This window comes from Coregonus lavaretus (genome assembly GCF_964263955.1).
Source record: "Coregonus lavaretus genome assembly, chromosome: 37".
NCBI classification, from domain to species: domain Eukaryota; kingdom Metazoa; phylum Chordata; class Actinopteri; order Salmoniformes; family Salmonidae; genus Coregonus; species Coregonus lavaretus.
The window spans coordinates 7,720,090-7,790,016 of record NC_140024.1 but is presented as its reverse complement, the minus strand read 5'-3'; the positions used below and the strand labels follow the sequence as shown (position 1 = coordinate 7,790,016).

At 41.2% G+C, this 69,927-nt stretch overlaps 6 protein-coding genes across 15 annotated transcripts; 4 read left to right on the top strand and 2 right to left on the bottom strand.

Moving 5' to 3' along the window:
* The first annotated feature begins 19,661 nt into the window (after window positions 1–19,661).
* Window positions 19,662–24,915, top strand: LOC311111163 (ribonuclease P protein subunit p29-like). The gene is made up of 7 exons (XM_084153851.1): window positions 19,662–19,785; window positions 19,981–20,033; window positions 23,260–23,483; window positions 23,618–23,695; window positions 23,803–23,864; window positions 24,015–24,116; window positions 24,227–24,915. Exons 1-7 carry the CDS (start codon window positions 19,779–19,781, stop codon window positions 24,361–24,363), a joined length of 663 nt encoding a protein of 220 aa, XP_084009977.1. The 5' UTR covers window positions 19,662–19,778; the 3' UTR covers window positions 24,364–24,915.
* Window positions 24,916–29,841: 4,926 nt separating this feature from the next.
* Window positions 29,842–31,543, top strand: LOC311111488 (pleckstrin homology domain-containing family F member 2-like). Its single transcript, XM_084154225.1, has 2 exons — window positions 29,842–29,967; window positions 30,114–31,543. Exons 1-2 carry the CDS (start codon window positions 29,876–29,878, stop codon window positions 30,841–30,843), a joined length of 822 nt encoding a protein of 273 aa, XP_084010351.1. The 5' UTR covers window positions 29,842–29,875; the 3' UTR covers window positions 30,844–31,543.
* Window positions 31,544–34,040: 2,497 nt separating this feature from the next.
* LOC311111267 (protein C19orf12 homolog) lies at window positions 34,041–36,522 on the bottom strand. 5 transcript variants are annotated; one of them, XR_014610761.1, is made up of 4 exons: window positions 36,459–36,522; window positions 35,593–35,766; window positions 34,790–35,283; window positions 34,041–34,514 (listed from the first exon to the last, which is right to left on the bottom strand). XR_014610761.1 is itself a non-coding variant. In XM_084153982.1 (3 exons), exons 2-3 carry the CDS (start codon window positions 35,750–35,752, stop codon window positions 35,018–35,020), a joined length of 426 nt encoding a protein of 141 aa, XP_084010108.1. In that variant the 5' UTR covers window positions 35,753–35,766; window positions 36,459–36,522; the 3' UTR covers window positions 34,041–35,017. The 5 variants fall into 5 exon arrangements, 3 of the variants coding, with proteins under 3 accessions (XP_084010108.1, XP_084010107.1, XP_084010109.1); XR_014610762.1 differs by having other exon boundaries at window positions 36,259–36,500; XM_084153982.1 differs by having other exon boundaries at window positions 34,041–35,283.
* A 308-nt stretch (window positions 36,523–36,830) lies between these two features.
* Window positions 36,831–40,676, top strand: LOC311111683 (tumor protein p53-inducible nuclear protein 2-like). 4 transcript variants are annotated; one of them, XM_084154473.1, is made up of 5 exons: window positions 36,838–37,242; window positions 38,497–38,663; window positions 38,923–39,089; window positions 39,296–39,431; window positions 39,545–40,676. In XM_084154473.1, exons 3-5 carry the CDS (start codon window positions 38,963–38,965, stop codon window positions 39,771–39,773), a joined length of 492 nt encoding a protein of 163 aa, XP_084010599.1. In that variant the 5' UTR covers window positions 36,838–37,242; window positions 38,497–38,663; window positions 38,923–38,962; the 3' UTR covers window positions 39,774–40,676. The 4 variants fall into 4 exon arrangements, with proteins under 4 accessions (XP_084010600.1, XP_084010599.1, XP_084010602.1 ...); XM_084154474.1 differs by lacking the exon at window positions 38,497–38,663 and having other exon boundaries at window positions 36,831–37,242; XM_084154476.1 differs by lacking the exons at window positions 36,838–37,242; window positions 38,497–38,663 and adding an exon at window positions 38,372–38,455.
* A 1-nt stretch (window position 40,677) lies between these two features.
* LOC311111682 (uncharacterized protein F13E9.13, mitochondrial-like) lies at window positions 40,678–43,949 on the bottom strand. Of its 2 annotated transcripts, none has more exons than XM_084154472.1 (6): window positions 43,785–43,949; window positions 43,060–43,142; window positions 42,741–42,921; window positions 42,434–42,584; window positions 42,101–42,228; window positions 40,678–40,949 (listed from the first exon to the last, which is right to left on the bottom strand). In XM_084154472.1, the coding sequence occupies exons 2-6, from the start codon at window positions 43,123–43,125 to the stop codon at window positions 40,759–40,761; spliced, it is 717 nt and encodes a 238-aa protein (XP_084010598.1). In that variant the 5' UTR covers window positions 43,126–43,142; window positions 43,785–43,949; the 3' UTR covers window positions 40,678–40,758. The 2 variants fall into 2 exon arrangements, with proteins under 2 accessions (XP_084010598.1, XP_084010597.1); XM_084154471.1 differs by lacking the exon at window positions 43,785–43,949 and adding an exon at window positions 43,216–43,337.
* An 89-nt stretch (window positions 43,950–44,038) lies between these two features.
* Window positions 44,039–49,990, top strand: LOC311111208 (G1/S-specific cyclin-E1-like). Of its 2 annotated transcripts, none has more exons than XM_084153918.1 (12): window positions 44,039–44,401; window positions 44,927–44,974; window positions 45,169–45,256; window positions 45,363–45,422; window positions 45,764–45,933; window positions 46,317–46,452; window positions 46,912–47,058; window positions 47,167–47,262; window positions 47,884–48,018; window positions 48,292–48,403; window positions 48,538–48,695; window positions 48,882–49,990. In XM_084153918.1, exons 2-12 carry the CDS (start codon window positions 44,961–44,963, stop codon window positions 48,996–48,998), a joined length of 1,233 nt encoding a protein of 410 aa, XP_084010044.1. In that variant the 5' UTR covers window positions 44,039–44,401; window positions 44,927–44,960; the 3' UTR covers window positions 48,999–49,990. The 2 variants fall into 2 exon arrangements, with proteins under 2 accessions (XP_084010044.1, XP_084010045.1); XM_084153919.1 differs by having other exon boundaries at window positions 44,243–44,685.
* The last annotated feature ends 19,937 nt before the right edge of the window (window positions 49,991–69,927 follow it).

Below are 69,927 nucleotides of genomic sequence, written 5' to 3'. Positions count from 1 at the left end.
AGGCTCTGATCAGTCCCTACACCCAAAACGAGGGCACTGCGTTCATCCACCTCTGGCCTGCTGGCTCCCCTACCTCTGCGGAAGCATAGTTCCCGCTCAGCCCAGTCAAAACTGTTCGCTGCCCTGGCACCCCAATGGTGGAACAAGCTCCCTCACGACGCCAGGACAGCGGAGTCACTCACCACCTTCCGGAGACATTTGAAACCCCACCTCTTTAAGGAATACCTGGGATAGGATAAAGTAATCCTTCTACCCCCCCCCCCATACTTTAAAAAAAACATTTAGCATGGGTAAGCCTATGACGCAAAAATTGGCATCTTGTTTTCTGTTCCATCTGAGAAATCCCTGCGCATCCACTGTCCTATCAGCCCAGCCAGCTAAATCATCAACCTGATCTCCACTGTAAAAAGCATGTAGACATTATTTCCCCGGCCAGCTGGCTTGGCTAGCAACAATAGATGTTTTGGGACTAAGCCTATATTTTTGTTGAGGGATGAAATAGTAGCAAAATAATATTGGTAACCGGTTGTAGAAAAGCAATTGTACACTCGAGGTTGTGCAAAACGACTGTTTTAGCATGGTTGTACTGATCTACGGCTCCGCCTCATACCTATGACCGCAGCACAGCCTTGCTAACAAAGTGGTTTAGCATGCTTTCATGTACAATTGCTTTATTCTAGAATGCCCTTCTAACCAATCAGAAACGAGTATTCAACATTTGTGCCTTACGGATTGTGGTTGTTGTGGATGGTTGTTCACATATGTGTATTTTAACACAATAGCCTACTGGTTGAATTACAGAAGTTTAAGCTGCCTATCAATCATTGTTTTTGCGACCAGGCATGTATTCATTACAGAAACCGTTTACCATTTAAGAACCAAACGGAAGCAAACAGAGCAAAACAAGAGTTTCTATTGAACAAAAACAGGTAGGTCCCTCCCCGTTTTGCTCCGTTTAAGAAACGTTTTGGAACAGAATTGGCGTAATGAACACGCCCCAGTGGACAGACAGTGAAAATGTGCTCTTTCAACAGCTGCATAGTGCAGATCCCAGCCTATGGGATAAAATGTTCAGTTCCTCCCGTGGTTTTGTGCTCTATACTGTCAAAACCAGTTTAATTTAAAGAAGAACACGAGTGAGGCTTTTATTTTCTCCATGGAAAATAACCAATCTAGTTTTTCACATACAAATAGCACTTTTCGGTAGTGCTCAAAACATGCCATTTTGAGAGCATCATTTATTTTTCAACTCGAAGCAATAAGCCCAATCAGTCCTCCAGAACAACAAAATCATAAACAACAGAGTAGGCTAATTAGTCCTTCGTTTTGGGTTATGCTTAGGTAAACCAATTTGGTGAATCTATATTTCCATATTTCCAAGTCCTATTCTTGGAGATCAAGGGGTATTCAATTAATTGGAATAACTGGAAATCTGATACTCAGTTGTTTTAGTTTTTTTGGTAAAAATATAGCTTAATTGTATTATTATCTGAAGTAGAAAGCAATGGTTTAGAAGAACCATACATAACCAACCTATAAAGTAAAATGCAAGGTGCATTTATGATCGACTCTAACATTGATTTAGCCTGCAATTGTTCAACAGGTAATATACATTTTTGTCCTCTTTTAATGCCTCTTAAGCAGGTTGACGTTTATTGGTATGAGTCTTGTCCTTGAGGCAGAACTGAGCGATTTCCGCTAGATTGGCCAGCTGCAAAGTCAAAATTGGCTACATTGTAAAAATGTATGAAAACTAAAATTAGCTTTTTGGTCTTAATTTAAGGTTAGGGTTAGACATTAGTGTTAGCAGTGTGGTTAAGTTTAGGGTTAAGGTTAGGTTTAAAATCTGATTGTATGACTTTGTGGCTGTGCCAGCTACTAACCTGCGCCTCTTAAGGGGAAAGTAATCTAAAAGTAACAAAGTAATCAGATTACGTTACTGAGTTTGGGTAATCCAAAAGTTACGTTACTGATAAAAAATGTGGACAGGTAACTAGTAACTAATGGATTACATTTAGAAAGTAATCTACCCAACCCTACATGCGTCTGTGTTCATGTGTCCTGTGAGAGTATACATGCATGTGTCTGTGTGTAGACATGTGTCTGTAGGTTGTGACAAATGCAGAGTGAAATGCAGAGAAAGCTTCCTTTCCTGTCAATCTGTCCATATGCATGGGCAGCTTGAGAAGACAGAACCAACTGTCATCTTAGTGTGAGTGGATTCTGCCATATGTCTTCAATCCTTTGAGTGAAAATTGCATAAATAATTTCCAAATGCCTCTGGCAAGTTCAATGGCAGATTTGATTTCAATATGCAAATCTTTAAAGCCTCAGAATGGGGCCTTAAACTGAAAGAAAGGAAAGTAGAAGTTAATGTGTCTTTACTAAACTGGCACCAGGTAGGCTACATTTCAATAATTCAACTAGTGCCTCCTGTACATTTAGTAATGAATTCATAAATCACTGAATACATTCAATATAAACAATAACTGTAGCCTATAATCCTATGTCTAGTATAGACTGTACACTTGCAGTATCAAGCAACACTAGGCCTCAAGTAGCTTGAGGACTCATTCTCTTCTTTGAAAATGTCATGCAATGTCAATATGACATTGTGCTCATTAAAGCCACATGACCTGACCCTGACATTACATTAATAAGAACATAATAATATTAATGTCATTTGTGAGCACTGGGACACTCGATCCCAAACAGCACAATGGCTATTATTACAACGACAAACTCTAGAGCAGGGATCATCAACTAGATTAAGCCACGGGACATTTTTTTCTCGAGCGGATGGTCGGGGGGGCGGAACATAATTATAAATAATTTGTAGACTACAAATTGACAGCAAGAAGCCCAAACAGATATCATATTTGACTAAAACATAATAATTTCAAACCTTGCTTACATTTGTATACGTTTACGTGTCTCTCTATTATGTGTGGGAATACTTGGGAACAGATTTCCAAAATTAAAATAACTTGGAGCTGATTTCCTGGTGTTTTTAGTCTTTTATGTCCAACAATGAAAAAAGGTTGTTTTTTTTTCTCTGAAAACTTGAGGGGCCAAATAAAACCAGGCCCGCATGCTGCCAGTTGGGGAACCCTGCTCTAGAGTCTAATGCTGGCAGAGTATTCTGTGAAGGAGTATTTTGTGAGGTAATACATACAGTATATAAACACATTTTTTTTTAAAGTACAGAAATACCAATCCGAGGAAAGCATTCTGCTCAACATGTATTACTTTGCTGCTGACTGTCGCAATAAAGCTGGGTGTTTTCATATTTACTCTGTTATTTAGTTTACTCTGAAAGAGCAGTTGCTTTTAGATAAGTTATGTGCTGGTATATGGATTAACCTCAGAGGTAATTATGGTCAGCATGCCCTGCCCTGTGGATAACCCAAAACGTTAACCCAGGCATGTGGGAACATGACGTCCCAAACATGAGGAGATGTCACTGCCAAGCACATAGAAATAAATACCCACCGTGGCACACCACATCTCTTTAACCCTAGGAGCGTCCATAAACACACCATACACACACACTCTCGCCCTCTCGAGTTAAAACACGCTCAGAAAACATAAGTGAGACAGATACACCACTGGTCAAAAGTCTTAGAACACCTACTCATTCAAGGGTTTTTCTTAATTTTTACTATTTTCTACACTGTAGAATAATAGTGAAGAAATCAAAACTATGAAATAACACATATGAAATCATGTAGTAACCAGAAAAGTGTTAAACAAATCAAAATATGTTTTATATTTTAGATTCTTCAAATAGCCACCCTTTGCATTGTTGACAGCTTTGCATACTCTTGGCATTCTCTCAACCAGCTTCACCTGGAATGCTTTTCCAACAGTCTTGAAGGAGTTCCCACATATGCTGAGCACTTGTTGGCTACTTTTCCTTTACTCTGCGGTCCGACTCATCCCAAACCATCTCAATTTGGTTGAGGTCGGGGAATTGTGGAGGCCAGGTCATCTGATGCAGCACTCCATCACTCTCCGTCTTGGTCAAATAGCCCTTACACAGCCTGGAGGTGTGTTGGGTCATTGTCCTGTTGAAAAACAAATGATAGTCCCACTAAGCGAAAACCAGATAGGATGGCGTATCGCTGCAGAACGCTGTGGTAGCCATGCTGGTTAAGTGTGCCTTGAATTCTAAGAAAATCACAGACAGTGTCACCAGCAAAGCACCCCCACACAATAACACCTCCTCCTCCATGCTTTACGGTGGGAAATACACATGCGGAGATCATCTGTTCACCCACATTGCGTCTCACAAAGACACGCGGTTGGAACCAAAAATCTCAAATTTGGACTCCAGACCAAGGGACACATTTCCAGCGGTCTAATGTCAATTGCTCGTGTTTCTTGGCCCAAGCAAGTCTCTTCTTATAATTGTTGTCCTTTAGTAGTGGTTTCTTTGCAGCAATTCGACTATGAAGGCCTGATTCACACAGTCTCCTCTGAACAGTTGATGTTGAGATGTGTCTGTTACTTGAACTCTGTGAAGCATTTATTTGGGCTGCAATTTCTGAGGCTGGTAACTCTAATGAACTTATCCTCTGCAGCAGAGGTAACTCTGGGTCTTCCATTCCTGTGGCGGTCCTCATGAGAGACAGTTTCATCATAGCGCTTGATGGTTTTTGTGACTGCACTTGAAGAAACTTTAAAAGTTCTTGACATTTTCCATATTGACTGACCTCATGTCTTAAAGTAATGATGGACTGTCGTTTCTCTTTGGTTATTTCAGCTGTTCTTGCCATAATATTAACTTGGTCTATACGGACTATCTTCTGTATACCCCCCTACCTTGTCACAACACAACTGATTGGCTCAAACGCATTAAGAAGGAAAGAAAATCCACAAATTAACTTTTAAGAAGGCACACCTGAAATGCATTCCAGGTGACTACCTCATGAAGCTGGTTGAGAGAATGCCAAGAGTGTTTAAAGCTGTCATCAAGGCAAAGGGTGGCTATTTGAAGAATCTCAAATATAAAATATTTGGATTTGTTTAACACTTTTTTGGTTACTACATGATTCCATATGTGTTATTTCATAGTTTTGATGTAGTTACAACGTAGAAAATCCTAAAAATAAAGAAAAACCCTTGAATGAGTAGGTGTTCTAAAACTTTTGACCGGTAGTGTAGCTAGATACATTCTACTCAAGTGTTTGGTAATAGACACTTCTCAAGTGGCTCCTCACCTTTTCATCTCTCTAACATGAGCTGGTATCTGGTCGCATTACATATTACTCACATGGTCCTACTGACCTTTATCATACAAGTGATCCACAAGTGTACTGACGTGCGAGCTGCATGTTTTCCTATAGTCACATTTCCAAAACATTCATTTTCATGGCTGCAGTGCCTGGGGCTCTCAGACTGCACTGTTGACATTAGAGAGTCAGTCTGGCCATAGGTCATAGACTGTGGTCAACGTCATTCTTTACCAAGCTCATAGTTACAGATAGCCTTTGTGATGTTTTATAATATATATTTGCATGGTTTTCTGGAATCAAGTGGACAGCTGTTTTCAATTGCTCTCAAAGTTAATGTGTGCTGATGTAAGGTTTTGTCATCTTGAGCTGAGTGTAGTGCTGTGTATAAGTGCTTGGCTCTTCAGACTAATGTGTGTTGATATATTGGCTGTTTGTGTATGCATGTGGGTTGGATATGCATGTGTTTTTTTTTAATGTAGGTGGAGAGCATATTCCTGTATGTGTTTACTGCCCTACTGAGTCTGAATTTGTTTCCACTAAGCAGAGGCTTTCGGGCTGCCGGCTGGCTACAAGCACAAGAGCCATTATCAGCCAGCCCCCGCAGTGTGTGTGTGTGTTTGTGTGTGTGTGTGTGTGTGTTTGTGTGTGTGTGTGTGTGTGTGTGGGCTTGTATTACTATCCTTGGGGTACCGGAAATGCCCAAAAGTCCCCAGAAGGACAGTAAAACATGGACAATTCTGGGGACATTTCCCAGGTCCCCATGAGGACAAAGGCTATTTTAGGCTTAGGGGTTAGGTTTAGGGTTACAAATAGGGTTAGTGGTTAGGGTTAGGGTAAGGGGTTAGGGTTAATATTAGGGTTAGGGAAAATAGGATTTTGAATGTGTGTGTGTTCATAGTGTGTGTGTGTGTGTGTGTGTGTGTTAGTTGTACAAGACTGTGTGTGTGTGTGTGTGTGTGTGTGTGTGTGTGTGTGTGTGTGTGTGTGTGTGTGTGTGTGTGTGTCTTCCTCTTTGGCCAAGGCTCAGAAGCAGTGTCAGAGACATAATGTAGAATAGAAGGTAAGCACAGGAGGCTCCATTTAAAAATAAATACAAAATAAAAACCAATGATTCATTGATTCTTGATCTCTGAATCTTTGTTGCCATAAAAAACAAAACAATTGAAGTGTTTACAGTTACATATGCATATCATCAAAAAGAATATTGCAAACAATGTCGGTTCTATCTATGAATCCATCACTTTGATTTTGTGTTTAATCCTTTAACAATGAAGCGATAAAGATGTTGTTTATTTTCTGGCCTCTGTTTGCCTATCAAAATAAATCAGACAGTACAATGCATATTTCAGACGTTATGGCATTCCTACAAGGCTAGACAGTCATCAAATGTGATGTCAGACTGCCCCCTGGAGGACAATCAAGAAAAATACAAACCCACTTTGGAAAAAGGTGCTTTTTTTCACACACACAGAGACAGAGACAGAGACAGAGACAGAGACAGAGACAGAGACAGAGACAGAGACAGAGACAGAGACAGAGAGACAAGCATCAAAACATATTAGATTGCTATCTGGGGCATGTCAGAGCAGAAACTATAACCATGAAGTCCAAGGAACTGTCCGTAGATCTCAGAGATAGGATTGTGATGAGGCATATATCTGGAGAAGGGTATAAAACAATTTCTAGACTGTTGAAAGTTTCCAAGAGCACAGTGGTCTCCATTATTGGGAAATTGAAAAATTATGGAACTACCCAGCCTAGAGCTGGCCGTCCGACCAAACTGAGCAACCGGGTAAGAAGGACATTGGTCAGGGAGGTGACCAAGAACCCAATGACCACTCTGACAGAACTACACAGTTCCTTGGCTAAGATGGGAGAACCTGCATGAAGGACAACAGTAATACGCTCCGTCATTCAACACAGTTTTTTCCTACCTGGAAATTGAGACCCGGCGGATCATTCCTTGCAAAGACTAAGGGGCAGTATTGAGTGAGTTTTGCAATGGAAGTCCCGCCCCTGTGTCTACATCACATCTTTTCTTGTATCCCTTCTGGTATAAACACAGAAGAGATGGACATTCTGATACTTCACCCCTACTACTTGCATGCTTCCTTTTTTGTGCTCTTTATTTTGAGATTTTCTAAGCTCAACTATGTCTCTGCCAAGTTTGGAGGAGCGTCTGTGCGAGCTGGTGAGACAATACGAGAACCTTTACAACCCTTCGATGCAGTTGTATTCAGACAAGCAAGCAAAAGACAACAGCATGAGGGAGATATCACGAAATTTGAAAACCAATACTGATATCAAAGAAACATGGAGAAAGATTTGGGACCGGTTTGTTCACATTCTGAAAAGGGTGAAGGAGACGAGGAATGGGGCTGCCGCTGGTGTGTGTCCCACCAATTGTCAGACAACTGGATTGACTTCGTGTTCACGTGAAACATCATCAGACAGACACCAATGTGTGACTCGTTTCAGGAAACTAGGCATATATCGCCCGTCACTACTTCACAGGAGCGGCATTTGAATGTAAACATTTAGTTTTTATCAAAATGCGTTTTTTTTGGCAGAAATCCCTTCTGGAACATGTGAACTTTCATGTGCCTTAATAACAACCTTGTATTCCATCAATAAATACGAATACAATTGTTCAATTACGAGCCTAGTTGGTTTAGCCACAGAAAAAGACAGGAACCTTCCCGCTAGCCATGATTGCCTTATATAATGGATGGGCTGAACATGCCGGGAGATGAGTTTGGATTGGTCTGCCATGTAGCATGCTTCTGTCTATAACGTGAGCTGTTCAGTATGTATTGACAGTTCATTCTACCGCGCCATTTTTTAAAGATATAACTTTAGCCATCGAGAACTACAAAAGTTTTGCTAATTTTCTCAACAACATTGACGCCCTGAATTTAGCAGGCGCAATCGACAGATCAGTTGGAAAAAGTGATGGGCTACTTTCTGCACACGCCAAGGTCAGTGTGAACTGGAGTGACTTGACACAACGCTGGCAAAACAAGATGTAGCTACAAACAAAACAGAGTTAAATGGTTCCAGTCTGACGTGAAACATTCATCCATGTATACGGGTAAGAGTCTAGCTACAGTTTCAGATATAAGTTTGTAATTTTGTCAGAAAGTCGTTTTTATTGCAAGTTAAACGCATACTGTTAGTTAGTTAGCAAACGTTGGCTTGCCGGCTCGCTAGCTAATGTAACATATGATCTGTGTAGTAAAATTATTCGAATCAGAAATCCATTTGCATTTGCTAATTATAGCCTAATGTTAGCTAGCTAATATTGAACCTAGTTTGTTAGCTATAGCTACCTGCAGATCCATACTACAGCTATGACAATGTTTGTATTGGTAGTAGTATGAGTTGGGATTATGCCGGTTCATTGTTTAGCTAGCTAGCTACATGTCTAAACAACAGACTCCACTTCAGCCGGATTATTACATGACCCATCAATTTAGCCAGGTGTGTCTGGGGGTGATTACGGCCATCTATTGTATTTCATGAACATGTGTACATGTCTGGACAATAGTGACCCATCCACTTAGCTAGATGTGGCTGGTGGGTGGTTATAGCATTTCCTTCACATGACCCATCAATTTAGATAAGTGTGTCGGGTAAGCGTCATCTAATAATGATAAAATATTTATAAAATATTTTTATCTGGACACATTCTGTTTTTGATATTGCTACTATGCAAGTAACCACTTCACCCTACCATTTACATATTCTGTATCCTGTGCATGTGACAAATAATTTGATATAGCGTGTGTTTACCACATGGCCTCACATGTGAATCCTTAAAGAGGTGGGTGGAGCTAAGGCTTAAGAGGGTGTGAACAATGTTGAATGGGTGTAAACAAAGAAGAGCTCTCCAGTAGGTGTACCAAAACATTCAAGGGCCATTTTCTCAAAAGTGGGGTTACAAGTTTATCAACTTTTAAAGCAGAATTACTTTTCCATTGTTCCTCAACTGCAGTGTATGATATACCATTTTCTAGCTCTGAGTCTCTACTTTTATCCAATGTAAAAAAAACATAATTTCACTACATAAGACCAAAACGAGACGGTCAGTCACATACTGTATGCCAGATATGGTATGTACTCGTCATGCAGCCAAGCCCTTTTGTACAGTCAGTGTGTTAGTTATCTTATGTTTAGTAGACCTAGTTAGAACATGTGAAATCAGCTCTTTTGTGGATGGGAGAAATTGTGAGTGGGAAATATTCAGTGCCTGTGTTATCATAATTATTAGCAGGGCTAGTTCAACCATCACAAAACAGACAGTGTGTTGTGCGTGTGTTAATTAGATTGAGATATTTATGAAATCAGTTCTTTTGGGTAAACATTTTAACTCAATGGAGCCCATGGAGATGTTTAAAGATTGCTTGCATTATATTCTAATTTATTCGCCATCTGCTTGTAGGTGTTGGAGTGGGGTGGTGTTTTGGACAGTCCAGAGAGGGCCCATCTACAGGTGGTTCATCGCCCCTTGATTCATCATCTCCCCCGCCTGGTTCATCACCTCTCCGGCCCCTCTCCCCAACGCCCCTTCTCACCAACACCCAAACCCCCTTCCAGGTGCACCCATGCTCTCTGCCCTACAACTCCATCAACCTCCACCCCATCTTCTCGACCCAGCTCCAATGGCCGGAAGAGGAACACAGCTGAGGATCCTTTGGACAATGACATTATGCAGCGGGTGGATGACTTAAAGAAACGGCAGGTACAGAAACAGTGTTCAGCAAAGGCCGTCTACGACATCATGGTACCATGGATGGTGTCTAATCCTGCTGATCAAAGTCTCCCGTTTGTCTCACCCCAAAAACTGTTGGTGTGTGCTTTTTATTTTCTTATTCATACATTAGGGTGATGGGTAATTTACTGGGGGGTTTTATGCATGTTTTTTGTACTTATTCCTTCATTCATGTTACTGGTGTTTTACTTAGTTTCTCTTATTTCCCCTTTCATCACACTTTTCACCTGTGATAGTAAATAAATATCTAAAAGGTTTGCAAATCTATTTGTCTAGTTATTTGTACTTGTGGCAGAAAATACTACTGTTTTGAATCAGTCACTCAGTAAATTTGTACTGCTGTGTACATGAGCTGTGTAGATGAGGTTAATGTCTTGGGGGGTCTGTCCTTATTGTCTACAGCTGGACACTCACCCATGTACCAAAGCAGGAAGGTCTCCATTGAAAGGTCACTACACATGACAATGTACAACCTTGTGTTATGTAGATGAGGTTAATGTCTTGAGGGTCTAGCCTTATTGTCTACAGCTGGACAGCTACTCTCAACCATTTACCACAGCAGGAACGTTCTCATTGAAAGGCCACTACACGTAACACATTTACATTTACATTTTAGTAATTTAGCAGACGCTCTTATCCAGAGCGACTTACAATTAGTGAGTGCATACATTTTTCATACTGGCCCCCCGTGGGAATGACAATAATGTTTAAGGGACTCCACAAAGAGACCACAAAGTGTCGATGTTCAGGTCGACATCAACCCACCAATAAATGCTGGAATGGACTCCTCCATGCCTGTCCGAACACTCAACTGGCCGTCTGTGTGTGTGTGTGTAACAAGGATAGGTAAATGTCTTGAGGGTCTAGCCTCCCAAAAAAAGATATGAAAAACTAAAACAAAGATGAAACAGCAAAATCCAAATAGCAAAACCAAGGGTGTAGCTCACAACCTGACACAAACAGTGATCACCCAGAAGAAGAGAATATATGTGTGCACATGTTTTTCAAACCACACTCCAACATTTACTGTAGGGTGCCACGTGTGATAACAGCATCCTGGAAAGACACTTGACCTGCTGATGTGAGGAAGTAGTCCTTGAGGTTGTTGCGCACATCTATAGCAACTCTGGTTGCCCTGTCTGCCGACATGTTTATTGGAACCTGGAAGCTGGTGTCTCCTTGTACCACCTGTCTCCACTCTACTGTAAGCAGGTCCGCAGAGGGTGTGGAGTGGTCAACAAATGTGGGGTGGATGTACCGTGTTGATCCCCCTCTTCAAAGGGGGTGACACTCTAGATCCAAACTGTTACAGACCTATATCCATCCTGCCCTGCCTTTCGAAAGTATTTGAAAGCCAAGTTAACAAACAGATCACCGACCATTTCGAATCCCACCGTACCTTCTCCGCTATGCAATCCGGTTTCCGAGCTGGTCATGGGTGCACTTCAGCCACGCTCAAGGTCCTAAACGATATTATAACCGCGATCGATAATAGACAGTACTGTGCAGCCGTCTTCATCGACCTGGCCAAGGCTTTCGACTCTGTCAACCACCGCATTTTTATTGGCAGACTAAATAGCCTTGGTTTCTCAAATGACTGCCTCGCCTGGTTCACCAACTACTTCTCAGATAGAGTTCAATGTGTCAAATCGGAGGGCCTGTTGTCTGGACCTATGGCAGTCTCTATGGGGGTGCCACAGGGTTCAATTCTTGGGCCGACTCTTTTCTCTGTGTATATCAATGATGTCGCTCTTGCTGCTGGTGACTCTCATATCCACCTCTACGCAGACGACACCATTTTGTATACATCTGGCCCTTCATTGGACACTGTGTTAACAAACCTCCAAACGAGCTTCAATGCCATACAACACTCCTTCAGTAGCCTCCAACTGCTCTTAAACACTAGTAAAACTAAATGCATGCTCTTCAATCGAACGCTGCTGGCACCCGCCCACCCGACTAGAATCACTACTCTCGACGGGTCTGACCTAGAGTATGTGGACAACTACAAATACCTAGGTGTCTGGTTAGACTAAACTCTCCTTCCAGACTCACATTAAGAATCTCCAATCCAAAGTTAAATCTAGAATCAGCTTCCTATTTCGCAACAAAGCCTCCTTCACTCATGCTGCCAAACATGCCCTCGTAAAACTGACTATCCTACCGATCCTTGACTTCGGCGATGTCATTTACAAAATAGCCTCCAACACTCTACTCAGCAAATTGGATGTAGTCTATCACAGTGCCATCCGTTTTGTCTCCAAAGCCCCATACACTACCCACCACTGTGACCTGTACGCTCTTGTTGGCTGGTCCTCACTACATGTTCGGCTCCAGGCCATCTATAAATCACTGCTAGGCAAATCCCCGCCTTATCTTAGCTCATTGGTCACCATAGCAGCACCCACCCGTAGTCTGTGCTCCAGCAGGTATATCTCACTGGTCATTCCCAAAGCCAACACCTCCTTTGGCCGCCATTCCTTCCAGTTCTCTGCTGCCAATGACTGGAACGAATTGCAAAAATCTCTGAAGCTGGAGACTCTTATCTCCCTCACTAACTTTAAGCATCAGTTGTCAGAGCACCTTACCGATCACTGCACATGTACACAGCCCATCTGAAATTAGCCCACCCAACTACCTCATCCCTATATTGTTATTTATTTTGCTCTTTTGCACCCCAGTATCTCTATTTGCACATAATCTCTTGCACATCTACCATTCCAGTGTTAATACTAATTGTAAATATTTTGCACTATAGCCTATTTATTGCCTTACCTCCATAACTTGCTACATTTGCACACACTGTATATATATTTTCTGTTGTATTTTTTGACTTTATGTTTTTTTTACCCCATATGTAACTCTGTGTTGTTGTTTTTAATCGCACTGCTTTGCTTTATCTTGGCCAGGTCGCAGTTGTAAATGAGAACTTGTTCTCAACTGGCTTACCTGGTTAAATAAAGGTGAAATAAAATTTAAAAAATTAAAAATGTAGGCCTTCACAATGGTCTCAGCTTTCTCTGGGGCAACCTCAAGGGCTCATCCCAGTTTCCTCCATCTTGCAGCAAGGATCACTGAAATTCTTCTGGCTCTTGAGTGGAAGTAGTTGTAGATCTACTTGGCTTCATCAAGTCCAGATGAACCATTGAATAAAATAAGTATTTCAATTAGTATTGAACAGGAACATAAAAGCTATCAAATGTGTACTGTAACATCTGTGTATGCCTTGGACATAGGCCCCCATCCTCTTATTGGGATGCCAGATCACTTTTATTTAATTTTCCCATCATATGTATATAGTCACATGTATTTAGCGTATCTTACCTGGATATGGTCGGTACCTTGCATCTCAGACTGTCATCAGGACCATTGAGAAAAAGCCCTTGTAGTTGTAGTAATCGCTGCCCATCGACAGCTCCTGCACAAAACGGATAATTCCAACGATCCCCAAAATGTCTGTCGATTTCTACCCATTGTGCCATGGAGGGATAAGCAACAAATTCCTATTTTCGGACATGCCAGATAGCCTGGCACACTTCTGTGACGATGGCACAAACTGTTGAGATTCCTAGCTTATATTATAACTCGCAGCAATACTTTGATGTGTGCTGCCACTCACCAAAAACCAAAGGGTCACAGATAGCCTTTCTGCAGCACTTACAGGCAAGCTGTGAGTTCTCTCGTGCGAGATGTGAGGGGCAAGCCGCTGAAGCAAGTCGTAAAATCTGGCAACCAACATCCGAAAATATAGAAAATGTCTTTCCTCGTCAGTGGTTTGCATAGGTTGAACAAGAGACGTCCCCTCTTGTAGTGTTCAGTGGACGAAGTTGCCATTTTCTGAGTCTATTTTTTCCTTCTCTTAAGTAGTAATAGCAGCACAAGCTATGCTGTTGAAGCTCTAGCAATTGCAACTAGATACATGTAAAGCATCGAACACCAGACTAGCCTGACATTTGTAAACAGGCATATATCACCAGATCCGGAAGTTCAAACGTCATTGCTAGCTAGTCAAAAAGAGTGACTTGGCCCCTCTTGCTATAAAGCTACTCTGGAACGCCAACCCCCCCTAGCGGATATACACTACACAAGGCGGACTTCCTCTCTGGGTGGAACACAACGAAAAGAGTCCACTGCCTCCCCAAAAAACATGCATGCACGTAGATCAACTGAGTGGAGCTTGTAGCCGCCTTAACACCATCCCTACCGTGAAGCACGGTGGTTGCAGCATAATGCTATGGGGATGCTTTTCAGTGGCAGAGACTGGTAAGGATAAAGAGAACAATGAATGTATCCAAATATAGACAAATCGTTGATGAGAATCTGCTTCAGAGTGCTTTCGACCTTAGACTGGGGCAGAGATTTACGTTCCAACAGGACAATGACCCCAAGCATACAGCCAAAGCAATGCTGGAGTGGCTTCAGAACAAGAATGTGAAAGCCCTTGAGTGGCCCAGCCAAAGCCCAGACTAGAATGCGATTGAAAATCTGTGGAAAGATTGCTGTTCACCGCCGCTCCCCATTTGATTTGATTTGATTTTGATTACATTTATTAGGACCCCCATTAGCCGACGCCAATGGCAACAGCTAGTCTCACTGGGGTCCGACACATAACAAAAAAGACATTAGACAACATACAGTACTTTACAATTTACATACAGTACCGGTCAAAAGTTTTAGAACACCTACTCATTCAAGGGTTCTTCTTTATTTTTACTATTTTCTACATTGTACAATAATAGTGAAGACATCAAAACTATGAAAAAACACATATGGAATTATGTAGTAACCAAAAAAAAAGTGTTAAACAAATCAAAATATATTTTATATTTCAGATTCTTCAAATAGCCACCCCTTGCCTTGATGACAGCTTTGCACAATCTTGGCATTCTCTCAACCAGCTTCATGATATAGTCACCTGGAATGCATTTAAATTAACAGGTGTGCATTCTTAAAAGTTAATTTGTGGAATTTCTTTCCTTCTTAATGCGTTTGAGCCAATCAGTTGTGTTGTGACAAGGTAGGGGGGTATACAGAATATAGCCTTATTTGGTAAAGGACCAAGTCCATATTATGGCAAGAACAGCTCAAATTAGCAAAGAGAAACAACAGTCCTTCATTACTTTAAGACATGAAGGTCAGTCAATACGGAACATTTCAAAACTTTGAACGTTTCTTACATTTTAGTCATTTAGCAGACGCTCCTATCCAGAGCGACTTACAGTTAGAGAGTGCATACATTTTTATACTGGCCCCCCGTGGGAAACAAACCCACAGCCCTGGCATCTACCAACTGAGCTACAGGGAACCCATGCATACATTAAACAATGGTTCTTCAAGTGCAGTCGCTAAAACCATCAAGCGCTATGATGGAACTGGCTCTCTTGAGGACCGCCACAGGAATGGAAGACCCAGAGTTACCTCTGCTGCAGAGGATAAGTTCATTAGAGTTACCAGTCTCAGAAATTGCAGCCCAAATAAATGCTTCACAGAGTTCAAGTAACAGACACATCTCAACATCAACTGTTCAGAGGAGACTGTGTGAATCAGGCCTTCATGGTCGAATTGCTGCAAAGAAACCACTTCTAAAGGACACCAATAATAAGAAGAGACTTGCTTGGGCCAAGAAACACGAGCAATGGACATTAGACCGGTGGAAATTTGACCTTTGGTCTGGTCTCCAAATTGGAGATTTTTGGTTCCATCCGCCGTGTGTCTTTGTGAGACGCGGTGTGGGTGAACGGATGATCTCCGCATGTGTATTTCCCACCGTAAAGCATGGAGGAGGTATTATGGTGTGGGGGTGCTTTGCTGGTGACACTGTCTGTGATTTATTTAGAATTCAAGGCACACTTAACCAGCATGGCTACCACTGCATTCTGCAGTGATACGCCATCCTATCTGGTTTGGGCTTAGTGGGACTAACATTTGTTTTTCAACAGGACAATGACCCAACACACCTCCAGGCTGTGTAAGTGCTATTTGACCAAGAAGGAGAGTGATGGAGTGCTGAATCAGATGACTTGGCCTCCACAATCCCCCGACCTCAACCCAATTGCGATGGTTTGGGATGAGTCAGAGCGCAGAGTGAAGGAAAAGCAGCCAACAAGTGCTCAGCATATGTGGGAACATCTTCAAGACTTTTGAAAAAGCATTCCAGGTGAAGCCGGGTTTGGAGAATGCCGAGAGTGTGCAAAGCTGTCATCAAGGCAAAGGGTGGCTATTTGAAGAATCTCAAATATAAACTATATTTTGACACATTTGTTTAACACTTTTTGGGTTACTACATGATTCCATATGTGTTATTTCATAGTTGATGTATTCACTATTATTCTACAATGTAGAAAATAGTAATAATAAAGAAAAACCCTGGAATGAGTAGGTGTGTCCAAACCTTTGACTGGTACTGTATGTATATATATGTCCCCCCCCCCCCCACTTCTTAAACCAAAGCTGCACCCTGGATTCTGGCAAGGGTGACAGCTAAAGCACATTTATTGTAGTGATTTTCACCGAAAATGTACAACTACTGCATTATGTAAACATTTTTGTAAAAAAAAAAAAAATACAAACAATTACTCAGATTACTTACTCATATTACCCACCTAGCTGGGAAGGGCTCATATGGTGTGAGGATGACTGACTGAACCGAATCCGTTAATCTCCACTCACTCTCGCTGTGCGACCTAAGTCATCAATTTGGGCACCAGGCATGGCTGTAAAGCCTCTTCAAAATGTCTAAACGGGATCCTTGGGACGTCCCAACTCTGACGTCACACCTTTGAAGTTAACATTTAAAAGGCTGCCATCTATTGGAATGGAATGGTAACTACACTGGGAAGCTAAGTCAAAGCAGACTTTAATAATATATGCCATTAAGGAGACGTGCTCCGTGGGATGTTCAAAGTTTCAGATTTTTTTTAGAACCCAACCCTGATCTGTACTTCTCCACAACTTCGTCCCTGACCTGTTTGGAGAGCTCCTTGGTCTTCATGGTGCCCCTTGTTTAGTGGTGTTGCAGACTCTGGGGCCTTTCAGAACAGGTGTATATATACTGAGATCATGTGACAGATCATGTGATTGCACACAGGTGGACTTTATTTAACTAATTATGTGACTTCTGTAGGTAATTGGTTGCACCAGATGTTATTTAGGGGCTTCATAGCAAAGGGGGTGAATACATATGCACGCACCACTTTTCCATTATTTATTTATTTGAAATAAGTTATTTTTTTCATTTCACTTCACCAATTTGGACTATTTTGTATATGTCCATTACATGAAATCCAAATAAGAATCCATTTAAATTACAGGTTGTAATGCAACAAAATAGGAAAAACGCCAAGGGGGATGAATTATTTTGCAAGGCACTGTATATTGTTCATTTTATATCCAAAATGGCATCAGGGATGACAGATTGTGTCTTGAAATAAACAATAGCCTTAGAAATAACATGGATTTCCATGTACCTCCTCTGCCTCTTGCACAGTCTCCTCCAGGATGAAAACCTTTTCAGGGATGAAGATGTCATCCTGAAAACAAACAAACGTTTTTTTAAGACAACTGAACCCAAATATTTCAGTTGGCATTAACAAACTACCTGTCTTGTATGCTTTGTCAACACACACACACACAGCAATACAGGGACATTTATTTTTTAGCAAACATTAGCTATGTCAACTTCAGTCTAGCTAAATGAGGTGGAGCTAACAAAACATTACAAAAACAAACCTGTCAACAAAATGTATTACAGTACTTTGACTATCTGAGGTAGAAGCTAGCTACAGTAACTGCCTAATAACAGGGGTACACAGAGAAACTGTGTTGCAGTTGAGTTGCTTGCTAACATTATTTGCTGGGGGGTGTTACACAAAACACTTCAGACGCAATTAGCTAGTTACCTTCAACTGGAGTTGCAACAAAGTTGCCCAGTGTCTAACGCTAGACTAGTCAACAACAGTCATGACCAGTTAACGTTACCTCAGGCTCCATTGCATTCTCGTGTCTTCTCCTCCGTTCAGTATGGCTTGCCCTTTTGCTCGACTCCGAAGTCAGCGATGTTGATTATGGTCGGTCTGTAACCCCTACACCATAACCCTCGACATTTAAAACGGAAGCGCAAGCAGAGGGCACAATGTAGGCCTATGACTCCTTTCCATTCGGAAACTCCCGGTTGCCGCATCGAAAGAGCCCTTCATCGCGAAGTCTGCCTCCGCAAAGTGCTGTCTGCAGATCCTGCTAGCTCGACCTGGCATGTCCTTCCTCTTCATGACATGGAGCCACTTCTTCAAAAGTTGTGGGTCCTTGGGCAGCCGATGGTAGTTTACCGAGGGATTGTTTTGGAGCCAATTCATACAGCCTGGCACTATACAATTCATGTTTTAATTACTACTTGTTGTTGCCATCTTCGTTGTCCGCACCTAACCTCACTTTCTTCGATTCACTCCATGCGAAAACTCAATACCACAGACAATTTGATGATTCCTGCCAGTGACACACTGGCATCAGTCGTTACTATGGCAATTTAAAATGGCGCTGAACATAGCTCAAATAAACCTTGTTGACGATCAAAATACGAAATATAGAGATGTTTTTATGTTAAATGCACATGTTTAGTATTAGTGCTATGAAATACATCTCTTTGCTTAGATTTAAGCAAAGAGGTCCTCTGTAGCTCAGCTGGTAGAGCACGGCGCTTGTAACGCCAAGGTAGTGGGTTCGTACCCCGGGACCACCCATACACAAAAAAAATTATGCACGCATGACTGTAAGTCGCTTTGGATAAAAGCGTCTGCTAAATGGCATATTATTATTTACTTCCTAAAGTGTTTCCATTCCCCTTTAAGGTATGGGATAAGTTAGGGTTAGGTAAGGGTTAAGGTTAGGGTAAGGGTTAAGGTTAGGTTAGGTTAGGGTTTAGAGTAGCCCAAGATGCACTCTTAAGGAGCCTACCATTACTCCTTATGGTCCAAGGACCTTATGATATCTTCAGAGGTAGACTGGCTCTGGCAGCCAAAACAGCCAAATACTCCATCTAAACATGAATCGATTCTAAATTGCAATATGATTCTAGAAACATAAAGCTCTTTGTATTTATATTACATCAAAATAATTTCGCAAATGCAAAATATATACTTACTGTACACCTGTTTTAACCAGTTGCAGCCGACATTATTTTTCAGTGACAACACGTTTCTGGAGGTCTTCTTCTTCTTCTTCTCTGATATAATGGCATTCGCACAAATTTTCAGAAGGCTATACCGCTAATACAGGAATAGTAAAGGCCCAGTGCACTACTTTAGTGTTATTTATATATATATATATATATATTATTATTATTATTATTATTATTTTTATTTTTATTTTTTTTGTTCTTCTGATTTTTCAGGGGGTGCTGCAGCACCCTCAGCACCCCTACTTCACGCGGCTATGACCGCAAGCGATGCGTGTTAATGTTCAGATCAAGCATTGGTGCTCTTAACAAAACGCCCCCATACAGAAGACGCGTTCGTCCAATGACTCTTATGTGTAATGTAATGGAACAGATAGCCATGATCAAGGGCTAGGTTTAGGGTAGGTACGTCTCAAGGATCCCAGATAGCACTATCCATAGCCTCTCTCCGGGCTACGTCAGTGTTAAAGCTGTGCGCCTGCGTACGGTAGTCCCATGTGTTTTCGTGTATACATGCATTGACAAGTTGAACGCTAGCTAGCTATTACAACTGGAGCTGTGGCTGTGACTTCTACAGACATACTTGCATACCAGGGGAAATATGGAGGGTGAGTATCCTAACCTGTCTTTTCTAAACTAACTGTTACTCACATGGATCCATTCGTTGTTCATAATTTAAAGATTAGCTAGCTACACGTTTAGCTAACGTTGGCTACTTAGCATATGTGTTGTTCCTAGCTACATCTCACAATATTTGGTAAAATGCTGACTGATAACATAATATTTGTTCTCTTATCTTCTAGGACTCGTGCAGGCTAGCCTACCTCCTGATCAGGGACACATTCTGGGGATAGTGGTGGGTGTCCTACTGTACTGATGTGATAGCTACCATTATGTAACCAGGAACTAGGTTGGACACGAAAACCTGAGACAGGAATTTATAAAGCCTTCCACTTTTTATTTTATTTATTTTATTTATTTCACCTTTATTTAACCAGGTAAGCCAGTTGAGAACAGGTTCTCATTTACAACTGCGACCTGGCCAAGATAAAGCAAAGTAGTGCAATAAAAACAACACAGAGTTACATATGGGGTAAAAAACATAAAGTCAGAAATACAACAGAAAATATATATACAGTGTGTGCAAATGTAGCAAGTTATGGAGGTAAGGCAATAAATAGGCTATAGTGCAGAATAATTACAATAGTATTAACACTGGAATGCTAGATGTGCAAGAGATTATGTGCAAATAGAGATACTGGGGTGCAAAAGAGCAAAATAAATAACAATATAGGGATGAGGTAGTTGGGTGGGCTAATTTCAGATGGGCTGTGTACAGGTGCAGTGATCGGTAAGGTGCTCTGACAACTGATGCTTAAAGTTATTGAGGGAGATAAGAGTCTCCAGCTTCAGAGATTTTTGCAATTCGTTCCAGTCATTGGCAGCAGAGAACTGGAAGGAATGGCGGCCAAAGGAGGTGTTGGCTTTGGGAATGACCAGTGAGATATACCTGCTGGAGCGCAGACTACGGGTGGGTGCTGCTATGGTGACCAATGAGCTAAGATAAAGCGGGGATTTGCCTAGCAGTGATTTATAGATGGCCTGGAGCCAGTGTGTTTGACGACGAACATGTAGTGAGGACCAGCCAACAAGAGCGTACAGGTCACAGTGGTGGGTAGTGTATGGGGCTTTGGAGACAAAACGGATGGCACTGTGATAGACTACATCCAATTTGCTGAGTAGAGTGTTGGAGGCTATTTTGTAAATTACATCGCCGAAGTCAAGGATCGGTAGGATAGTCAGTTTTACGAGGGCATGTTTGGCAGCATGAGTGAAGGAGGCTTTATTGCGAAATAGGAAGCCGATTCTAGATTTAACTTTGGATTGGAGATTCTTTATGTGAGTCTGGAAGTTGAGTTTACAGTCTAACCAGACACCTAGGTATTTGTAGTTGTCCACATACTCTAGGTCAGACCCGTCGAGAGTGGTGATTCTAGTCGGGTGGGCGGGTGCCAGCAGCGTTCGATTGAAAAGCATGCATTTAGTTTTACTAGTGTTTAAGAGCAGTTGGAGGCTACTGAAGGATTGTTGTATGGCATTGAAGCTCGTTTGGAGGTTTGTTAACACAGTGTCCAATGAAGGGCCAGATGTATACAAAACTGCAGCAAGGTAGTCTGCTGTTAGGATCTAGCGAACAGTCACTCTTTCACATATTCACCATTATAAACAGGGTGGTTCGAGCCCTTAATTCTGATTGTCTGAAAGCTGTGGTATATAAGAACGTATACCACGGGTATGACAAATTATTTATTTTTACTGCTCTCGTTGGTAACCAGTTTTTATAATAGCAATAAGGCACCTCGGGTTTGTGGTATATGGCCAATATACCACGGCTAAGGGTTGTATCCAGGCACTCCGCTTTGCGTCCTGCTTAAGAACAGTCCTTAGCTGTGGTATGTTGGCCATATACCACACCCCCTCGACCCTTATTGCTAAATTATTTACATTTACATTTTAGTCATTTAGCAGACGCTCTTATCCAGAGCGACTTACAGTTAGTGAATACATATTTTTTATACTGGCCCCCCGTGGGAATTGAACCCACAACCCTGGCGTTGCAAACGCCATGCTCTATCAACTGAGCTACATCCCTGCCGGCCATTCCCTCCACTACCCTGGACAACGCTGGGCCAATTGTGCGCCGCCCATGAGTCTCCCGGTCGCGGCCGGCTGCGACAGATCCTGGATTCGAACCAGGATCTCTAGTGGCACAGTTAGCACTGCGATGCAGTGCCTTAGACCACTGCGCCACTCAGGAGCCCATAATATAACGTGTGGGTCTAATCCTGAATGCTGATTTGTTAAAACCGCATTTCAGCCAGTGTCTATTCCACAAATTACCACTGGCTAAATCTATGACATTAAAATGCCTATTTACTCTGTTCCATCTGACTGCACAATCCAATGTCTCATCAGCCCAGCCAGGCAATTTATAAACTTGATCTCCACTATAAAAAACAACTAGACATTATCTCACATTTCTTTTAGACTAACATTTAGTTTTCAACAGCGGAGATTTTTATACACCTTGCTGTCTGGCTCTCCGGCGTTTGCAACATTGTTTCAATATTCAAATTCGATCTCCAGCTGTCCCATAGTAATGAACGTGTCATGAGTAGGGACGAGACAGACAGGCAGGGAGTGTTTCTTAGCCAGTCGAAATCATTAATCACCTGGCATCATTTTTATGGATATAAACGGAGAAATGTCAATTGAAAAAAGCTAAAAACGAAGTGCAGCTAGTTTGCAGTCTTTCCAGCTTCAGTTTGAAGTGATTGTGTTAGCTGTGTTGTTGGCTAGCTCCTCTGAACAACGTTGTCCTGACTAGTGAGCACATTTTCTATGCTAGGTGAAATCACGCCTCATTAGCTCATTTTTATGGATGTATCCAAATAAATGTCACTAGAAAACAGCTTAAACAAATGCAAATTGCAGCTACTTTGCTGTTATTCTGGCTGCACTTTTTGACGTGACTGTAAGTTAGCCATAGTTTGCTAGCTAGCAAGCAAGGGATAAGAACGTTGCCAGCCAGTATGGCAATGGAACATTTAGAACGAACGACTGGGTCACGTCCATAGATACAGGACAAAAAGACTGAACGACTGGGTCACTTCTCTGGCAACTGAACCGATAGAACGAACGACCAGCCGGCTTGGGTAGCAACCCTAGATTTGTGTCGGGACTACATCTTGTGGAAGGATGTAATAGTATGAATCAATTCATAAAATAACATTTTTTATGAAAATATGTCAATCATTATTTGAATATGTTGGTAACCCATTGTATAAAAGTGATAATGCCCTCGAAGCCGGTGTTTGGAGGATATATTGGCACGGTTTGCCGGCCCTCAGCGAATATATCCTCCAAACACCGGCTTCTCGGGCATTACCATTATCACTTAAATATACCATCACATAGCCTAACTGTTTTCAGTTGTGCAGACAAGATAGCAACATAGCCTAACTAGCCTGTTAGTTATAATTGTCTCATGATGGGATATGTCTGTTCTGGTGCCCATACAGTCTCAGAGTGATAAGCAGGCGGAGATGTTCACAAATGGCTTTCTGAAGAACAGTTTACCGGGTATGAGCGAGAAGGAAATCGGCGACTTCATGCTTCGCAAAGCTGTGGTTCTAAAGTATGCTAAAAAGAAAAAGGAAAAGAAGAAAAAAAAGAGAACTAAGGGTCTCAATGCGAAACAGAGGAGGGAGATGAAGGTCTTTCAGCTGAAACCAGAGCATCAAAAGTTTGTACATACCTTTTCCTTGTAGTAGGACTAAATATGTTGTTTATCATCTACTGCTCTGACATGTAAGAGGTTTACATCCTAATAAGGCTTTTTTTCACACGCTTATTATTATTTATTTTTTATCTCTGTAGATATGAGCTTTTCTTGCCTTTGCATGAGCTATGGAAACAGTACATCAGAGATCTGTGCAACGGATTGAAACCAGAGAGGTAAGAAATGCATTGTATTTGGCTCATGTAGGACAAAGCTTTTTGTATGTTCTGCCTTTTGTTTGGCTAGAATGTTACATCCTAATGAAATTAAATGTATGTTGAAGCAACCCACAGACAATTCAGCAGAGGCTTTTGAAGGCTGATTTTCATGGTGCCATTCTGACAGGTTAGAGCTTGTTTATTTGGTCAAAACACTTTTGCTGTTACTGTCACTAATCGATGCCAGTCTTCAGGACCTTAATTAGCACATCTATGGCACATTGTATATAATCATGTCTATGTAATCATCACCAATGTTTTTGCGTGTGTGAAACAGTGGCCAGGTCCAAATGCCCCTCGTATGTAGGCACCACAGGAATCCTAGTGCAGGAGATGAAACATGTCTTCAAAATCATCACAAAGGAGGATAAACTGAAAGGTTTGTACGCCATATTTCAGTACCTTTGTTCAGTCTGCTGTTATTGAACAGTTTTTCAACTGCCAAACTGCCATTCTATTTACTTCCTTATCTCTCTCCTCCTTCTGCAGTCATACCCAAGCGAAACAGCGTGTTTGCCGTGGAGATCGATGGCTTTGTCTCCCATATCTACGGCAGCAAGTTTGAACTCCGCTCAAGTGAACGATCAGCAAAGAAATTTAAAGTCAAAGGAACCATAGACCTGTGATGGTGTTGATAGAGTACAGGACCGCCTATGCAAATGACAATGATGAGTGACAACCTGACCTGCAACTGCAGGTGGAGAAATGAGACTGAGCTCTGAGACTCAAAGGACAGAGGATCTATAATAAGTAATCACACCATCTTCAATTCTTATTTTCAAGTCATACGGGAACCTCAGCATCTGTTATGGATGCAAGCCCTGTTCTATAGCAGTTCATACAGTGGCAAAGACAGAAGACCTGACAGACTCAAAGCAATCAAAAGTTTGTTGTGATTAGAGAACATTTGTGTTGGTATTTTCCTTTTTTGTAAACGTATCCATTGATAGATCAATGATTCAATAATTTTACATAATTGTAAATACATTATGATCTGTTTTCAGTTGTTTTGAGCAGCACTACCTATGTCCACAAGGTGGCACTAAATCAATCTGCTTCCTCAATGTATGTACAATAAACATATCTATTTCTAGAAATGTTTGTTAAATTACAGGTTACATTTTCTTGATCACCTAGTTTGAAGTAACACAATGAGTTACAATACAATGATACTACTATGTGGTATCTGAAAATGTGCCTGTCTTTGGTATACAGTCGTGGTCAAAAGTTTTGAGAATGACACAAATATTAATTTTCACAAAGTCTGCTGCCTCAGTTTTTATGATGGCAATTTGCATATACTCCAGAATGTTATGAAGAGTGATCAGATGAATTGCAATTAATTGCAAAGTTGCCATGAAAATGAACTTAGTCCCCAAAAAAACATTTCCACTGCATTTCATCCCTGCCACAAAAGGACCAGCTGACATCATGTCAGTGATTCTCTCGTTAACACAGGTGAGAGTGTTGACGAGGACAAGGCTGGAGATCACTCTGTCATGCTGATTGAGTTAGAATAATAGACTGGAAGCTTTAAAAGGAGGATGGCGCTTGAAATCATTGTTCTTCCTCTGTTAACCATGGTTACCTGCAAGGAAACACGTGCCGTCATCATTGCTTTGCACAAAAAGGGCTTCACAGGCAAGGATATTGCTGCTAGTAAGATTGCACCTAAATCAACCATTTATCGGATCATCAAGAACTTCAAGGAGAGAGGTTCAATTGTTGTGAAGAAGGCTTCAGGGCGCCCAAGAAAGTCCAGCAAGCACCAGGACCGTCTCCTAAAGTTGATTCAGCTGCGGGATCGGGGCACCACCAGTGCAGAGCTTGCTCAGGAATGGCAGTAGGCAGGTGTGAGTGCATCTGCACGCACAGTGAGGCGAAGGCTTTTGGAGGATGGCCTGGTGTCAAGAAGAGCAGCGAGGAAGGCACTTCTCTCCAGGAATAACATCAGGGACAGACTGATATTCTGCAAAAGGTACAGGGATTGGACTGCTGAGGACTGGGGTAAAGTAATTTTCTCTGATGAATCCCCTTTCCGATTGTTTGGGGCATCCGGAAAAAGGCTTGTCCGGAGAAGAAAAGGTGAGCGCTACCATCAGTCCTGTGTCATGCCAACAGTAAAGCATCCTGAGACCATTCATGTGTGGGGTTGCTTCTCAGCCAAGGGAGTGGGCTCACTCACAATTTTCCCTAAGAACACGGCCATGAATAAAGAATGGTACAAACACATCCTCCGAGAGCAACTTCTCCCAACCATCCAAGAACAGTTTGGTGACGAACAATGCCTTTTCCAGCATGATGGAGCACCGTCCAATAAGGCAAAAGTGATAACTAAGTGGCACGGGGAACAAAACATTGACATTTTGGGTCCATGGCCAGGAAACTCCCCAGACCTTAATCCCATTGAGAATTTGTGGTCAATCCTCAAGAGGCGGGTGGACAAACAAAAACCCACAAATTCGGACAAACTCCAAGCATTGATTATGCAAGAATGGGCTGCCATCAGTCAGGATGTGGCCCAGAAGTTAATTGACAGCATGCCAGGGCGGATTGCAGAGGTCTTGAAAAAGAAGGGTCAACACTGCAAATATTGACTCTTTGCATAAACGTAATGTAATTGTCAATAAAAGCCTTTGACACTTATGGAATGCTTGTAATTATACTTCAGTATACCATAGTAACATCTGACAAAAATATCTAAAAACACCGAAGCAGCAAACTTTGTGAAGACCAATACTTGTGTCATTCTCAAAACTTTTGACCACGACTGTACAAGATGCTTAGTTTCTTTTAAATTAACCATGACTATGATTTTGTCAATATGAACTCTATGATATTATAATAATGAAAACTGAGTGATTGAAGTCTTTAAAAAATATATATATTTAAAAAACAAAGCATTTGCTGTCTGTTTTGTAAAATATTGTTACATTTTATTTCCCTATTAATTTTCCCAGCAAAAATCCTATCCCTATTCTAAGTAGTGTGCTGATGCATGAGATATTTCATTTTTTTGGGCAAGGTTGTGTGTATGAGACTGACTGGATAAACGTCATCACTTCCTTTTTCACTGGGACTTCAAATATGCTTTCTGCTCTTTCTTTTCACAGGGTGTAAGGTCTTGGTCAAAAAGCCTGGTGTATCAGTCCATGCAATGCAACACGTACGTCTATGACCACATTTGATGCTGCAAAAAGCATACATATAATTCAACCCCGTATATGTAATATTCAAGTCCAATGTTTCTTGCATGCATGTGCTATGTTTATTTGTTCAGCCCTGGTGACTTGGCATTCTATGCTAAAGAATAGTCATACTGGGACATTGTTTTATAAAAAAACACAGGATGCACTTTAACCAGATTTCATAATCTTTTTTTCTACTTCTGTATTCTTGTAAAGCGTAATGCTTGTTGGAAATCTGTCATCTTTGTCATGGTATAATGGTCAGTAGTCCCATGTAGCTCAGTTGGTAGAGCATGGCGTTGTGGGTTCGATTCCCACGGGGGGCAAAACAAATAAAATGTATGCACTCCCTAACTGTAAGTTGCTCTGGATAAGAGCGTCTGGTAAATGTCTACAAAAGTAAGAGTATTCCTTGAAACAATGTCTTAATCTGCACAGTCTTTGCTATATCCTGCTCAACCAGACAGACAACATTGGGGTTATTTTTTTACTTTTTGGTTGATAACAGTCTGTTTGAAAATAGAATGATGCCCTTTTGGTAAACATCATGTACAGTTAAACTGTACTTTCATGTAGTGTTTTTTTCTACTGAAAAAAAGGCCAATGTTATTAGCTGTAATAACTCTAGCACCTAGTTCAATGATACACACGTTTTAGCTAACACTCATTCTTTCGGTGAGATGGAGATAGTTGAGTTGTGTTTAAAGAAGATATGTCCTCTGAAAATGGCGTTTGTGCGTTTGCTTTTTTAATCTGCATGTTCCATCATAAGGTGGCCTGAGAAGACACCCCTACTGAAGGAAATCACTTATGATTGTTTGAAATGTGACGACGTCATTACATTTTTCAGGCATTATTGCTTCCCCATCAGAAGTTGGTCTTTGTGTAGGCCTATATTTAAGTGATAATACCCGAGAAGCCGGTGTTTGGAGGATATATTGGCACGGGTGTTGTTAGGCCGAGACGAAGTCGAGGGCCGGCAAATCGTACCAATGTATCCTCCAAACACCGGCTTCGAGGGCATTATCACTTTTAAACAAAGGGTTACCAACATATTCAAATAATATTCAAATTGTTGAAAACTAAATGTTAGTCTAAAATAAATGTGAGATAATGTCTAGATGTTTTTTAAAGTGGAGATCAAGTTAATAAATTGCCTGGCTGGGCTGATGAGACAGTGGATTGCGCAGTCAGATGGAACAGAGTAAATAGGCATTTTAACATCATAGATTTAGCCAGTGGTAACTTGTGGAATAGACACCCCTGCTGGAATGCGGTTTTAACCAATCAGCATTCAGGTTTAGACCCTTTGTATAACCTAGTTTATACAACATTCCATAAAGAGTGATCAGTCAAGAGAACGCTTTCTCATACTACCAGAAACCTGATACTCTCTTTGTTGGTTTTCCCCAGTGCAAGAATCTGATCAACATGCAGCAACTATCATTTGGGATTTTCCATTCAATGCTGCTTGTCAATTCTAGCAAGTTCATTGTTTTGTTTTTCAGTTGCAACCATTAGCTAGTATCACTAACCATCATCATTATGTTCCTATAATTTATAGCCATGTGATTTTTTTCCTTTCATTACATTGTTATTAATATTTCTGCTTAAAGCTGGAATCCTTAGATTGCTACATACATTTTTGAACCTATAAATTAATGATATACTTTGAACGGGGTATGGTACTAGGTGCCAGGTGCCAGGTGCACCGGTTTAAGTGTGTCAAGAACTGCAACGCTGCTGGGTTTTTCACTCTCAACAGTTTCCCGTGTGTATCAAGAATGGTCCATCAAAAGGCGGTGCAACACAATATTAGGAAGGTGTTCCTAATGTTTTGTACACTCAGCCTCAATTCGTCAGGGCATGGACTCTACGAGGTGTCAAGCGTTCCACAAGGTGCTGGCCCATGTTGACTCCAATGCTTCCCACAGTTGTGTGACATTGGCTGGATGTCCTTTGGGTGGTGGACCATTCTTGCAGTTCTTGACACACAAAAAAAACATTGCAGTTCTTGAGACAAATCAGTGTGCCTGGCACCTACTACCATGCCCCTTTCAAAGGCACTTAAATATTTTGTCTTTCCCATTCACCCTCTGAATGACACACATACACAATCCACGTCTCAAGGCTTAAAAATCCTTCTTTAATCTGTCTCCTCCCCTTCATCTACACTGATTTTAAGTGGATTTAACAAGTGACATCAATAAAGGATCATTGCTTTCACCTAGATTTACCTGGTCAGTCTATGTCATGGAAAGAACAGGTGTTCTTAATGTTTTGTACACTCATACCCATTGATTCTTGAAGAATATAACGTATAAATGCCGCATGAGCTTAGTTTAACTGTCATTTTTTACACCAATGTTTGTAAAACAATGTAAATGTAAACAAACACTGTATACCCTCAAAACATGGTTAAAACTATAATTTTGATATCATGAATGGTCAGTCCTTGCATCCATAGCTCTGTCTATGAATTTGAGAGTGTTTACATTTCTCCAAGGCCCATCCCTCAGCTTTTTACCAAAACACAGGCGGGATGACAGCTTTGTTATTGTTTCAATTAAGGATGCTAGCTTAAATGCTGTCCAACAGTGTTTTTCTGTGACGTATTCATAGTCCTAGTCCTAGAATGAGCTATTACAATACTTTTATTTACTGTAATTTAATAGGATCTCTATGCTCCGAGTCACATCCCGTCATGTTTGGGAATCTGGTCTTGCCTGTTTTCCCTCTCTCTCTCTCTCTCTCTCTCTCTCTCTCTCTCTCTCTCTCTCTCTCTCTCTCTCTCTCTCTCTCTCTCTCTCTTTCTGCATCAAGTTGTTTTGAAACTCCCCATGCCGTGTGAGTCAACAGGAAATGTGAGTGTTGCACATATAAAGGACCTCTCGTGGCAACTCACTCTTCATTACAGAAACGACTACTTAAAGCTGACAAAACCTACTGTATGGTGGTCAGACGGGAACACAGCGACTTACTACCGAGTCACAGACTGCTGCAGCGTAAACGAGCTATATATCACAAAACAGAGAGTAAAAGGTAAAATGAACTATTTTTCACTATCCATGTATTTGATCATTAGTGACATAGGCCTACCATTTCGTCTTATGCGTAAATCTTTAATGTCATTTTTTGTTATTTAAATTGTATTTACATTGTATTTACGTTTTGTTAATTTCCTGCAGTGTTGTAATCCAGCTCATCATGGTGGACCAGCTGGCTTTCACGCAAGAGAACAGAGAGCGGATCCAGGCAGTGGAGAACTCCTTTGGCCCCTGTGGGAAGCCCCTGTTCAGACCTGGCCGGATCTTGATAGGCGAGGGGCGGCTGATGAAGCTGTGTCGACGCCGCCCCCAGCCCAAAGTCTTTTACTTGTTTAATGACATCCTGGTGTACGGTAGCATCATCCTTCATGGACGCTGGCACAAGAACCAGCAGGTAATCTCCCTGGAGGATATCCAGCTAGAGGACCTGGAGGACGGGGTCAGCATGGAGAACCAGTGGCTGATCCGCACCCCACGGAAGTCCTTCTATGTGGCAGCTGCCTCTGCTGAGGAGAAGCATGCCTGGATGGAGCACATCGAGGACTGCAGGTCCAAGCAGCTGCAGCATGCCGGCTGCCAGCCCGGGTGCACCTTCGCCACCACATGGATCCCTGACCGGGCGACCGCCATCTGCATGCGCTGCACTAAAATGTTTCGGGTCAACAAACGTCGCCACCACTGTCGTCGCTGCGGCTTCGTCATCTGCAACGCCTGCTCCAAGAACCGGGCCGTGATCCGCCACATCTCTACTAAGCCTGTGAGGGTGTGTCGACTGTGCCACCTCAGTCTCCAGGACCAGGGGGAGCAGACCCTGGCCCAGGATGAGGTGCGTCTACGGGGGGACAGTGATGGGAGGAACTGCTCTGATTAATACAACCTGGTCATGCCTGAGTGCAAGGCGCCCAGTGATGATGAGGCAGATGAGCAGGTAGAGGATTATGCACCAAACCAGTGGGTTGTGTCTCAGATAGACTCTTGGTCCCCATATGTCTATTTAAAACCGGACCATCAAAGTCCCAATTTCACTGGATTGTCAAGTCACTTGACTTGACTTTTGGAAAATGTGAGAGGACACTGAAAAGTATTTACTGAATGAGTATGTGGCTGAAAGAGTGCCGAATCTGTTTTGTTTGTTTTGTTTTAGTCATTTAGCAGATCAAATCAAGACAATACATGATCACATGTAATCATAAATATTGTACAAATATGAACACTAATCCTAACCATATAATATATGTACTGGATCAGTATATTCCTGTTAATATACCTTTGAGTGTTTTGGGAGGCTGATTTTTGTTATCCTTTTGATAAAGGTTAACCTGTAGTATGCATTGTTGACTGCCCATTATGCACACACAGAGCATCTTTGTTTACATGAAATACATTTTGCACTGAATACTTTTATTTTCGTCCTATACTTATCTTGTTTAGAAAAAGGCATGTTGACTAAGATAATGTGCCTATGTTAAGTGTACCTGTAATTATAACTCTAAATGGAAACAATGACTATACCTCTTTATTTATCACATTCACATCAACCATTTATCTATAAAATAAAATCCTTTGATAGCAAACTTTTGTCATCCTGGTCCTGAACACCTGGTAAGACTGCTTATTGACCCACGAACAGCTGTAATCAAACTATTCAGTGCTTAGTGTTATAAAGTCCCGCAGACACATGAACGAGTCCTGAGGCAACAGGTGCAGTAAATAAGCCCTTAGAGAAAGTTCTTGCCTCACTTGATTTTCCCAACTCTAGTGTTGTCATTGACAATACTCAGGCCAACTGCCAATGACATTTTTGAAAGAACCTATTCAAATGCAACATGTCTATCATGAACACTTTATAGGCATTTCAAACAAAATCAGTTTAAATTGTGCTCTCTGATTTCTGAAAATAATTGTCTAAAAGGTTTTTCAATGAAGATACAGTTGAAGTCGGAAGTTTACATACACCTTAGCCAAATACATTTAAACTCAGTTTTTCACAATTCCTGACATTTAATCCTAGTAAAAATTCCCTGTCTTAGGTCAGTTAGGATCACCACTTTATTATAAGAATGTGAAATGTCAGAGTAATAGTAAAGAGAATGATTTATTTCAGATTGTATTTATTTTATCACATTCCCAGTGGGTCAGAAGTTTACATACACTCAATTAATATTTGGTAGCATTGCCTTTAAATTGTTTAACTTCGGTCAAATGTTTCAGGTAGCCTTCCACAAGCTTCCCACAATACGTTGGGTGAATTTTGGCCCATTCCTCCTGACAGAGCTGGTGTAACTGAGTCAGGTTTGTAGGCCTCCTTGCTCGCACACGCTTTTTCAGTTCTGCCCACAAATGTTCTATAGGATTGAGGTCAGGGCTTTGTGATGGCCACTCCAATACCTTGACTTTGTTGTCCTTAAGCCATTTTGCCACAACTTTGGAAGTATGCTTGGGGTCATTGTCCATTTGGAAGACCCATATGCGACCAAGCTTGAAGCTTTAACTTCCTGACTGATGTCCTGCAGCAAAGCACCCCCACAGCATGATGCTGCCACCCCTGTGCTTCACGGTTGGGATGGTGTTCTTCGGCTTGCAAGCAACCCCCTTTTTCCTCCAAACATAACGATGGTCATTATGGCCAAACAGTTCTATTTTTGTTTAATCAGACCAGAGGACATTTCTCAAAAAAGTACGATCTTTCTCCCCATGTGCAGTTGCATACTGTAGTCTGGCTTTTTTATGGCGGTTTTGGAGCAGTGGCTTCTTCCTTGCTGAGCGGCCTTTCAGGTTATGTCGATATAGGACTCGTTTTACTGTGGATATAGATACTTTTGTACCTGTTTTTTCCAGCATCTTCACTAGGTCCTTTACTGTTGTTCTGGGATTTATTTACACTTTTCGCACCAAAGTACGTTCATCTCTAGGAGACAGAACGCGTCTCCTTCCTGAGCGGTATGACGGCTGTGTGGTCCCATGGTGTTTATACTTGCATACTATTGTTTGTACAGATGAACGTGGTACCTTCAGGCGTTTGGAAATTGCTCCTAAGGATGAACCAGACTTGTGGAGGTCTACAATATTTTGGCTGATTTCTTTTGATTTTCCCATGATGTCAAGCAGAGGCACTGAGTTTGAAGGTAGGCCTTGAAATACATCCACAGGTACACCTCCAATTGACTCAAATGATGTCAATTAGCCTATCAGAAGCTTTTAAAGACATCATTTTCTGGAATTTTCCAAGCTGTTTAAAGGTACAGTCAACTTAGTGTATGTAAACTTCTGACCCACTGGACTTGTGATACAGTGAATTTTAAATAATCTGTCTGTAAACAATTGTTGGAAAAATTACTTGTGTCATGCACTAAGTAGATGTCCTAACCGACTTGCCAAAACTATAGTTTGTTAACAAGAAATCTGTGGAGTGGTTGAAAACAAGTTTTAATGACTCCAACCTAAGTGTATGTAAACTTCTGACTTCAACTGTATAAGACTGCTCTCACATCCCAATAAGGTGGTGATGGAATATGATATCTTGTGACTTCAAACCATTTGAATTTGAAAAAGCTGCTAAGAAATGGTTTATTAGTAAGCCATACCTACAAGACTAATAACCATCTCTCAGAAACTAATGACATAACTTCCAATGAAATTTCCCCTCGAGATTAATAATCTATCTTTCTCCGTCTGATGTTATGACAACCTGCATGACCAAGTTTGCTTGCAAAGAAGGAACAAGGAAACATCTAGAAAAATGAATTGAAAAAAATGCACAGTGGTGTCATGACAAACAACCTTGCACATACTTCACAAAGTGCTTTGATATCTTAATAAGATTATAGTATAATTCAATAGTCAACAATTGAAACATTGAAAAAGAGGAACTACATTACATTGCGTATAATCTCGGAAACCCCGAACAAAAATCTTGCTAAATTGTGTCAGAGATACCATTCTATGTTACGTGCATGCGTCTATCCATGAGAATTTATTAAGTGGTTGAATTTCCCTTACTAAACTGTCAGTTGACTCACTGAAACAACATGTTTTCTGGCTTAATGATGTCATACTAAAAGCTTGTGGTTATCATACAATAGTCACCTTCATCCTTTATTTCATTTATCATGATTTTCATAGAAACAGTTTAGTACAGAGCATTACAAAAAGTGTCCAAGATTTTCCCAATGAGTTAATTCTAGGACTAGGTGGGACTTGTCACCATTATGCGCCAGGAGTATCAAGGCCGGTTTCTCAGAAGTACTCATCTCTTACAATATTCACATTGCATGAATCGCTTGAGATCCCAGGCACACTTACAAGAGGAGTGATCAGGGTCCTTTTTTCATTGTCTTGCATTTGTTGCAAATAATGTAAATGATAAATGCCCAACAATATTCAATGTGTAAATTTCAGTGCAGAATATTGGTAACAAATTATGCACTACAAAACAAATCAAGTACACCCTTTGGTTAATCGCTGTACTGTTCTTATAAGAGAAGTTTCAATCATACCGCTACATTTCTCATTTAAAACAAATGTGTACATTAAAGGGCAATTCTGCCACCTTTCAACATCATATTCATTATCTCCAGCACCATACCAGTGTCTACATACAGTATGTGAAAACACGTTTCTATAATCTATGGTCAAAAAGATAAGGTACCAAAAAATGCTTCTCTTTGACATCACAGGGTAGGATTAAAGGTAACAAAACAGTGATTTTCAAAATAAAACATTCACTGTTTTTCACATTTGTAGACACTGGTATTGTGCTGGATGAAAATGAAGTTACAAAGTGGTGGAATTGCCCTTTAAGTGCTTTATCAAAGGACATTAAATGGACATGATCAGATGATATTAGGTAACATGACAGGTCTGACATGAGTCTCAATGTATTAACTCTCATAAGGCCTCTTCCAGTGAACCTGCAGTATAAAAGGTTATTTCAGTCTCCAAAATTAAGCTTGAGTTGAATTTGTTGAGTATTAAAAGTAGTTTTCCTTTCCAAGACAGCATATGTTTGTTCTAAAGAGATCCTCCAGATATTCAGTCTGTGTAGATCAGTCCCCATATCTCACCTCTGCTCTCAGTTCCTTTGTGATATAACTGAGTAGGGCAGCAGTGACCTGCTGCTGGAGAGTAGCATTCCCCATGACCAGGGCGGTCAGCTGGGCCAGGTCTGTCCAGTCCAGTGAGCCCAAAACGGCCATGATATCAGCATAGAGCCTCTGCTGCTGGTGGGGAGGCAGCTCCATGATGATCTGAGGGAGAGGTCTGAACTGTCCACTGGTCATCCACCATCCCAACAGGCCACCTACTGCACCACCTAAAGAGCCACACAAACAAGATCTGTGTCAGAAGATCAAGAGGGGAGAAGAGTTGCAGCTCACAGATTTAAATACCCATTTAAACATCCATATTTAGCCAAATCTACCTCCCCACTCATAAGACAATTTTGGCTGAGAATTATTCTACCCTAATGCCATACTTATAGACCTGCTGCATATACACTGAAAATCTCATAGGTGCACTTAATACAATTGGTTTGAGAGAAAGGATATGGCTCCACCTTGTGGTTAAAGTATGGAACTGCATATTCATATAATTATGGTTACTTATTTGATATGATCCTTACCAACAGCAATCCCTGGGGGACCACCTAGAAGACCCCCTAAAAATGCAGTCCCTCCTGCCACTGCTGATCCTTTCCCAGAATTCTTCACTGCTGCTTTTATCTGCTGATTTGCAGACAGGTCACAGCACAGTTGCATGACATCATCCATACGTGGAGCCATCGTTGCTGCTCTCCCTGGTGCGATGATAAGAGACACACTGTAGATCAATATGCAACCAAGCCAACTCATCTATCTCTAGTATACATTGGGAGTAAAAATAGACACTACCAATTTAATACTGGAAGAAACCTCAACTAAGACTTGTCTTCTGTGAAATATCCTGAAGACTAGGAGGAGCATGCCATCTTCTGGTAATGAACTGCATTACACTGCTGAGCAAATACCAAAAGTGAAACAAACTATTTTTCAAATTCATGTTATAGGCATTTTTTTACTCCAGATGTTTACAAAGCCAGGCAACTATATTATTGCAATCAATTCAGTTATCATATTTAGGATACAGAGACTGGGAAAAGAACTGATGACTTAATGCACAGACCATTGTCATGAGTCAAACACTTCTCACACAAGAGATTCGAAATGCTTCCCTTGGATGTATGTTATAACCACAATAATAACGACCGAAGCTAATAATAATAACAATAATAACAATAATTCTACTTTACTTCTGATACGTAGGTCTTTTAGAATGGCGTAAGACGACAAGGAAAAATAGAAGATAATGTTAGTGTGTCATCATGTGGCCATCAGCTTTCTCTCTCCATTAAAAGTGTGGCAATAACCTTTACATAACGACATAGTTGTCCTCATCACACAGGACGGACTCTGACGTTGGCCTACATGAAAATAGCCTAAAGATCCCTACCGTCAGATCACGCACTTCGCTGTTGTGTAACTGTTTGTGTATAATGAGTGTTAGTAAAAATTATGACCGCGGTGAATGACGGGACATTTGTTTAGGACAAGCCCACATCCTGTTAAAACGATTCGCGGTGGTTTGTTAAAAGCACAATAAAACACACATAGCCTAATAAATAGGTCTCAGTGGGTCAACCTGGCATAATTGTCGTTTACGCGGCAGGCAAATATTTGTAACAATGTAGCACAAAAAGTCATTGATACAATTCCCCTCTTTTCGTAACATTGGTGGAGTTCGTTTTGCATGGCCCGTTGGCCAAGGAGGGTGGAGATTTCGTTTAAGAATCAATGGAATGGTCTAAAAAAATCAAACTCCGCTGATACGTGGAACCGGGCCATGCAAAACGAAGTCGACCACTGTTGCAGACTGCAAACCGTTCTACAAAACATTATTTATTTTTTTCTTCCACTCTAATATATTTTGACTTGTTGTTATAGATTACACGCCTAGACTATTTGAAAGATTGGACGTCGGTTGAAACAATGTATCTAGGTATGTTTCAAGGAAGGACACTTTTATTCACTTGACAGCTAGTTGCCAAAATATGAGGACATAGGTTTGTTAGTGCGCAAGCAACTAAAGCTCCGCCTTCCGAGGTGGGATTTTTGTTTACGTTCACCACCCACCAAAGCAAAGGGAAGGAGTTGGTGTTCATAAACAAGTCTGTATCAAAACAATTACAGATCAGTTATAGTTTCGTGCTAACCGTCGGCCAATATACATTTGTCAGGTAAGAAAAATAATACATTGTAGCCTTCAACATTGTGCGAGAGGTTTTATCCGTGTAGCAGCCTTTGTTCATGTGTAGCCTAGACACTTTTCTTTAGCCTACTATCTATCCATTGCATGTTTTTAGTGATTTCTACATCCCAAAAGTGTCCTATAGGCCAACGTGTTAGTTTGGTAGACTACCATGTAATTGTAACCATGTCATGTGTCATTTTGAATGTAGGTTAGGTTATTTGTTTGATTGTCAGTGAATTACATAAATGCAGTTCTTAATGGTTAACTTATTTATTGAAGTTTAAACGCAATTAATGCCATATCAAGTTCACCCAAACTACTCTCCTATGTGTTTATGTTTAATTATTTAATTGTTTCTATCACACATGTATTATATATTGAATAGGGCTAATGTAAGGATTGTCTTACATGTCTTTAAACTTCCTACTTATGGACTTTTTGATGGCACACGAGAAAAGATGTAAACAATACATTTTGCACCTTATGAGTTAATTCTGTCTGGGTACTATTGGATCTTCCCTTGCTGGCAGGCTGGGGTGTAGCTGTTTATTGACAGTATAGGCAGTCCACCAAGTGACAAGTCCACCAAGGCATTCAAAGACCGTGGCTGTCTGGACAGCCCGTGGTCTAAAAGTGGATGTTGTTGTGTTCTGTCTAGTCTATGACACCTCAAGCCTGAAAGACATACAAATACTGTGTATCCCTGATTGTTTTTATAGGCCTATTTGACTAGAAATGTAGGCCTTTACATACAATTATATACACTAAAATTTAATAATATATTTATTTTTTACAAACCAGTTGTTTTCACCATAGTTTGGCCAATTGGCTTCATATTCACCACATTAGTTTATTCATAACATATCTTAAGATTCAGGCTTGAAATGAGATTGCTGGTCAGAAAGGATACCATGTCCTCCAGTCTGCAGATCGCTTCCAAGGGGCATGCTGTTCCTGATTCTGCTGTGCTGGCAGGGTCATTAACCCAGGACCCAATGTTAAACATGAAAGGTCATAATGTAAGGCAGGGTTCTTCAATTCCGGTCCTGGAGGGCCGAAACACTTCTGTTTTTTATTTCTACCTGGTAGTTAATTGCACTCACCTGGTGTCCCAGGTCTGAATTAGCCCCTGATTAGAAGGAGAGGATGAAAAACAGAGGTGTTTCGGCCCTCCAGGACCGGAATTGAAGAACCCTGATGTAAGGTGTTGTTCAGTGTCTGCTTTCTGGAATAATTTCAGATCTATTTTCTGAGTGGCGCAGTGGTCTAAGGCACTGCATCTCAGTGCTTGAGGTGTCACTACAGACACCCTGGTTCGATTCCAGGCTGTATCACAACCGGCCGTGATTGGGAGTCCCATAGGGCGGCGCACTATTGGCCCAGCGTTGGCCGGTGTAGGCCGTCATTGTAAATAAGAATTTGTTCTTAACTGACTTGCCTAGTTAAATAAATAAATGTATTAAAAAAATTAAAATTAAAAAATAAATGTGGATATTAAACTACACATGCCTTTTCAGGTTGTGCTATTTTCTTGCATTTGATGCAATGTTTTACCAAGATCAGTTTTGCAATTTTACCAGTTTAGCAATAATTGTATCCATTTTGCAATTTTATACCTTATGGGGGACACATACTATAACACTTTGTTAACTAATTTTCTTTGCAGACTGCAATAAGAGGGCCAAGGGAGGCAAAACATATACACAATGATTGGAAAGATACTTGCCCATTTCCTTGGTAGCACAGATTACGATTTTCCCACAGATGACAATGAAACCTATGAGGAGCTCATTGAGTTTGAGGAGGGAGGATGGGTCGTTATCAACATTCAAGGTAAGCCGATAATTATGTTCCCTGAAAGTTGAAATCACAAGTTAGTTGTTAAACTGGTATGGCCATTGTTGTCTGCAGTTACTTGTTTTGTAACTGGTAGCATTGTAGTTATTTGGATAGTAGATCTAATGGTCACTATTAGAGGTCTTACTAGTGTTTTTCCTCTTTGGTCTCGGTTTAGTAAATTTGTGTTCTGATGTTTCCAGAGAACAACTCCCTGAGCCCCCCTGAGGAAGACCCTTTGGACAACCTGCTGATTGAGCATCCCAGTATGTCTGTATACCAGATCAGACACCAGACCAGCGATGAGGAAGACTCAGATAAAAAGAATGCTTCTCCCAGGTCAGTTTTCATCCAGGGGATCCATCTACTTAGTTAGTGTGATAACACAACCATTATCCTAGAGAAAAGGAGTGTCACATTTTACAGTTATTCTGTACTTTTCCCCCCTGCAGGTCTGTGCCAGTCCAACAGCATGTGTCCTGGAGGCTAGCTGCCTGGGGAAGCCCACTTCCATGCAACATCCACCTGCTTGCCATACAGCGAGCCAGGACTCACATGGAGTGCAAGAAGCTGACCAGGAGTGCTCTCCAGAGACAGAACCTTGCCAAGATGCGCTTCTCCCCCTCTGACAGACGCTTTGGTCACTTCAAACAACCCTGCCAGCGTCTGTACAACTACTGAGTGTCTGAGTAACCACGCCACTGTCTGAAGCCACTTAACATACAGACCTTAGACCTATGACATCATGACTTTGTGAATCTCTTTACCCTGATCAGGGGAACCCCCTTAGCTGAGTATGTTATTAACATACTGAGCCCAGTTTGAGAGTGAAATAGCCTTGAGTAGATGTGTGTGCATGTGAAAAGTATTATAACTGGCTTGTTACTGTTAAGTCTTATGGCTCTGATGAAAACTTTGATGTACTGTATGAAATGCAAAATGTTTTAGCGTTTGCAAATATGATTTTGATAGGATATGGAATACTTTGTTTTTATTACTTTGTGTGCCTTAGATACGTTGTGGGTATACATTTTAGTCATTTAGCAAACGCTCTTATCCAGAGCGATTTACATGAGCAATTAGGGTTAAGTGCCTTGCTCAAGGGCACATTGACAGATTTTTCACCTAGTCGGCTCGGGGATTAGAACCAGCGACCTTTCGGTTACTGGCACAACGCTCTTAACCACTAAGCTACCTGCCTCCTTATATTGCTTTAAGGAAAAGTTGATACGTTTCATAGCTATGAAAAGCTATTTTGTATATGATATGTGATGACACAAAACATCACTCTTGAGTAATTGGACCTCTTTCTCTATATTTTTATGAACAAATACAATGTATGTAAGGATAACCAAATAATGATGAACCACTGTTTCTAATGTATATTTTGTACTGAGTGATTCACTTTGTTTTTATACATTTATTCCCAGTGTGTTCTTATGTTTGCTGGACTGCTACAAGCCCTGTTTGTAAATATATGCAGATTTCTTTGTATTTTGGTGTTTATTTAAATGTTAAAAATTGTTGAATAAAGCTGTTTTGTTTAGGTATTATCTGTATTTTATTAAATAACATGAGACATAACTTCAGTAATTACATTTATTATTACCACCAAATGTATTTCATTGTTCTGCAATAAATTATTTTAGCAGCAAATTGGTGGATTTCATTTTCGAAGCAAATGCACCTTCCCCATGAACTTCTTAATGCTTTCTGGATCAACAGCATTTGCCCAAACACCTCCCCTCTTGAAATGAGAGCCAATTATCATTGCACTAGCATCAAGGTAGTGTTCCACGTTGTCATGGGTCACTCCTGAGCCAATAAGAACTGGGAGTCTTACAGACTCTGCAACATCTGCAAATAGAAAAGAAAGGATTGTTGGGTAAATATTTTGAGATGCTACATTATGGTTACTGAGTTCATTATATTGGCAAGCTGTGCAAGAGTTCATTTGAAACAAATACCTAAATGGTTGGATTTAGGAATGCATTGCAAGTGTCATGCATCATCTCTGATAAGTAAATGGTGAATGTAGGTTCAGAGATGATATGAGAAAAACATATGAGGAATGAGATAAATCCAGACTCTGGCAGCTCCATATACCCATCTGACAACAGAGCCAGCCCAATGGAATCGTACTGGGAGACTGTAGGAACACCTCCAAACTAGGCAGCAGGGTTGTGTGGCAGTCTAGTCGGAGCCTGCCTGTGTTTACAGCCTTCTGTATAAGTCAGCCATCTGTACGCTGTGCTTAAAAATAGCAGACGATGTTGGTGTCTATATTAGCCAAGCAGGGCTGTGGCCGGCAGGCAAGGGCAGGATCGGGCTGTGTGCCCATGGTCAGCACGATCCAGACTGGGGGGACTGTGAGGCTGCCATCCTCTCCCCAGACGAGGCTGCTCTTTATAAGGCCAGCAGCGAGGCTCACAGGTTCCATGGGCTTTAGGGCAGCTTAACCTCTGGGCTACATGAATAACTAACGCCAGGAACTATCTGCCCTTGCAAATGTAGGAAGTATGCAATAGACTGGTATGCAGTGGGAGTGGTATGGAATTGAGTGAGGTAACTGAACATACTTTTGTTAGGGTGTGTGTTATGGTTTGTGAGAATGTATGAGACCTAGAAAAAGGGCACTCCCTTATTAACCAAGACTACAGGAGTGTTTGAGAGAAAATGAAAAGGGAGAGGAAAGTAAACTATCTAGAGATACTAAAACTATGTTTATACCAAGGTGCATGCTGAGCATTCCTAAAATGATACACCAAGCATTATGCTTCAGATATATAATGTAAGTGCTGAGGGTCGGCTGCCCTTTGATCCAAATGGCAAAATGGTGATTACACAGTAATAGCCTATGCATTATTTATTTGTATTTAAATGGGTTGGGGGTATTTTTCTATTACTGTATGTGTCAGTATGTTTGTGTGTCACACCATACATGTGTATATGTGTCATATTGTACATACATGTCTGTATGTGTCAGAGCATTCAGAGACAGGACACACCTCTGAGTTCCATTGGATCTGCCTGAACCCCTGTGGCTGTTCCAGTGATAATGAGCCCATCAGAGAGGAAAAACTCAGCTGCTCTGGCCGTATCCACTATGCTCACATCTGAAGTCAGGGCATGGGAGCTAGGAACACAAACACGTCCCCACAAACATAAAGCATCCAATTACACTTACTACAGCAGTCAGAAATGTTACTTTCATCTCCTTGCAATTTCGTTTAATATTAGCCGCAATACTTGCATGTTGAAAATCTTCTGAAATACCATATCTGGACATGTAGGCTAGCCAGTGGGGTTGTCTGACTGGAGTGTTTTGAACGATTGCTCACCTGTGCTTCTTTTTTATGTCAGTGAAGATCTGCACATGTTCAGCCTTTATTTGCTTGCGGTATCGCAAAAGGTCTCCGGCACATGCATTCAAAAGGCCTTCATCAGCAACATGTGAGAAGACATATCCCTCTGCCCTGATAAAATCCATACCTTGGAAAAAGACAACAACGGAATAGGTAGCTAAACATTTGCTTTTCCCAACCTCTAAATACAGATCTTTCTATTAAACTAAAATTCCAGGCGAACCTGAAGCACTCTTAAGCATGCATGTATTAATCAGTAATAAGCAAAGCCAGCTATATCAACCTGAAGCCAGTGCAACAGCAAGAGCTGAGCTGTTTGCTGCAGACAGGATCTGAACTCCAAGAGGCAGAGACGGACAGATCCCCCTCACCGCTGCACACACTGCTGTCATAGAGGCACACACCTCTGGCCCAATTGAGAATGTGTATGGAATGTCATGCATGTTCTCTATGATCAGCCCATCCTGTTCAAAAGATCAACAGACAACAAACAATTACTTTTCCAGTCATCCTTGAAGGTGAATATTGTGGTTTACATAGTCAGAGGCTACAGTCTTAGTAACATCAAAAAGTAAGGAGTTCTTGTCTTTTCTTATACTTACAATTCCTGCATTGTGATAGATTTCTGCTTCACGGCATGCCTCCTCAATAATTTGAGGAATGGCCATGCTTCCTAAAGGTGTGCCTGAAAAACATAAAATCAAAGTTAAAAACAAAAAGAGAGTAAAAAACGTCCTCTGCATCTCAATAATCTTTACCTGGTAAGGCTTGAACATGAATCATTCCAATAACCACAGATTTAGCACGTCCAAAGAGATTCAGAAACTTCATTTTTTTTACTGTTTCAAAGCAGTTGCAATGTGGAGGCACAGTGGCTTTGAAATGAGACTCGTTCCCATGCAGCCGCTAGCTTGATCACGTGTCTGGTCAAAGTGTAAGTTTATACAGGTTTACAGATCTCTGAGTGATGGTCACCCAATCCAGTGTTTTTTTCGTGTGGCGCATGAAACATATTAAAACACAATTTCAACAGTTATGACCCTGAGACAAGGCACATAGGGTGTAGATTAGCCTCCTCCTTGTATACTTTTCCTTTATCTTCTGATAAGAAAACGTTAACTTATGAATTATATATGAAAGTATAAGATGGTGCCTAAAATGTTTTTGATTAAACCTGCACTGTTATTTTTCCAACATTAGTGTAGACAAGAGGAAGGAGACGAGGAGGAAGCCACTAAACATAGCTAATGCACTAGTTCTGGGCGCCATCACCATTCTCGTTCAGCAAATTGCGCGGCATTAATTTGATCTTAAAATAATGACATACCTCTTGAATTACGGACAATGAAAGTACATTCTGTCGGCTTGATAGAGAAACATTTTCTAACATTTCTGGAAAAATTGGCATAACGTCCGGATTTGAAGGTTTTTGAGAGGGACACAGTCTTTGTTTACATCTGTCTTCCCTAGCCACGCGGTACTTTGTTGTTCCGGATTCTAAGCACGGCCCCTGGGCTGTCACTACACCAGCCACGCCTCCCTTTTGCCGGCAAAATGCAATATTTGGAACACCATTATGCTGTACATTTCTCACACAACATACGATTTCAGATGATTTGACTCTTCACTTCTGAACAATTAATGACTAATAATAATGTTAGTTGAAATGTAACTGCAAAGGATTACTGAACAGCGCCAAGTATTTAAATCACCCGCTCGGACCGCCCCTTATGTTACTGTAGACAGCAAGCAGTTTATAAACCAAGGCGCAAAACTCACCGCACCAGCAAAGAACAAGTAGCTAGCAAAGCTCACAGCTCCCCTTTTTGATGCCAAACAGAGGCCACGAATCGAATAATAATTGAATAGCTGTCTAGTAACTTTAGCTATATTTTGTCAGATCATTTCAGCCAAGTGTGGACCTTCGCGGGGGAATATTTGTAGGTAAGCTGGCAAATAATTGAAACCTCTCTTGTTAGCTAGCAGTCTAGCAACTTCGCTAAGAAGAGCAAACTTTTCAATCAAACTCCCTCAACTTGATTCGAAATGAGTGAGAAGATGGTAAATATTCTGAATTTGAAATGCGATTGACATCATTGGATGGCTAGTTTTTTTGTGAGAAAGCTTGTTAGAGCGGGTGAATGGAAAATGGCATACTCGATGGCTCGGCCATTTTCTGGCCAGCTTCTCTCTCTAATTTAGAAGAAATGAACTCGTTTCCATCGACGGTATGTGAAACTGTTAGGTTTAGGTGAACGTGTGGAATCTGGTCTATATGTATGCGTGGTTTTGTGACAATTGTTGCAGTATTTCATATTGTTTGCCGTCCTTTAACATTGTCCCACTTCCATTTCCCCGCGCCCAGATCTTTTGACGAGTTGGCTTTGTGAGATTTACGTGGGGGGTTGGGTTGTGGTGTTATTACCTAAAAATCAGAACAAATAAAATAACTATATTTCATGTTTCCAGGAACTCTATATTGGAGGGATAGACGTGGGAAATAATGCCAAGAAATGGGTAAGTTTCGCAGTTTGACCTAGTCTTGTCAATCAATGTCGCTAGCTAGGTGACGAAAAAAAGTTGTCACGTTAGGTAGCTGGCTTGCTAGCAAACTAGCCGCAGCTCAGCTAGTTAGCTAGCAATAGCTAACACGTTTCTCACTATGTCAGCAGGATGCATATTATAATTCAATATTTACTGTGTCATTTCAGGAGAAAGGTGGAATCCAGGACAATTGATCATGAGATGCCCAAGGAAACTACAGTGAGAGCCAGGAAAAGAAAAGCAGATGTTGCCATTGTAAGTCATTGCTATCTGCGTATTGCTACTGTAGCGAGATGGTTGCCTGCGTATGTATTTTTAAGATGGTTTAAAATAATGAACATTCTCCTTGTTCAATCCTCAGTATTTGCAAGACCCAGATGAAGTGGCAGAGATGACGAAAAAGAAACTGTGTGGAACTCAGGTAACTACATGCATTTGTATTATTCCAATGCATTCCCTTGCAGATTATGCATTTGTTGGATTTAGCTAGCAACATACACCAGGCAGTGACCTACACAGGTTAATCAGGACCATTCGATACATTTACATTATTTAGCAGACGCTCTTATCCAGAGCGACTTACAAATTGGTGCTACTTATGATAGCAAGTGGGACAACCTCTTTTTTTTTTATATAAATGACACAATTGTTTAATCAGTTGCTATTGGTGGCACTATCTCAGAATCCTCTTCATGCTGTTTGTTTTTATCAGTCAGTGAACTTTCTTCTCCTCCCCTCTATTCTTATCCCTCTCCTGTGCAGGTGTGCTGGAATCCCGAGTCGGTTTACACAAGCCCGTGCAGGCGGAGCCCCACACCTGACAATAAAGTTGATCAACCAGTTGCCTTGAGCGCCACTGGATTTTCTACTCAGTACACCTTCAAAAACATATTTGTCACCCCCACCAGGTCTTCTCCTCTTCCTGTGCTATGGTTAGTCACTTCAGGTATCTGGGACAACGTTGGCAAGATGCTGCTAAATAACAGGAGTGGTTACTTGCCACGTTTTGATAATTGTATGATTGTCATTAGATTGCTTGAACTCTGCACTTACACTGTCAAAGGCCAAGCATTATGATGACCAATGTCTTCATCTGTTTCATTTGAATGTAACACACACAATGTAGTCCTTACCACTATCGTCCAAGACTGTAGAGTCTGCTGTTATAAGAACGGCTATATCCCACCTTGCCACTCATAGTATATGTACCTGTATACTGTTTAATCTTAAAGTTCTGTGTTTGCACTCTCTGAATCTCTAGTTATAAATACAAATGAACTAGATGATAACCCTCTGGATGTGTTTCTCTTTGTAGCTGGGCAAGCAGAGACGATGTGTGGAACAACCTGTTGAAGAAAGACAAGACGTATTCTCGAGACATCCACGTCATGAAAAAACACCCACACCTCCAACCCAAGATGAGGGCTATTCTTCTGGACTGGCTAATGGAGGTTTGTAGCGCTCTCTGTAACTAAACTAAATTCCTCTCCCACAGTGTATCTACTGCTTTGATCAAAACCCTCATGTTGTTACTTGATCAGTTGTTTATCTTAAGGTGGTGAGTGGATTAGTTTTACCAATAGATGTATGGTCCCAGTTAACTGTAAATAAGTTAGTTTGCGTCCATCTGTTTACAGTATTAGCATAACCTATTGGAGAAATGGCTGTCAGGTGATGAGTATTACCTGCGCTCTAACTGATTCTAAGGGGAAGCCTAGTAACTGAATGCATTCAACCGATGTCTTCCGCATTTAACCAAACTCTGAATCAGCATTGATCTTGAAGTTGGATCGTTTCAATCATATGGTATAGAGAACCATGATCAATGCTGTTACATGGGGATATCTTCCTTAGCTACTCTGTGATATTGCCTAGGACTTGTATTCTCAACCTTGTTTTCTCTCTCTCAGGTGTGCGAGGTGTACAAGCTACACAGAGAAACCTTCTACCTGGCTCAGGATTACTTTGATAGGTTCATGGCCACACAGACCAATGTTTTCAAGTCAACACTACAGCTCATCGGCATCTCTTCTCTTTTTATAGCTGCCAAGATGGAGGTAGGAAGAAGCCTCTTCTACAACCTGTGTTTAGTCGTTTTCTTAATTCTCCATTTTGTATTTCGCAGAGTCAGATTTTTAACATGTTTACTACTCTTTCTTTTTCAGGAAATCTACCCTCCAAAGGTGCATCAATTTGCCTATGTTACTGATGGGGCCTGCACTGAGGATGATGTCCTATGTATGGAGCTAATCATTATGAAGGTATGCCTCTCAAACACTTCCGTCCCAGTTTATCACAGTACGGATGGGTAACTCAAATCCTTAGGTAGTGTTGTGAAGCTTGTTGAGACATGAGCAACGTTTAGCCGTTACTGTTAGATCCCGGGCTGTATCACAACCGGCCGTTATCGGGAGTCCCATAGGGCGGCACACAATTGGCCCAGCGTCGTTGGGGGGGGGGCTTTACTTGGCTCATCGTGCTCTAGCGACTCCTTGTGGCGGGCCGGGCGCCTGCAGGCTGACCTCGGTGGTCAGGTGAACAGTGTTTCCTCCAATTCATTAGAGCGGCTGGCTTCCGGGTTAAGTGGGCGGGTGTTAAGAAGCGTGGTTTGGAGGGTCATGTTTCGGAGGACGCATGACAATACCTTCGCCTCCTGAGCCCGTTGATGTTGCAGCGATGAGACAATATTGAAATTGGGGAGGAAAGGGGGTAAAATACCCCCCCCCCCCTCCCTAATGAGGCTCTGTCACTAATGGTAGTTGCTGTCTAACTTGATAGTACACGTTTCTTCTGAGTCTCCTAATATCTGAGCCGGGGAACACTTCTCTGTGGAATGAAATCATAATGTGGCTCATGTTTCTATTGTGTCCCCCTTTGCTCAGGAGCTGAAGTGGTGTTTGAGTCCCCTGACAGCTGTTTCCTGGCTAAACATCTACATGCAGGTTGCCTACCTGAAAGAGTCCGAAGAGGTTCTCATCCCACAGTACCCACAAAATACGTTTGTACAGATTGCCGAGGTAAGGTTACAACTGAGATTTCCCGCCACTGCATGTGATTCATAGTATCTTCCAAAAAATATACCTAGGAAGATCAACAAGGCAAAATATCATGTTATTTCTCACCGATGACACTGCTGCTGCTTAAACAAGATGGAATTGTAAGACTGAATGGTTTCACATTTCCTCTCCTTAGAACGGCTCATTGCCTCAAGTCACTATTGTAGAAGTACATATGCAGTGTTACTGTGCTCGTGTTCTCATTTTTTATTTTCCTATTGTTTCTCTCCATAGCTCCTTGATCTTTGTGTGTTGGATGTGAAATGTCTGGAGTTCTCCTACGGAGTGCTGGCTGCCTCTGCCCTGTTCCATTTCTCCTCGCTGGAGCTGGTGGAGAAAGTTTCAGGTAGGGTGTTTTCATTCTGAAGTGGTTCATGTCAATCAACATCTTCAATCTGACCACTGAGCTATGGTGGTTTGGTAGACTTGCCAAGGGTGTTTTTAGCCCTAACCAGACCCCATTTGTCTTGATCTGTGCAGCTCTGAAGTGGTCAGACGTTGAGGAGTGTGTGAGGTGGATGGTCCCCTTTGCCATGTCCATCAGAGAAGTGGGCAGCTCAGCCCTGAGGGACTTCAAAGGAATCCCAGCAGATGACATGCACAACATTCAGACCCATGCTGCCTATCTGGACTGGATGGTGAGTGCATCGTTTTGTTATTTGTATGGTTTTCAACCACAATGTCCTATACCAATGTGTGGCATTGCTTCATGCTGTGCAGAGTGAATATTTTTCCCTCCGATTGTTTCTTGTGTGCAATGGCCCACAGCTCTTGACTGAAGTATCAGTTGCAGCCTGTATTGAGAGTTCTGTTGGTTTCTTTAGGCGAAGGCATGCTCCTACCCACAAGTGGACGTAGATCGCAGCCAGAGTTCTCCAGTACCGTCCGGAGTGCTCACTCCACCCCCAAGCAGCGAGAAACCAGAGGGCACAGTCTGTTGATATCCATTGGGTTAGTATGGGCACGGGCTGAGGAAGTCTCATGACGGGACCAAGATATTAGAGGATTGGGAGAAATCCATGGCATTACACCAACAAGTCCTCGTGTGATTTTTCTACATGTGTGCATGTGTTATTCCATGAGTTGTTTTGGTGCAAAGGTGAATGGACATTTTTGGATATCTGCCTTTTTTGAGTGAGTGACAGTTTTTAATTGGAGTAATGCCAAGCTGGACCACCTGCCAAAAACCCAGAGTTGTCACCGGCTCTGAGTGCTGCTAAAGAAGGTGGACTTGGATTGACTGAGAAACAGTGGATGGATGTGTGTATGTAGCTCACGCTTGCCATTTTGAGAAAGATAATACTGGCAGGTTTGGTTTGGGTACCAGTAGCTCTGCTGCCAAAATGGACAAGTGGAACAGCCTGCTTCAGAAGCGGAAATATGGATTGTATTTAAGATTTTAACTTGGCAACTTTTCTCTAGCATTTGAGTTTTTACCAAAATGTATGATATTTTTGTTTTGAAATGAGATGCTGCTACTTATCTTATTTTTTTAAATAAAGTCACTGTCGCAGACAGCTTTTCTGTTTTACAATGTTGTGTGTCTTGGCTTTGTCCAGGGACAGGGATTGTAGCCTGGTTTTTTTTTTTCATTGACTCATCACATGCTAGAGAGGCCAAGGATAACAGCTGGCAAGGCAACAGCATCATCTAACTCTGTTTAGGAGCCTGAGATTGCTGATCTACTGAGGAAGTCCTGCTGTAGCCTATGATGATGTCATCCTTTTTGTTCTGTGTTACACTATGTGTAACCCAAGTATGCCTAGTAGGCTAGGTCTACTGTGTAGCACAGGCCTACGATGTCTTTTTTTTTTTTACCATTTAGGAGGACCACAATGGAAATAAGTTCATCAATTTTAAATGCATGATCCACGTGTGGTTGTATGTTGAAATTGTCAAATAAATCTCTCTTTGCTGGATTAATGACATGCACAATATGTTGACTTGCGTAGGTATGTAACTCATCTGAAAATATATATATATATATATATATATATACAGTGAGGGAAAAAAGTATTTGATCCCCTGCTGATTTTGTACGTTTGCCCACTGACAAAGACATGATCAGTCTATAATTTTAATGGTAGGTTTATTTGAACAGTGAGAGACAGAATAACAACAAAAAAATCCAGAAAAACGCATGTCAAAAATGTTATAAATCGATTTGCATTTTAATGAGGGAAATAAGCATTTGACCCCTCTGCAAAACATGACTTAGTACTTGGTGGCAAAACCCTTGTTGGCAATCAGAGGTCAGATGTTTCTTGTAGTTGGCCACCAGGTTTGCACACATCTCAGGAGGGATTTTGTCCCACTCCTCTTTGCAGATCTTCTCCATGTCATTAAGGTTTCGAGCCTGACGTTTGGCAACTCGAACCTTCAGCTCCCTCCACAGATTTTCTATGGGATTAAGGTCTGGAGACTGGCTAGGCCACTCCAGGACCTTAATGGGCTTCTTCTTGAGCCACTCCTTTGTTGCCTTGGCCGTGAGTTTTGGGTCATTGTCATGCTGGAATACCCATCCACGACCCATTTTCAATGCCCTGGCTGAGGAAAGGAGGTTCTCACTCAAGATGTGATGGTACATGGCCCTGTCCATCGTCCCTTTGATGCGGTGAAGTTGTCCTGTCCCCTTAGTAGAAAAACACCCCCAAAGCATAATGTTTCCACCTCCATGTTTGACGGTGGGGATGGTGTTCTTGGGGTCATAGGCAGTATTCCTCCTCCTCCAAACACGGCGAGTTGAGTTGATGCCAAAGAGCTCGATTTTGGTCTCATCTGACCACAACACTTTCACCCAGTTCTCCTCTGAATCATTCAGATGTTCATTGGCAAACTTCAGACGGACCTGTATATGTGCTTTCTAGCAGGGGGACCTTGCGGGCGCTCCAAGATTTCAGTCCTTCACGGCGTAGTGTGTTACCAATTGTTTTCTTGGTGACTATGGTCCCAGCTGCCTTGAGATCATTGACAAGATCCTCCCGTGTAGTTCTGGGCTGATTCCTCACCGTTCTCATGATCATTGCAACTCCACGAGGTGAGATCTTGCATGGAGCCCCAGGCCAAGGGAGATTGACAGTTATTTTGTGTTTCTTCCATTTGCGAATAATCGCACCAACTGTTGTCACCTTCTCACCAAGCTGCTTGGCGATGGTCTTGTAGCCCCTTCCAGCCTTGTGTAGGTCTACAATCTTGTCCCTGACATCCTTGTCAGCTCTTTGGTCTTGGCCATGGTGGAGAGTTTGGAATCTGATTGATTGATTGCTTCTGTGGACAGGTGTCTTTTATACAGGTAACAAACTGAGATTAGGAGAACTCCCTTTAAGAGTGTGCTCCTAATCTCAGCTCGTTACCTGTATAAAAGACACCTGGAAGCCAGAAATCTTTCTGATTGAGAGGGGGTCAAATACTTATTTCCCTCATTAAAATGCAAATCAATTTATAACATTTTTGACATGCGTTTTTCTGGATTTTTTTGTTGTTATTCTGTCTCTCACTGTTCAAATAAACCTACCATTAAAATTATAGACTGATCATTTCTTTGTCAGTGGGCAAATGTACAAAATCAGCAGGGGATCAAATACTTTTTTCCCTCACTGTATATATATATATATATAGAGCAGATTTGAACGTTTGACGGGCAATGATGTATGTCTACGATTTCATTAGTGTTCATGTGGCCGTACCTTTTTAAAGCCTTATCATTTTTATATGTGCCTTTTCTAAACTGAAGTTTATGCTGAAAGTTAATCAAATGCATAACATAAGACTTAAAATGTCCAAGAGAAGAGTGATCTAAAGGCACGTTTCTATGAAAAATAAATCGCTAGAAACTGCTGCTTTTCTTTAAACTCACAAAATATTGTCGAAAGGTAATGGATTCGTCACAAAGATGACATCTGAAGTGGTGCACTGGGCTAATGTAAAGTACCGAATACAGACAGATGTGAAAAAAGTCGACGTAAACATCTTCAGTGTCAGATGTTTTGTATTCTTATTCACTGTAACTTGCCATAATGGGGAATCAAAGGGGACACAACTGAAATTCATCAGAAGGAAAACAAAATGGAGAATAGAGATGGCCTCTATAATGGCTGTCTCTCATGCATTCACTGACAGACAGTGCCCTCTGCTTGCAGTCAATGAGTGTGTGCTTAAAGATACACAGGATTAATCCACTAGATGTCAGTATGATGCTTTCACTGTCAAAACTTCTGTCTTGTAAGACTTGCCGGGGACTACTCGACAGATACTGCTGGGAGTAATTATTGTACTTGTCTAATTCTCTGGTCCTTCACTTTGTCACCAACCAGATTGGATCACCTAAGGGTTGTTTGTTTTTCTTTGGCCAGCTGAAATGATCAGATGCATATATAAAATGGATTGATAGTATTGTCTTACTAAAGAATTTGGATATTTAGTCTACATCAATTCTTCGCTCTTTTGCACTAATCCTTGGTGTCCACATCACCAATAAACTAACATGGTCCAAGCACACCAAGACAGTCGTGAAGAGGGCACGACAAAACCTATTCACCCTAAGGAGACTGAAAAGATTTGGCATGGGTCCTCAGATCCTCAAAAGGTTCTACAGCTGCACCATCAAGAGCATCCTGACTGGTTGCATCACTGCCTGGTATGGCAACTGCTCGGCCTACGACCGCAAGGCACTACAGAGGGTAATGCGTACGGCCCAGTACATCACTGGGGTCAAGCTTCCTGCCATCCAGGACCTCTATACCAGGCGGTGTCAGAGGAAGGCCCTAAAAATTGTCAATGGGTCCTCCCTAGTCATAGACTTCTCTCTGCTACCTCACGGCAAGTGGTACCAGAGTGCCAAGTCTAGGTCCAAGAGGCTTCTAAACCGCTTCTACCCCCAAGCCATAAGACTCCTGAACATCTAATCAAATGGCTACCCAGACTATTTGCATTGCTCCCCCCCACCCCTCTTTTACGCTGCTGCTACTCTCTGTTTATTATCTATGCATAGTCAATTTAATAACTCTACCTACACTTACATATTACCCCAATTACCTCGACTAACCGGTGCCTGCGCACATTGACTTGGTACCGGTACCCCCTGTATATAGCCTCGCTATTGTTATTTTTACTTATTTTTTTTGTATTCTTTCTTAAAACTGCATTGTTGGTTACGGGCTTGTAAGTAAGCATTTCACTGTAAGGTCTACACCTGTTGTATTCGGCGCATGTGACAAATACAATTTGATTTGATTTAATGGCAGGAATATGAACGAACCATGCCATCTCAAGTTATGCCCTATATTATTTTTCAACCATTTCAAATGACTGTTCCTTTTCTGCTCTGTTACTCTACACACCCATTGACTGTTCTGCATCAATGTTCAGTGATTAACGCTGCATTAAAGCAGCAGCAGCCCTTGCTGTCTCTTTAAAGAGAGGGGGGCTTCACCCATCAGACAGGCTCTTGGGGCATGGGGCCCTCAGGCAGCCAAGCAGGCAGCAGCACAACAGCTGTTATGTGCTCAATGGCCCCTTTGTTCTCACAGCTCAGACGCTTGTGGCAGCAGCAGGTGCCCATTGGCTGAGCCACCAGGCACCAGCAGAGTTCACACCTAGATATGGGGTACAGTAGACACCAATCACTGAAAATGCTAAAGTGTTCCACCTACATGTAGTAACATTCATAGGCCAGCATTTGTGCTTTATATAATTCATACATTGCAATTAAAATGGCAGCATGTGTCAACATTGGAATTACTAAATTGAATTAATGATCCTGCTTTGATCAAGAAAAAGGTACATGTATTCTTAATAAAAATTTGGTCAAAGGTGCAAGGGAAAACATTTGTGCTAACATATTTTTCAATTGGGAGTCTGACTCTGTGACACTTTAGGGTCAATAGAAATGTTCTGTCATGTCAAATAGGCCACTTGGTGACACATTTTATCCCTGAGGCAAGGCAGGGTGCAGCAGGGGAGGGTAGCAGTAAAATAGCACTGATATTCATAATGTATTTAGGTTTCCCATAGTCCCACATGCAGTATTTAATTTTTGAATTTTTTATATCAATCTACATATTCAATTAAATGATTATATTAGTTGAGCTCTATTGGTTTGCAATACATGCATATACCAATAATATATATCTACCTAGGTTGTTTAGTCAGTTTTGGCCCCTAACCAGACCCTCTTGATCTGTGCAGCTCTGAAGTGGTCTGTCGTTGAGGAGTGTGTGAGGTGGATGGTTCCCCTTGCTATGTCCATCAGAGAAGTGGACAGTTCATCCCTGAATACCTTCAAAGGACTCACACAGACGACATACACAACATCCATACCTATGTTGCCTATCTGGACTGGATGGTGAGTTTCTGTTCTTCAAGGAGCCTCTACCCACATGTACATATTATTTCAACTACCTCAACTAGCCGGTGCCCCCGCACATTGACTCTGTACTGGTACCCGCTGTATATAGCCTCGCTACTGTTATTTTACTGCTGCTCTTTAATTATTATTATTTCTTTCATTTTTTCTTTTTACTTATCTATTTTTTACTTAACACTTTTTTTTTCTTAAAACTGCATTGTTGGTTAAGGGCTTGTAAGTAAGCATTTCACTGTAAGGTCTACACCTGTTGTATTCGCCGCATGTGACAAGTAAAATTTGATTTGATTTGATTTGAATGGGGGAATAAACAAAACTATGCAACCTAAGTCTACATAGTTGCACTGTGCGGTTGAGAGAGAGGGAGACGTGAAGAGAAAGATATGGAAGTATTATATCTATGTGCACTCAACTCATTTTGCAATTGTTTTTTGAAAGTTAGCAGCACAGAGGAGTGAGGGGAAGGTTGATTTATACAGTAGGCCCACTTCATGGTACCCTATAGGGCAGGCCCTCAGATCAGACTGTTGTTAGCAGGCCAACCTCATCAAAGCCCCCCTGCTGCCTTTTTAGGAGGGGGTGCTAATGGACCACATTCCACAGGAACTTTCTTCAGCCAGAGCACTGGGGGAATTTCCGTCTCCCTTCCATGACCCTTCAGTGAACACTGAAATAAAGGGCTGTGAGCGGTCTCTGGGGGTGACCTGTCTAGCTTCTCAAATAGCCCTATACATGATGTCCTACTCTCATGCAAATTAAACAAAATGATATTATTACAGTAATGCTGTCCAATGTCATACTAATTTGGGACAACATTGAATAGGCTATAGAAGGGCTTAGAGGCTATTTTGCATGATGTATTCAAATCCAGGCGTCAAGGTTAATTATTTATGCATAGTCACTTTAACTCTACCCACATGTACATATTACTTCAACTACCTCAACTAGCCGGTGCCCCCGCACATTGACTCTGCACCGGTACCCCCCTGTATATATAGCCTCCCTACTGTTATTTTATTTTACTTCTGCTCTTTTTTCTCTCAACACTTTTTTTGTTGTTGTTTTATTTGTACTTTTTTTGTTAAAAATAAATGCACTGTTGGTTAAGGGCTGTAAGTAAGCATTTCACTGTAATGTCTGCACCTGTTGTATTCGGCGCATGTGACCAATACAATTTGATTTGATTTTATTTGACAAGGTCTGCAGCACTGCTGGTTTTCATCCTTCCCCTCTAGGACTGATCGGGTCCTGGGACCCCATTGGCCAATCAGTAATATTAGTCAATCAATTAACTACAAAGACAAGAGCTACAGTTCTGACCTCAAGGCCAGGATTTACATTTCAGCCTATTATATTAGTTCTCTAGATAAGCTTATTCTAAGATGCCACAGTTTAAAGCAAGAATCCTTATTTGCTACATAAATGTTTTCAGTTATAAATGAATGATATATACCCATTGATTCTTGAAGAATATAACTTATAAATAGCTGAAGAGTTTAGTTCAACTGTCGTACCCCATCAGAACCTAAAATATATGCTCCAATGTTTGAAAACAACATTACATTTACATTTTAGTCATTTAGCAGATGCTCTTATCCAGAGCAACTTACAGTTAGTGAGTGCATACATTTCCCATACTGCCCCCCCATGGGAATCGAACCCACAACCCTTGCGTTGCAAGTGCCCATAAATGGAAACAAACACTGTATAGCCTCAAAACATACATTTGATATTGTGGATGGTCAGTGCTTGCAGCCATAGCTCTGTCTATGAATTTGAGAGTGGTTACATTTTCCAGCCCCATCCCTTAGCTTTTTAGCACAAAGGGGTAGGTAGAAAGCTTTGTTATTGTTTCAATAAAGGATTATAGCTTTAAATATTAAACTCCCACAAAAATATGAAAAGAGCAGAAAGTATAGAAACGACATAATTCCAAAAAGAAAAAACAAATGCCTGATAATCAAACAAAAGAAACAGATGAGAGAGAGAGAGCCACAGTATCTGTCACTGTCACAGGAGCTGTCAATAAGGGACCACGTGGCTTTGAGACGGCATGCCAATGTTTACATATGCGACTAGACGAAACACGCCCCCTAGTTCTCCTCACGCCCATAAAGGGAGGGGCGGGGTAACTGTATTTAGATAAACCACGCCCCTACTTTGAAAGAGCAAAATGTCCCTGAGCGCTGAGCAGAACGAAAGCTTGGGCTGACGCTGTCCATGTCCATTTAATTTAAAAACCGTGTTGTGTCCAGAAGTCGATTACAATTCCAGATAGAGTTGTGTCACGCGTTAAATGTAAAGTGAATGCATTTGCAACCTTTTATTATACTGAACGGTAAAAGTGCAATTTTCCCGACCGGCAGTAGTTGAGAGAGGAAGGTGGAGTCCTTTTTGAGACAGCATAGTAAGAAGGAAGTCAGTCGCCAAGGTAGTGCCACCGAATGATCTCGAAAAAAAAAATATATATGCCTTTCTCAAGTCAAACACATGTTGTTCCTTTGTACCAGTTAAGTATGTATGTACCAAGACGTAAGTTGGTTTATACATTGTTGGCTGCACTGAAAGTGACAAATATACACACAGTCAAAGAGCCTATGTAGGCCTACAAACAGTATACTGGTAGACTGCTGACAAACACACAATTTCGATCTTGTTCAAACGAGATATAGTTTGTAGATCTATAGATATACATACATCTATATATACACCCCCCTACGTATTTATTTGGACAGTGAAGCTAAAACTATTAATTTTGCTCTGTACTTCAACATTTTGGATTTGAGATCAAATGTGTCTTATGAGGCAACAGTCCATAATGTCACCTTTTATTTGAGGGTATTTTCATACATATCTGTTTTACCGCTTACAAAAGAAAGCACTTTATGCATCTATTATGCTCATTTGAAGGTGCCACAAGTATTTGAACAAATTCACTTATACTGTATGTGTATTAAAGTAGTCAAAAGTTTAATGCGGGGACTAGATGCATAAAGTGCTTTAACTTCTAAAAGGTCAAACAGATATGTATGAAAATACCTTGGAAAAAAAGGTGACATTCTGTTCAATTTACATTTTACATTGTAGTAATTTAGCAGACTCTCTTATCCAGAGTGACTTACAGTTAGTGCGGCTTACAGTTAGTGCATTCATCTTAAGTAATTTTTTCCTCAATAAAGAAGTTATCAGCAAAGTTAGTGCTATAAGTAAAAGACAAGTGCAATTTTTTTAGGGGGGGGGGGGGGGGGGGCAGACTGAGTGAGACTCTTATTTAAGATACTATTTGAAGAGGTGGGGTTTATATGAAACATTTGAAACATCCAAAATGCTGAAGTTTTCTGCCAAATAAAAAGTTTTAGCTTCACTGTCCAATAGGGAAGTGTATTTGTATCTACATATAGATGTGCAAACTATCTATTTATAAACCACTTTATAATTAAAATTAGCCTATATTCCTGCAGCCTAGTCTTTGTTAACTTACATTATGTTGTGGATGATAAAAAATATATAATTTAAATTGTCTAATTGTAGACCCATAGGCCTATGACATAGAAATACTGTCAACAAAAGTTTTTGTTGTGTTCTAGCCCATGCAAAGACAGTGAGCTAGACTTGTGTTTGGTCTGTGATTACAGGTGATCATGAGCCATTCATCAAAGACACCTGATGAAGCCCTACCCATCGGAAAAGATGTTAGTGATATACACTACTGTGAAAATATTAGTATTTGAAGATATTCTACTATACATTTACATACTATGAGGTGATTTTATACTGACCTCAGCCACAATGGAGCCACAGGAAGTTAGGATGGAAATACTGGTTAAACTGATCATGGAAAACCAACAGATTTTAGATACAATATTATTGTGACTGTGCCACAGATATCACCTCAAAATGTTATTCACTTATTTACCTAAACTGGCTTCAGTATCCCTCATAACTCAATGCATTTTTACTGTATAGTCTTTATCCATCTTCCACCATCTGCAAGTGTCTACAATTTTTATTTTTTTACTGCTACATGTTACATGTTGCCCGGAACTGTCAGAAATAGGTTGAGAGTGGAGGTGGGTATGATACGTCCTAGAAAACACTACGTTCTCTCTGCTGGCATTTCATACTTCCCACAGCAAGAGGCTGTTCACAGCACTTGTTTTTGGTTGCTAATAACCAGGCTATTCCCTTCAGGGACACATTAGCTCTTGTAAACAAGTTGCTAGAGTGTGTATATATGCTTTGATGTCACTGGTTTAGTATCTTCTCTTACGCGTAAATATTTTATTAACTATATTCATAATTACGATATAAAGCAATACTCATGAAGATATGAAATAAATGTAACACCTCAGCTAGCCAACAGTTCAGCTTATATTTAGGCTGTGGAAGTGGAACCATGCTCTTAGCCATGCATGGTTTCTACAGTACTACTTGAATACTTGAATACTAGCTTTTTCTACAAGTTCCCTGTGTGCTATTTTCATCAAAGCCATGGGAGCTTATTGCAACTAAATTACAGTATAATACACTTCATTGTTGCTAATGTGTTTGGTTCATTATAATCAGTTTACTTCACTTCTCAATTCGCCCTCAAATAACGTAGTCAGACTAAGATAGCATTTGCCCATCAACATAATGCAGAATGGCGTCAACATCATTTTTGTCAGGACACAAATCTTGATTTGATGATGATGTTGCTATACATCTTGTGAAGGCTTATCTCACTGATATACTGAGGGAACATTAAGGATCTTGGCATGGTAAAATTAACCTTATCATAGTGGTAATTGTTATTAATGACAATAACGACTGTGTTGATAAAGGAGATTAACGCAGAGTAATATGTCAGTGAGGGCTCAATATTACAATACAATAGTAGAATTGCACTGCTGCAACTGTGTTAGTTTGAGTGTATTCACTATTGTATTGCTCCCTATTAGTTTGGTTTTCTAGAGTAAGACAATATGGATTAATATGAACTATATTCAGGAACAAATCTGATGTTTTGCATTTGGTACATGTAGTTCTGAATATCGTTGTGCCCACTGTTAAGCTCTCATGGTGTGATCAACAGCTGTGAGCACTAGAAATCTGATCTAGTTCATCTAGTACTCTTCCATTCTGTGAAATCTCTGTTGAACAGACCGTGGGAGCAGAGAGATTGAACGTCGTTCAGGTTTTGTCATGCTGTTTAAGTGTGCATCTGCCACCCTCTTGTGGCCTCTCACATTAACTACAGGATCAGTGAAGCCATGGCTTTCTACAAAAAGCAGTTTGGGAGGGAAATTGTGACTATTCTGGCTATTCTTTGCTCCATCTGCACATTTGGAGTTAAATATTCTCCTTTCCTGTAATTATATTTTTAATGAAAGTGTAATATGATCCATATTTTTTCAGTAGGCCCGTATTCTGCCTCCATGGTGTTTGGGCAACAATAGCTCTCAGAACTTCCAGTAGTGTGATTTGTGATTTGAAAGGTTGCTTTGATGTGTAACCTAACGAAGTGTTGATTCAATGTCAGAAAAAAAATCTCCCACGACCCTTTTATTCTTATTTGCTGTCATTGCACAAACAAACCAGCAGGGTTATCAATTGCATCATCCTTGTTAATAATGAAAAATAAACATTTAATTTGTCATATTTTAACATTATATCTGCAGTTGCCATAGTACCAGTCTTTGGCCTTGTGTTTTAAATTGAAGAGGACAGATATGATCAAATCTCAAACTAGACTGTACAGTGCTGTGTATAATAAAGCATGAGGGAATTATAGGCTTATTTGAAAAGGGCAACACAAAGGCCCTCTTGTTCCTTTAAGTCTTTATGTTTTTGGAGGGAGTGTGTGTCGAACACGAGGGCCGCTTCCTGTCAATTCTGTTCCACATATTCCCGGTTCCTTTCCATTGTAATTCCTTTAATTAAAGTGATTTTATTCACAGGCACACAGCTGGCATCGGCTACTTTCCATTAGGCATCTGAGTGGCCGCCTCGTTGTTTGGAGGACCCGCACTGGGGCTGCTTCCTAGGGAACACAATACTATTTTCATCTCCCTTCTGAGTTTGTTGTGTGTTTTGAATTTATTAATCATTGATTTTAATGCGCGCCTCTTGACAGTGGCAGCTACCCGCACATTAATTAATTCCAGTGTCCCTGTTTAACAAAATGGCATTTAGAAACAATGTGAGGTCGGCTGGTGTTCCCTCTGACCTATAAATGAAGGCGTTGAATGCAAAATGTCAAAATTAGCTTTTATTTGTTCTTGGTACTATTTATTTGATGGCGTAGATATAATTGAGGCTATTTCTGCTCTATTGAAATATCTGTAAACACAGTTCGTTTTTTAATATTCAGCAGTATTTTAGTAGATCATAAAACACAATAATGTATCTTTTGTTCAGCATCCTTCTTCAATACTTCTGCTATGCATGCGGCTTCTGTCAGTCGCTGAATGGCATATTCTCAAAGGAATTGTCGGTCTTAAATTGAGAATAAAGGTGCTGTGCCGTCAACAATAGGTGGGCTATGTTTATCCTTTGAGGTATTAAATAAGTATGTTAAAAGATTGCCTTCAGTGAATTTCCGAGGAATAAAAAGAAAGATTAGATCTCACATTAGGCATATGGTGTTGGAATTTGAATTGGGTTAGGATTTGAATGTATTTATGTGAGTATTTAAAAAAAAAAAAAAATATTGAAGAGAACTAAACTATTCATCCATTTAAATGAGTGACTGGTCTGTGTGGTTGAATAGATAAAAGCTTGCTCATAATCCTTATTGACAAGAGGGATGCGTAAAGACAGCTATTCCTAAGTCCCAGCCGTGCCCTGCCCTGTGGATGGGCCTTATCCTTATTCAAGGAGGGTTTCTTAATGCTAAAGATTTCCTGACAGATTGCTTTCACCAGATTGATTAGCACATGTTGTTAGTAAGTGAACTGTGTGTGTGTATGTGTGTGTGTGTCTGCCTGTGTGTGTGCACCAGTGCCTCTGAGAGAGGGGGGGGACATGGAGTGCTTATCATTCTGAAAATTAAAAGAAGCAAACAACCACAGCCGTAACATGATGGCATTTAGCTGGCATCCTGCTGGGGTTTAGCACAACACTCTAACTGTGCTGACATCTGCAAAATATAATGCAGAAAAGAGACTCAAGGCTCACCTCACTCAAACTCAAAGTGCAGTAACTACACAGTAGTATACAGTATGTATGCATAATATTATTATTTCCTGTAGTCAAAGCAGCAGGATGATTGCAGAATGTAAAATAGCAGGAAGCCTCCTCACAGGTCGTTCAGTCCAGTTTTGTTGACATGCTGTTCCCTAGCCTTTGTACGAAGTAATGGTGTGAAATTGCTTGTATGCAAATACACGGTATGGCATGTTCAAATGGACCCTTGTGATGAACCAATTAGGGCTTTGAAGAAGGTTCCCACTGCACCTATGAAGCCTAAAGCAGGCTGGTCTTTCCCTCCCTACCTCCCTCCTCCCCCCTGCCTCCTTCCCTCCCTCTCTCCTCCCTCCTCTCTGAAGGGGGGATAACAGAGAGGAGAGGATCCATCGATCAGTGCCGATCGTTCAGCGCCCTGCCTGCACCCTGCCTCATTGTTTTTATCTTGTCTCTCAAGCAGGGCGAACCCTGTTGCCATGGCATCCCCCACACATTGGAGATGGCACTTCAACCCTTTTGCTTAATGATCTCTTGGATGATAGCCTAGTTGTCAGGCATTCATGTTCTGTTGAGACGTGAGGGTTTCTGAACGTTCTATCATAACCTTAGTGTACTGAACAGGGGGTCCATTCTCTGCTTTCGCAAATCAAAGTGAGCTTCTTTTCCTTTTAATTATTTCAAGTGCTATGATTTGTTTCCACTGGATATGTTCTCAAAGATGGACGTTCTAAATGCAGAGAAACCAATTTGCATTCATTTACTGTCTTTTTTGTTTTTAGGCATTACTTTAAACCATCACTCTTTTGGCAGTTCAGTGCTGGGTGAGGGATTATTGCTCATATAAATAGCTGCCATTGATTTGACAAAAAAGAGACTACTCTATGTCATTATGAAGGCAGAAAATCCTAATTTAGAAATGTGAACAAAAAAGCTGAGCGTTCAATTCAATTCCATAATCCTCCATATTGCATGAAATCAGGGGTGTCGTGTTACAATACACCGTTTTAGTCAATGCTGTGATGGAGACAAAGGTAGCGCCTGCAGCCATCATAATGTACTCAGCAAGGAAATGTGTTCAGAAACTGTTTCATTTTATTATTCTATATCTGTCAACTCCCATGCAGTGTCTTTTCCAGTTCTATATGTATCTGGTATGGCTGCATGCGCTATGTGCTTTAAATGTTTCATTAGACATGCAGTGCAATGGTTAGAGCCCCTGTTAATTAGTTGAATGTATTTCTCCCCTCTGCTCGGCAGTGGATGAAACAGTCGTGTCTAATCGTATATGACTTTGGGGACATGATACGTGCCACAATGCCATCACGTTTCCTGTTATTTAAATATGGAATCAAGCGTCTCAGACATTAGTGACCGGTATTGATTGTGAATCTGGGAAGAGCTGTCTGGTGTAAACGCTAGTCAGTTCGATCACATCTGACCTATTATTCATGTGGTAAAAGAAAGGGGGAAAAAGATGGAGAGGGGAGAGAAGTTTGAACAGAATTGGAGGAAGGACAGAGTTGTTGCTTTGTTTTGTTAAGATTCGTCTCGCATCTCATGGATCACTCATCAACAGTCTCCAAATACCACCATGGGAAGTGTGTGAATGATTTTTTAAGACTTGCATTTTGTGATCTTAGAATCGAGAGAAGACTACTTGTTTATCGTTTGAGGAACTTGCATTTGGAACATTTAGCCTAATGTTTATTCCATTCGTAGTTTTTTCTGTTAAAGGGCCTGTTGAGGTAAAGCAAGCATCTGTGTCTGTCGGCAATGAGCACAGTTGATATCAGAGACAGTGGTCTTGCATGGCTAACATATAAAGCATAAGATTTGAGGGAATTAGAGAGTGGATATTTTAGCACTATGCAGGATGACTCTGATTCATAGCTCCATATGCTCCACCAAACACTACCAGTGGGTGGCCATGTCTCTTTGTTTTATTGCTCTGTCTCAAAGGCAGGAGAAATATGTTACCCCTGTCTGTTCAAAAATGATTTCTCTCCCTTTATTAGTATTTTGTTTAACCAGTTGTTACCCATAATGTGTTGTAGAAAAGTTGTATTTATTGTGAGTCAGACACCCCCCCCCCAATCTAAGAAATGGCTTAAGTACATTTGTTTCATCGTGTTTTCTGGCCCATGGTATATACTTTTAGGTCAATGTCACCGTTTTCCCTATGTCTCCACAGACATCTTTTGCTATCATTCCCAAGGTTTCTGTGGACTTATATACTTGTAGATAATGTAGTCTCTCAATATTTGCTGTGGGTTTTCTCCGTAAATGAGAAGACAAAACTCTCCTAGTAGGCGAAGTTTAGTTCTGTCTAGAGTCGCTTGCAAATCTTTTATCTATAAGATTGTGTCCAAGACGTACACGGCTGGCCAGCAAGACTAAGTAACATCTGTCTGGTGTATTCTATAGCTGGAAGTGACCTCTCAGACAGTGTTGAGAGTTGTTTGAATCACTCAGAAAGGATAATCTTCACTACTCCACACTTAAAGAACAAGATGAAAAATGAACCTCCTTTTTTACATGCTTTTATCTCTGTGCATACTAGAGCCTACAGAATCAGCTTGATCTCTTTTCACTCTCATAATGCGATATGGGGAAGACTTCCTGCATGTCATAAGGTATTGGAAAGTAAAATTGAATTAAACTAAAGAGCTCTGAAGAATAGGACTGGGAAGTACTCACTTTCCCTCTATTTGACAATGAGGATTGCTGTAAATTGACACTGAAATGGTTCGTCTCGCACCCTCTCAAATGACCTCTCAAACGGATAACATGCATATTAACTGGCTCATCACAAATTGTGTTGAAATGGGACAGAATGCAGTAAATGAGATATCCATCGTCTCCATGATGAGCACTTCCCCTCATCAGTGTTGCTTTATTTCCCCACTACCGTTGATGGGTTATGATGTAGGCCAATTAGCTGACCTTGTTGCACTGTCCTCTCAGACTAGTCTACATTGTGTTGTTGGACAAAACTATGGGTTTAATGTGTGTTTGCCAGCATTTGCTGTACTTAGGCACACGGTTTGAACCACATAGACCCTCATTCCTGTGAAATTAGGTTGTAAGTAGGTAAGTTTTCTAGAACTACTATCAGTAGTTAGTTAACATCCTTCCTTGGGTTTAGTGTAAAGGGGATTCTTTCTCCTCCTCGAGTGGCAACTGTCTGGGAATATTTTTGTGCATCTGAAAAAAGAGATGCCTTGAATATACATACTATTAATAATTAACTCCATACTTTATTCCCCTTTGAAAGTTATTATGCAGAATTAATATTTCATATGGGTACAAGCCTTACATGACAACTGTACTAAGACAAAGGATAGTAATGGCACAAAATTTGACAAGTCTGTGTAGGCTTGCTCTAAAATCACTGGCCTTCATCATACATTTAGCATTCAAGAGTTGTCAATGGCGAATCTCTATTTTTGTTCAATTTCTATTTATGTATTCTGTTTTTGTTTTCTGACTTTCATGCAAACATATAAATGTCCTTGCATTCTGAATTATAGCCTAGTCTTTCCAGTGCTGGACTGCTCGTTCCCACATCTGGAGTGGATAGCAGTTTGTGGCCTATTTAGATCTGAGACCCATCTCTTTTATTCTGTTTTGACTGTGTCTAAACTGAGTCCACCTGCAGGGGGAAGTAACAGGCCAGATAACACAATCCTCTTCTCAGTCAAGGTTGCAGGATCCCTGTCTGGTGTGCTGCCCAATGACATCACTGTCCCCCTCTCGCTCTGTCTCTCTTCGGTCTGTGTCTCTTTCTCCCACTTTCTCTTGTCTCCCAATATGCCGCAGAGAGACACAATTATCCACTTCATTTGAGTCGTCGTGGTAATGGTTCGCCCACCCCTCTCGGGGAAATAGGTAGCAGTAATTGTAAATTGTGTAATGAATGTGGAATCGCGACCGTGCCGGGCGACGCCATTATAACCGACCCGTTCATGACCCCCGCCCCATCAACAAGTGAGACCCCCGGCCTTTAGTGTTCATGAGCCACAGCGGAAATATTTAGGCTCTGAGGCAATTAGTCCCAAGTGATGTGCTTTTTACCTCTTTCATTTCAGTCCCTCCATTTATCTTGCTTCTCTTTATTTTCTCGATTCTCTCCTTCTCTGACACCTTTTAGGGTGTCATTATGATGGTATATAACACTGGTATACAGTTTGAGGAACTTCTTCTTCCCCTTCCTCCTGGCCCTGCAGCAGCTGTTCTTTGCTCAGAGGGTAGGAGTGAAAGACTAGATATCCTGCTCCTCCAGCGATGACACCTCTGCACCTGTGCAGAGACAGGTGAGCGAGCTCTGTGACGCACCCCAATTATCAGAAGTGACATTGTGTCAGTGAATTATCTTGGTTAAAAAGTCTGGAGTGCTGGGGAGCAGCGGGAGGCCACAGAACCTGAGGCACTATTAATCTGAGAGTGTTGTCGTTGAAACCCCTTCTCCTTGTGTGTGTGATGAGCCGCTCATCATGGATTCCTGCTGTTTCCGAGTGGGGAAGCGGTGGGTTTGCTTTAAAATGCTTTGTATTAATTAACCCCCCATCCCCACTAGCTCCCTGTTGTACACGGTGTCACTTTACTTTGTTGTTCTTGAATCATGGATCCTTAGTCCTGTAATGTTCCAGTTCAGCAGTTTTAGTTCTTACAGACGTTTGACTTTATTATGGCTGCCCCATGGGCACTCCTCATGGCTTTGTACATCCACAATGTTACAAGGGCCAAAAGGCTGGTGATTTTAAGATGTCATTTTCCCTCTCACTCCATGAATGTAGATGGTGTTAGATCCAGGGGTTGGGCCACAGACAGGAGAGGAGAAGAGGAGGTCAGAGGAGCAGGAGGCACTCATAGAGGGAGACTGTTAGTGAGGGCCCACATTTCTATCTGATGTATAGCACATCATAAGTCCTTCACTTAACTAAGTTAAGAATCAGGCCTTCGAAGATGGGGTCAGTGAGAGAGACTTCGACTGTGTCATTAACAGAGGCATAGGGGGCAGATCACTGAGGCAGTCTGAGATTGGGAGGGTATAGGAGACTAGAAGGTAGGCATCTGCTGTCCAGCTGAGCCTTGTCTACTCCCCTTCAGCCTCCAGCACGCCCCCTCATTGTCATACAGTAACTCCCAAGAGGCATTGCTTCTTCAGTGTTTCTCTGCTGAAGGGGAGAAGCAGGATGTGGACCGACAGAAAACCTGTCTATCACACTCACTGTCATACTCTCACATGTTCCCACGGGGCTACATTACTGATAATGTATAATATGGAAGAGAGGACCTGTCAGTGTCCCTCCTATCAGAACGATTCTTGTTATGTCCAGCAGGGGGTGGTGTTGCAACTGGTTTACCATGCACCTGTGGGATAGAGAGCTGAAATGCCATTACAGTCTACAGAGGGGGGAAAGAAGGCACACACAAGAAACACATCAGACATTTGGTATTAACGGAGTAAAGAAAGCTTATTGTTATTCAAAGTTGTGATGTTAAGGTCATTAGTGAGTCAAACGGTGAGATTTAATTGTGTTGCCATTGTAACTAAAAGACATGAATAGACATTCATCTCAATTCCCTGAACATATGTGTTTGATCAGGGGGTAAGGCATCATCTAAATAAATCATTGTAAATCATTGTGGTCTCAAAACACTACCATTCCTTTCATTATATTCTATTGTTGTGTAATGATATGTATTTTAGCATGTGTGTATTAAATTACCCATCCTTAAAAACATTATATAGGCTAATCCAGATTTGTTCAACCAAAAGACCCACCCCCCATTGATCTGAGTAAAAAATATGCCCTTAAAAATGCTATTCCACTGGATTTAAACTCAGTCAGGCACATTATCAGGCTGGGCTCAGTGAAGCAAAAACATTCCATAACCTCAACCTTCTACCTGACCCCTCCCTGCTTTTAACAACTGCCGACATAGTTTTGCACTGTTATGTGATCATGCTTGGATGAAATCTGTCAAACAGCTCCCTGAGTTATTAGGCTGTCTGCGTCTGACCTTTCCGCAATCAAAGATATATGACTTAAGGGCTCAGATTTGCCATGGCAACGGGTCCAATTTGCCGCCGTGAGAAAAGGTCTAATTGTTGCAGAAATTTAATGATCTAGCGCGACATCAGGGGCTGTGAGATTTTATGAACTGTTTACGCTATAATTTTCTTTTGTTAATGCATTCCGGCTTAACCCTTTCCTTGCTGGATGCCTGAAGGGGGGAGAGGGGGCTCTCTGCTGCTGCTGCTGTCTGTGTGAGCAATCTGCCTCAACCTGTTTGCATGTCTCACGCCTTTAAAAAGGGCACTTCTGTCTTTAAGGAAAACCAGCAACATTATCGCCTCAGTGATACAGACATCAGTAATATATTCTACAAGGTCAAAGACAACTGAGATTAAAATGTCTAATCAGTTAATTTGTTTTATTGAGAAGGACTGGTGTGTGATTGGACAGAACGGGAGAGAGAGAGGGGGATAGAGATGGAGGGGGCGTTGGAGATGCTAGATTTGCACATTGGTATTTTGACTGTGTGTGATGCTGGAAAATATGGCAGTGGCATTCTGTTATAGAATTTTGATGAACCTCAGACACCCTGTGTTTTTTCCCTCCTCCCTCCCACACCCTTCGTCTCTCTTCCGCTCACCATTCATTTTCAATCTATGGCACATTCATACAAGACTGATTTTATTATTTGCCTAAATAGACTTACGTTTTATATCTCATTAAATATTCAAAATAAATTCAGCATATTTGAGATGTTCATACATATTCAGTTTCGGTAACAAGGATCCGAATATTTTGATTGAGCCCATACAGCGAAGACATTTTGAATGTTCTTTTTGTGTGCAGATAATTCCATTCAGAGGAATGAGTTGAATCACAATTGATCTCATTGTTTTATTTTTTCTCTCACAGTCAAATGTGAAAGAACATATTTGGTGTGGCCAGGCTGTTATAGGTTTATACAGTATGTACATATTTGATAACTATTTGATTCACTTGAATATGTAATCACTCTCAAGTTTTTGTTTATGCACACATCACAACCTCATATACATCAATCAGAATTTTCCAAATATAGTCAGACGGTCCTAAAAAGTATTATGTTCTCACCCTATCCATATCTGTCTTTGAACAAAAGAGAAGGGTTTTGTCCCTTTTCCTGCCTGCGAATATTCAATCATGTGTGTGTGTGCATGTGTTTTGGGTAAATGAGTCTCTCTGAATGTGACCCCCATTAGGTCCAGGGAAGGTAGAGCCGTCCAGCCCTGTTTGTTTTGCTTTTAGTTGCTGGAGTGGCGGCCAGGCCTTGATTTATTAGCACTGTGTGCCAAATGACCATGATGAAGTGCATTTCCATTTTAAAAGACTTTACAGCTCAATCTGGAAAAGTTAAGAAGCAGAAACAACTCAGCCAGAGGAGGGGAGGGGGGCGCAGCACACCAAAGCTAGAGCAAAGGAGACTCAGACTGACAGAGATGAGTTGTGAAGTAGGCCAGGTGCATAGAAGAGGGAGAGAAGAGAGAGATGGAGATGGAGATGGAGAAAAAGAGAGACTGTGTTTGTAGAAGGGACATTGATGTTTAATATTTAATCCTGGGTGCAGTTCTTAACATGCAGTATGTAAGATGGCAGATTTAAGGGGGAAAACATTTGGAGCACTCAAGGCCAAACTTTGCAATCATGCGAGGGTTTTATGATGAAAATGTTGTTTTGCTAGTGTACACGAGCAATACTACCTCACTTTGACATGGTTATGTGGCCACATTTCTCAACCAACAAGTTCAGGCATTATGTTACACAAGTGATTTGGTAACAAAGTATACTTATTTTGGTGACCCAAGGTTACTATGAGGTTTGACATTGAAAGTATACACACCAAAATCTGTAGTGTGTGCAACAAACAGGCTTACATCCAGAAAAGTGATGAAGTGATTGTTAAATGAAAATACACCCGTCTTTAGGACAAATATGTGGCACTAATTACTTGTCTAACCTAAATCTCCCTGCGCCAGATGTTGCTAAAATATAGTGAGACAGAGACAAATTGTACAATGTTGTTTTAGCCGCACATAAATATAGACGTTTAAATCATCTTTTCCTTGACCCTGTTAGGGAGTTGTTCAATGTGAATGTGAAGTGCGCCGGCAGAAACTAATTGTAAAGACATTGAAGGTATCGCGTAATCTTGCCCTCTAAAGCATGTCTCTGACATAAGAAGGATTACGTTTTGATCTTTTCCTCTTCTAATTCAGATTTCTATTTCAGTTACAGTATGTTGACTTCACCCCCACCTCCCTCTTTACCCTTCTGCTCCTT

What these genes read in the sequence shown, in the direction of transcription:
- LOC311111267 (XM_084153982.1), bottom strand. Translation starts at nt 35,752, where the DNA reads ATGGCTCCACGTATGGATGATGTCATGCAACTGTGCTGTGACCTGTCT. An exon ending in TCCCCCAGGGATTGCTGTTG is followed by an intron (nt 35,284 to 35,592) that starts GTAAGGATCATA and finishes GTGGCTCTTTAG; the next exon opens with GTGGTGCAGTAGGTGGCCTG.
- LOC311111488 (XM_084154225.1), top strand. Translation starts at nt 29,876, where the DNA reads ATGGTGGTCAGACGGGAACACAGCGACTTACTACCGAGTCACAGACTG. An exon ending in CACAAAACAGAGAGTAAAAG is followed by an intron (nt 29,968 to 30,113) that starts GTAAAATGAACT and finishes AATTTCCTGCAG; the next exon opens with TGTTGTAATCCAGCTCATCA.
- LOC311111163 (XM_084153851.1), top strand. An exon ending in GACACATTCTGGGGATAGTG is followed by an intron (nt 20,034 to 23,259) that starts GTGGGTGTCCTA and finishes GTGCCCATACAG; the next exon opens with TCTCAGAGTGATAAGCAGGC. An exon ending in CTGAAACCAGAGCATCAAAA is followed by an intron (nt 23,484 to 23,617) that starts GTTTGTACATAC and finishes TTATCTCTGTAG; the next exon opens with ATATGAGCTTTTCTTGCCTT.
- LOC311111683 (XM_084154474.1), top strand. Translation starts at nt 38,963, where the DNA reads ATGATTGGAAAGATACTTGCCCATTTCCTTGGTAGCACAGATTACGAT. An exon ending in GGTCGTTATCAACATTCAAG is followed by an intron (nt 39,090 to 39,295) that starts GTAAGCCGATAA and finishes TGATGTTTCCAG; the next exon opens with AGAACAACTCCCTGAGCCCC. An exon ending in AAAAAGAATGCTTCTCCCAG is followed by an intron (nt 39,432 to 39,544) that starts GTCAGTTTTCAT and finishes TCCCCCCTGCAG; the next exon opens with GTCTGTGCCAGTCCAACAGC.
- LOC311111682 (XM_084154471.1), bottom strand. Translation starts at nt 43,288, where the DNA reads ATGAAGTTTCTGAATCTCTTTGGACGTGCTAAATCTGTGGTTATTGGA. An exon ending in TCTATCACAATGCAGGAATT is followed by an intron (nt 42,922 to 43,059) that starts GTAAGTATAAGA and finishes TCTTTTGAACAG; the next exon opens with GATGGGCTGATCATAGAGAA. An exon ending in GACATAAAAAAGAAGCACAG is followed by an intron (nt 42,229 to 42,433) that starts GTGAGCAATCGT and finishes TTGTGTTCCTAG; the next exon opens with CTCCCATGCCCTGACTTCAG.
- LOC311111208 (XM_084153918.1), top strand. An exon ending in GAAAAGCAGATGTTGCCATT is followed by an intron (nt 45,257 to 45,362) that starts GTAAGTCATTGC and finishes TTCAATCCTCAG; the next exon opens with TATTTGCAAGACCCAGATGA. An exon ending in AGAAACTGTGTGGAACTCAG is followed by an intron (nt 45,423 to 45,763) that starts GTAACTACATGC and finishes TCTCCTGTGCAG; the next exon opens with GTGTGCTGGAATCCCGAGTC.